General features: G+C 36.1%; 1 protein-coding gene across 1 annotated transcript; it reads right to left on the reverse strand.

The window, feature by feature from the left end:
• Positions 1 to 20534: 20534 nt before the first annotated feature.
• On the reverse strand, positions 20535 to 46766 carry Spaca1 (sperm acrosome associated 1). Its single transcript, XM_078019626.1, has 8 exons — positions 42946 to 46766; positions 39931 to 42180; positions 34502 to 34558; positions 29211 to 29312; positions 28380 to 28486; positions 27463 to 27598; positions 23046 to 23166; positions 20535 to 22481 (listed from the first exon to the last, which is right to left on the reverse strand). The coding sequence occupies exons 2-8, from the start codon at positions 40259 to 40261 to the stop codon at positions 22325 to 22327; spliced, it is 1011 nt and encodes a 336-aa protein (XP_077875752.1). The 5' UTR covers positions 40262 to 42180; positions 42946 to 46766; the 3' UTR covers positions 20535 to 22324.
• Between the last annotated feature and the right edge of the window lie 25323 nt (positions 46767 to 72089).

Consider the following 72089-nt stretch of genomic DNA (forward strand, 5'->3'; position numbering starts at 1 on the left):
TAGCAGGGACAGAATCCCTGTGGACAGCCCCCAAGAGGGAAATGCATGAAACTATGAGAAGGAATCCAAAGTTTCAGTGGAACATCTACTGAGGAAAGTTGCTGGCTGCAGACTGAACCAGTCTTAGAATCAAGCCATGTGAGCTCTAACCAGCAAAGCCATGGTAGAGTCGGAGGGCTGCCCAAGCCCTTTAGGATGCACATCTCATTGTCATGTGCCCCAGAAACTGTGATGTAGAGCTATAGGACTTGTTTGTCCAGCTGGATTTCAGTCTTCTAATCCTGCCTTTTTCTATGCCCCCATTTCTCCCTTTTGAAATAGGAATATTTACTCAGTGTCAATATATGTTGGATATATGTAACTTGAATTTCATTTTTACAGGGGCTTACAGCTAAGAGTTTGCCTTGTATCTGAGATGAGATTTTGGATTTGGACTTTTAGGAGATGCTGGAACTGGTTAAGACTGTGGGGACTCTTGGAGATGGACTAAATGTATTTCACATTGTGAGATAGGCCTGTGGTTGAAGATGGGAGCAGAATGTTATGGATTGGCTATGAGATAACCCCGCCCCCCAAAAGCTCATATGACAATGCAGGTGCAGAGGTGAAATGATTAGATTATGAGAACAGTAACCTAATCATTGGATTGATCCATTTGATGGATTAATAATTTGAATGGATTGCTAGGTGGTAACTATAAGCAGATAGGGTGTAGTTGGAGGAAGCAGGTCACTAGAAGTATTCCCTTATGGACTACATTTTGTCCTTGGCTCTCTGTGCATGCAAGCATGAGAGAGTGCACTCTCTCTTCTCTTCTCTTTTCTCCTCCTCCTCCTCCTCCTCTCCTCCTCCTCCTCCTCCTCCTCCTCCTCCTCCTCCTCCTCCTCCTTCTTCTTCTCTCTCTCTCTCTCTCTCTCTCTCTCTCTCTCTCTCTCTCTCTCTCTCTCTCTCTCTCTCTCTCTCTCCTGGCAGCCTGAGCAGACCAGCTTTCTTCCACCCTGGCTTTATGCCATAATTCTCTGTCTCACCTCAGGTCCACAGCAATACAGACAACCATGGGCTGAAACAATCAAATCATGAACCCCCAAATAAACTTTTCATTCTCTAACTGGTTCTAATCAGGTATTTTGGTCTCACTGATGAATGGCTGATGAACACAAGTTTAAAAGTGAAATGAAAGCCCTGCTTATATAATAAGATGTTGCTTAAACTTTATTTGACCATGAACCATTGAGTTCAGAGGTTATTATTATGGTTTCTAATTTTAAACTAGAGTCTGCTTGTTTTATTCTTTATATATGTTTAAAAGGCTTACTTTGATTAAATCAAAGAGATCTAAGTGGGAAAAAAAAGTAAAATAAAATCATAAGAAAAAGTGTTTACTTGATCCAAAAATACCAGGAAATTAAAAACTTATTAGGTAAAACAAACAAACAAACAAACAAAAACAAATAGCAAGATGGTAGATACAAACCCAACCATAAAATAATTATATTAAATTTAAATGGAATAAAACTCTGATTAAATTAAGGTGATTGATTTAAACTTCAATTAAAAGAAATAATAACATCAGATAAAAATAAGGTACAGCTATGGGTTGTCTGTAAGAAGTCAACTTATAAAGAGAGATAGAATCAATATAAAAGGGTAGAAAAGGAAAACCATGAAGACACTAATCAAAGCAAAATAGAAATGACTATATTGATATTATCCAAATCAGATTTCAAGAAAAAGACTTATAACTGAGTTAAAGATATTTCATAATGATTAAGGTGTCTATTCACCAAAAGAATATAGCAATCTTGGCCTAAAGCCATGGTAATTAATTGTAGTTCAAGCAACTGGGGTGACTGAGGCAAAGGATCAGAAATTTGAGACTAGCCTGACCAACTTATTAAAAAATAAAAGAAATAAAAGAAAAAAGAACTCGGGGTGTAATTCAGTGGTAGAGTACCTCTGTGTTCAATCTCCAGTAATAGGGAGAGAGAAAAAAAAAGAGGAAGAAAAAGAGAAAAAAATAGAATATAACAATCTTAACTAAGTATAAACCTAATAACAAGAAACTTATATAACAGAAAACTTTACCAACAACATTAGACATTTTAACACTCCATTCTCAGAATGTATAGAAAAGGCAGACAGAAATTTTATTATAATTACAAAAGACCTCAAAAAAACTATCAATGAACCTGACTTAGTCTTTGATTTTTGAATATGAAAACAACTTTGCATTCCTGGGATATGGATTTCTCATGATGTTGATTCCTTTGTATAATTCCTAGATTTGATTTGCTAAACCAAATTTTCTTAAGAATTTCTACTCTACCTGAAAATAGAAATGTATAGATTCTTTTCAAGTGTATGTGGAATACTCACCAAGATAGAACATATTCTGGGGAATAATACAAGTTTCAGTAATTTCAAATGCATTGAAATGTAGGTCAATAAATAAAATTAAACTAAAAATAACAGAAAATACCTTTAAAATACCCCCAAATGTTTGGAAATTAAGCCACATACTTCTAAATAACTCTTAGGTCAAGGAAAACATAAGAAAAGAATTTTAAAATACTGTTTAATTGAATAAAAATTAAAAACAAATGTGTTAAAGTTCATGGAATATAGATAAAACTGTGCTCAGAAATAAATGTATACTATTAAATTCTTACTTTAGAAAAGAAGACAGACCAAGCTCAATGAAATAAACTTCCTCCAAAACTAAAATGAAAAGAGCAAATTAACCCCATTGTAAGCAGAAGGAAGAATATAATAAAGGCTAGAAAAAAAAATCGGTGAATAGAAAACCAAAAAGCAAAACAGGAAGTCAGCAAAGATAGAAGATAGATCTTTGGAAAGATAACAGAAATTGCTAATCCTCCAGTTAGAATTGAAAAGCGGGGAGAGGGAAGGAGGGGGGATAGAGGGATAGAGAAATTACTAATGTCAGGAATCAAGGAGGGACGTCACTGAAGATGATACAGGCATTAAAAGAATAATAAGATGTTACAAACACTCTTGTGTCCATGAAATCAAGACTTCTGAAATAAACAAACACTTAAATTACATGAGCTACAAAAGCTCGCTGAAGAAACAGGTAACTTGAATAACGCTCTACATATTGAGTAACTCGAATTCATAGTTTAAAAACCTTCCTGTAGAGAAAACTTGAGGTTCAGACGGCTTCCCCAACCAGTCCTGTGGAAAGCAGGTTAATGGTGGGAACCTGGGGAGATTGTAGGAGACGGACTGTGAACGGTCTAAACCAGAAAAAATCTCGAAAATTACTTCTAAAACATAACACTGAAGTTTCACTGCTTTTTTTTTTTTTTAAGTTTAAATCGAGTTAATTTGGCAACATCATGGTTCCCAACCTTACCCCAGCCACCTGGTTGCTTTGCCAAGTGCATTTTCAAAACCACTAGGCAATATGCTGAATAGTTTAGCAATTATAACTTTAAAATGTAGGTTATAGAGAAACAGAAATACTTTAGACTACAAGCTGAGATACAGTATCCCAAGAACATATGTGAGATTCCCAGATGGCCCAGTCCCAAAGGAACATATGTAGACCTACACTTATTATGAACCGTCAGAAAGCCTTAAAGATTAATCAGTTTTCAGACACAGGGAGGGAGGGAGGCAGAAAGAGAGGCAGAGAGCGTACCGAGCTCTAACTGTTCAATATGCCCCTTTAAAGCCCTATTTTCTGTATCTTAATGATGGCATGAGGATCAAAATTATTTTGCAGCTTGTGTTACACTCACTATGTGACTTTAAGGAACTAAAGTTTTTTTTTTTTTTTTTTTTTTTTTTTAAGTGGGAGATTGAAGGGAATGTTTTCTCTAAAGTTTTGTGTTGAAAGGGCTCTGAATTTAAATTCAAGGAATATGTAAGCAGATGAGTAAGAAAGACACTTCCGTGATCTTTCTTGATTTACCTTTTCTGGTGTAAATATCTTCCCTTCTTATCTCTTGTTTCTTCAGGCTCTCCTAAAATTCTTTTTATTTTCATGATTCATCACAGTTTCAGTGATATATAACCTGTAGAAAATCCACTCTCTGAAATCTGAAATTAAAGCTATAAACATCTATTTTACCAAAAATCTGGCTGAATGATGAGTCTTTGTTTTCCTAATTGATTCATTTTTCATATCTTAGCTACTCAAATAGATTTCATGTTTCTTATATTTCCGTATCATTTAGCACAATGCAGGGGACTGAATTAATTTAATTTTAAAAATCTTTTCCCCACATTTCAACATTTCTGAAATAGAGGTATACCTTACAGTTCATATGTTTGTTTCATTTCTTGTGATATTTTTAATTTTTTAGAAAAATCTTTAGCATTCCCTCTCTCTCTCTCTCTCTCTCTCTCTCTCTCTCTCTCTCTCTCTCTCTCTCTCTCTGTACCTGGGTGCTTGAAACAGGGCCTTGCTAAATTGCTTTGGATCTCCCTAAATTGCTGAGGCTGGTCTTGAAACCCCTGTGGCTGGGGTTTCAGGATGTGCCACCATGCCCACCTAATGTAATATTCCTAACATTTTCTGTGAAATCTAACAAAATTGGTGAACATCTTAGAATTGAATAAAGAGTATTTTCTGACTATATTTGCAATTCTCGGCAAAAAAATGTACAGTTCATCCTATATAGAGTCAAAAACTTTATATTCATGTTCTTTGCTAAGAAGACATTAGTAGGAATAAAATAAAAATAAAAAATAAAAATAGTAGTAGCCAACAGGCACATTCCCATTGTACTAAGCAAGTTTTCTTCTCCATTCCTAACTTTCCATCTCTTCTGTACCTGGTGTCACTAAATGCCATAGCCAGACTATGTCTGATTTTTCTGAGGGGCTGGAAACCCCCAGATGATTGCCTGTCCAATCACCCACCCCAGTGATTATACAAGAGGGGACAAACTGAGAAGTTATTTTCTTGGCAAATTAAAATATTCTAAGGCTGTCATAAATAATAAGTAAAAAAGATACAGAGCTCATATTTCACAAATTTCTGATATCCTCCTGAGAACCATAATATGTCATAAATGTATGTTGTCAGTGACACTAGTGTGGGCTAACTATATTACTTCAGGACTAGAAGGATCTTAATCAAAACTGAATATGCAGTGAATGAATCTCATGTTTATAAAGCCAGGGTATTTGCAACAATGACTTGTCATGTTCAGTGCAACAACTTAAGGACAGCAGATTCTGAGTCCATCAAACTGTCTCTGTGTATTTAATTACAGTTTTGCATGCTATATAACTGGAAAACTTTATACAAGACAGAATAAAAATCATACAAATGCCTGGGGGAAAATGTTATTCAATATTAAAAAGAAATCAGGTTTGTCTAATCATCCATCATGTTGCCAGAATCACACTGTGCAAATATATACTTCAGAATTCAATGTTTATTTCTTACTCTTCCTGTCAGTCTTTTTTTTTTTAACACTTCAGTTTTATTTAATATCCAAACAAATTCCACTGAAATCTGTAGGCTAACCCAGAGTATGACCTACTGTGATACTTCCCAGATTATCTCGAGGAAAAACAAATAAACTAACTGAAGAAGACTTGGAGATTTGCCCTAAAAACTTCCACCAAAGTGTTTTATGACTCAAAGAATAATTTTTTCCACTATCTGTATTTTCCTCTTCAGACGAAGCCACAGTGGCATTTTTTGAGCAGTCCTGTGTGGATGCCTCATTCCTACTCTTTGCATTTGTAATGGGCAAAAATGTCAAGAAGCAATGCATAAAAAACAAAACAACAACAACAACAAAAAAACCTCACCAGCGGAGGAGACCGAATAGTTAGCAATACCCAATTTGAAGATGACTCCCATCCTGCTTTCTATGTAATTAGGACCTGTTACTTTTTTCTCTAGCTTTTCCCCCTTATGTTCCTCCCCTTGGTAGAGTTAGAGAGGGGAATAAGACAGAAGGTTGTCTTCTGAGTATCCAATTAAGTACAGTATGTTGCATTTTGAAGATATTCCTGTCTGCTTTTATCCAAAGTAAACATTAATCCAATTTAAGGAAATGAACAGTTACGTAAATTTTTAGTTTGGATTTTTTTTTTCTAATTCAGATATCACAGGAAACTTAAAAAAAAAAACAGGTGTAACTGTTGAGATAATAAATGCCTTATAGGGATTTTTCTACCTGGAATGTTTTGAAAACAACTCATTGAAATATTAATGGATTCCGAGGAAATGAAAAGAGGGAAAAGAGCAGAGGAGATTTCCAGGTACCCCGTGGGGCCAGATGAAAACAACTTACTAGTCCTCTGATGAGAAAGGCAGCAGCTTCTGTAGACATGGCAAGATACAGCTGGAGGCAGAGACGGACTCCAACACAGGGGCAGAGGAAGGGTAGATATGTCAGAAATAGAAGCCTTCAGGGAACCGTTGTCACCCCCCTAGAAACGGGGGTTAGCACAGTCACCTCTTGGCAGGGGACCTGGTGGGACCTCTGCTCCAGGATGAGAAATGGACACACTGAGTATTGGAACATCTATGGAAACAAGAACTTGACATGGAAAAGTGAAGCTTAAGGTAGCCGGCCGGTTGTCCCTGGTGGTGACAGGAGAGTGAAAGCTTCCATGGTGTCAATGGCCTTCGTGGATCGGGAGTCCCCTGTTTTAAGGCTGCTTGTTTTAACATTGTCTTAGGAGGGAAAGTTATTAAGGAAAAATTAAACAGCTTTTGAATTTTTCACCCATTTTTTTTTTGAGAAGTATTTGGCATTTTCAGAAGGTTATTGTCATTTGAGGACTTCATGCCTAATTTTTCACCATTACTAGAAATGAGGCTCCTTTTCCTGTTTCCATTTCCCTTTCTGCCTGTGACCCTACACACCTGAGAAAGAAAAAGAGTCCCCAGGATATCCTGGCAGGGGTTGAAGATGGTTGATAAAGAGGAAGTATTGTGGCCAAAATAGTGTGTGAAGGCTGTGGTCTGTTTAACCTGGGACCTCAAAAGTACAGTGGAAAATGCTTGGACCCAAGAATCTACCTGCTTTGGTTTTTCTTCATGCTCAGAGTAGAGCTCTTGCTAGAAATGGTGATGTTAGCTATGCAACAAACCTAAGTGCCCTCCAAAAGATGAATCGATAAAGAAAATGTGATATATAAACATAATGAAATATTACTCAGCCATAAAAAGAATAAACTTATGAATTTTGCTGATAAATGGATGAATCTGAGACTATCATGCTAGATGACATAAGCCAATTTCAAAAAAACCAAAGATGAAATGTTCTCTCAGATATATAGATGTCAACACACAACAAGGGGGGAAAAGGGAAGAATAGAAATTCAGTGGAGTAGACAAAGGGGAATGAAGGGAAGGGAGGAAAAATAGGAACAGGAAAGATAGTAGAATGAATCAGACATAACTTTTCTATGTTCATAGGTGAATATATAACCAGTGAGACTCCACATCATGTACAACCACGAGAAGGGGATCTTAATTAGAATAAGTTATACTCCATGTGTGTATAATATGCCAAAGTACACTCTACCATCATGCATGTCTAAAAAGAACAAATAAAAAGGAAAAAAATGGTGATGCAGTGACACATGGATGCGAGTAGACTGGAACGTGTATGTGTCACTGACTGTAAGTGGTTGCTAGTCTTTAGCATCAGAGAACTTCAAGGAAAACCCAGGCACAGACTAAATATCCCATCCCATTGTTACTGCTGTTGACCGGTGAGGAGTTCTTGCTTCCCCGATGTTGAAGAATAACACCAGAGAAGCACGCCGAGGCAAGGTCAGAGTAGAAATTAGAAGTTTATTGAAGGACAGCAGAAAAGACTTCTCCCGGAGGAAGAGGGGGACCCAAGAGGTGGAATCCGTGGAAGTGCGGTTGTCTCCCCTTTTTATAGTTTTGGTGATGGAATGTAGGTTGGAAGGCCGAGGGGTGGGACACAGGTGGGCCAAAGAAGTAATCTGGTCAGGAAGGACTTCATTAACACTTCTTTGGGATGGACTTTGGCCTAGGGCCTTTTCAGGACTTCATTAACATTCCATGAGTTGTCCTGCGTTTCCTGGAATCATTCTCAGCATGGCCTCCATTTTAGATTTCACTGGATATTAGACCCGATTTACCTAACTACACTGACTACCTAACTTTAAATCTGGCTTCACCATCAGGCTTGCTTCCTTGTCGTTATCTTGTCTTCATTCTCCAGAGTGGAACCATGGAGCTCTTCCTCTATCCATTCTACCTTTCTCCTGTGTCTCCTATCTGACTCAGACCTTGCCACTGAATTTAAGGCAAGAAGAATTTTGCAACCTAAACATTCACCTCTCCGTGGGCTAATGGCTCACCCAGGGACACCTCAGTGTGGGGCCACTCTGTGAAATCCCTGGACCGACACAGTCTCCCACATTAGATCTCTTCTCCCTCCTTTGGCACCAAGTCACAGAGCTGGATCCAACTGAGACAGATATTTAGTTTGTACCCAAAAGTTGATTAAGAGGATTTTTTTTTTAAGGAAAATAATTTAAGAGCTATTCTCATTCTTCCCTAGTACTCAAAACTCTGTGAGTGGGTGAATGAAGACAGGTCCCAGGGAGGTTGAGTACTTGGCTGTCCACTAATTCTCATGCCTATTCACAGAAACACGTTTCCCAAGCATCATTCTGATACGACACTTTGGTCTTTTCTTTGTTTATGTCCCACCTATTTCTAAAAATAATTTGAGTTGGTCACAAAAATGTTAATTACAAAAAACTAATAAAATGGAAACCAAAAGAGTCATGGGCTACGAGGTACAAAGCAAATACAAAAGCCTCTGCCCTGGCTGAGAAAGACTATAAAATCCAACTTTAAGTTTCCTGGCAGCAAAGACAAAGAAGGAAATATAATAGTTGGAAGAAAAAGGCATACCAAGACTTCATAAGAGATAAAGTTGACCTTCCTGTCATGCAGAGGAAAATTTTGTTTCTAGACATTGACTAAGAGGCAGGGATTGGGTCAGTGGATAATATCCTTAGCCAAAGCTTTGCAGAAAGGATGAAGGGGCTCAGAAAATCATTCACACAGTAACTTTTGGTAAAAATTCTGCAGAAGGCAAGAAGAAAAGAGTGTTGAAGTAGAGTAGACGTAACTCCAACATTAGTGCCAAGTGAAATTTGACCAGGTAAAAAGGAGAGAACATGGATCATCTTGAAGCAAAAATATAAGATTCTGAAAGACAATTTTATTTTTATATCCTAGGAAGCACCAAGACTGTGACAATATTGGACTAGGACATAGAGACATAAGGAAAGAGGGTAGCAAGGACCAGGACGCACATCTTAGGTCCCCTGTCCTTTGGTAGACTCTCTCCAAGTGTCTGTAAACCAGGAACAGTGGTGTCTGTGACTCTTCCAGTAGATTTTTCTTCACCACTCCTAAGTCTTTGCTCCAATCTAAAGCCAACTCTGAGCAGCAGGAGTCTTCTCGTGGGCTCCGCTCAGTGCCAGTGGAGACATTCTTTGATTTGTATTCCCCAATTTTTCAGATAAATTCCTGGTTTTCTTTGGTCTCTATGTCAAAAGATTGATGAGAAAGAGGACAACTGTTAATAAAATTGAGTTCCCTAGAGACACAGATAGCCACTCTAAAAGCACAGCAGGGATTCTCAAAGACAACCTGACTTGAGATGCTGAACTTGACCTAAATGGCTCCAGTGTGACTTGTTTCTTGAGAGGATTTGAACCAGACATTGGAAGCTGGGAAGCACTGGTCTGAAAATCAGACAATCTGTTTTATGTGGCTACAAGTTACGAGACCATCTTCACTAATGACCTAACAGAATGGACACGGCTTTGTGTCAGAATTCTTATGAGGGAAATTGACTACCTTTAACAGCATCCTCTGTGTGGTTTTGTGATTTAAGTTAGTTCTGGATACACCCAGTATCATTAAGAATCTGAAAAGCTGAACCAATCCAGATGCCCTTCAATAGATGAATGGATAAAAAAAAGTGGCATTTATACACAATGGAGTATTATGCAGCACTAAAAAAATGACAAAATCATGGAATTTGCAGGGAAATGGATGGCATTAGAGCAGATTATGCTAAGTGAAGCTAGCCAATCCCTAAAAAACAAATGCCAAATGTCTTCTTTGATATAATGAGAGCAACTAAGAACAGAGCAGGAAGGAAGAGCAGGAGGAAAAGATTAACATTAAACAGAGACATGAGGGGAGAGAAAGGGAGAGGAAAAGGAAATTGCATGGAAATGGAAGGAGACCCTCATTGTTATACAAAATTACATATAAGAGGTTGTGAGGGGAATGGGAAAAAAAAACAAGGAGAGAAATGAATTACAGTAGACGGGGTAGAGAGAGAAGATGGGAGGGGAGGGGAGGGAGGATAGTAGAGGATAGGAAAGGTAGCAGAATACAACAGTTACTAATATGGCATTATGTAAAAATGTGGATGTGTAACCGATGTGATTCTGCAATCTGCATTTGGGTAAAAATGGGAGTTCATAACCCACTTGAATCTAATGTATGAAATATGATATGTCAAGAGCTTTGTAATGTTTTGAACAACCAATAAAAAAAAGAAAAAAAGAATCTGAAAAGCACATCCATTAGAAAAAACTAGGAAATACATCATCATATTATTTCCCATCCTCATTAAGGCTTCCTCTCTGCTTATACTTAATTTTACAGAAACCAAGAAGGATGCAGGACTGTGAGCTCAGTCACAAAGAAGGCAATTTCAGCACTCCCATGAAAGTATTCCTGGGTTATCCTGAGCTTTCCTTTTCCATTCCTTTTGTGAGCTTTCCTTTTCAATATAAAAATCCTGGGCTAGAATTGAAAATTCAATAACAGCATGCAATCGTCTAAAAAGCCTTGAAATTGTGACTGGTGAACGATGGCTCTGACTACTTCTCCAGGGTGAAATTCCCACAAATCACTTATTGATGAATCAATTGCCCAAATGCCAGTTACCATTACAAGATGTTACCAAGAGATATGCTAATTCCTCTCCAGAACACTATTGCTTTATGTCCATTGCTAATCATGGAAGGGAAAGCTGTGCAAATTTCTTAGATAAAAATAATCCCAAAGCTAGACATATAATAATCCTTGCCCTGTAAATTCCATTCTAACAGTCACTTGTGTTCATGATAATAGAGCTTGAAGACATATTTCAACCTGTCAAAGAGAATTCCAAACCACATGCATAAATATGAACTAAATATTCTGAGCTATTTCCTGAATATGTCAGAAACCTTTGAAGCAGAATTAATACTTTTAGAACCGCTGTGTCTGAATACAACGGTGCAGACTTAATGTAATGACTGGTGCTTGAGTAATCTGAAGAAATGATTGTGTCCTCCAAATTTATCCAAAGGTTGAGAAAAGTTTTGCAATAGGAAACTCCATTTTAGCAGATAACATCTGTTAATAAAAGCCTAATTCAAACCGTGGTTATATCCATAGGCTAAAAATAAATGCAAATGTCTTTGTCTAGTCTTAAGTATACTTGGACAGAGAAAGCAGCTCTCTGTATCATATTATTTGAGGGTTGTTTTCTTCAAAATTATTCACTATCTGAAATTGCCGAGAACTAGAACATGATATCCAGGAAATTCTTACGAATACATATCCTTGGGAGAGTGAACACTTATAAAGTATTAACATATGAGCATAAATTAGTTTGCAGAACAGTTACACTTTCATCTTTGGGTTCTTAACAATGTTATTGCCTGCACTGGCTTCTAAGTGATTGTGTTTTGTGTGTCTGTGTGTAAAAGCTAGGAGCTCCTCAAAGACTTTGAATGTCTTTATTTATCCCCTTGTCCTCTGTTTCTATCTCCTCTTGACCCCCTAGAGTGTGACAAAATGGAAAGCAAGTGGTGCTTAAGGGGTAGCTATTGAGCAGAAGAACTAATAAATAAACGTAGCAATATAATTCGTTGGTTCAAAAATTTAGGGGTAAAACTATGAGAGAGGTTTTTTTTCTTTTTATAATTGAAAATATCAACTTTATTTTAAAATAAATTATTTCAGTATAAAATTATCCCTCAATGAAAGGTTAGGTTGTAATGGAAAAGAACTTATTGGAATGATCATAGAAGAGTTAGGAAGTTTTATTCTAGTCGTATGTGGTCCCTCCTGCCACTCTGCATCCATTCTACAATCCCCAGATATCTCCATTGTACACCATCTGTGCATTGAACACTTCCAGAAGGAAAACAAGAACCACATTCAGTCATTGCTTTGTATTTTAATATGATAGCCCTATTTCTGGAAATATTACTTTTCTTAGAATAATCACAGTTATTTCTAGACTTACAGAGGTAGAGCCAAAGAAACCTTTAATATATGATTACTTGGTTTGTTGTTGTCATAATGAAAAGAAAAAAAAATTCTCTGGAATATTTCAGTGTCCACATTACGGTCCAAGCCATCCAAGATAAACTCTACGCTTGTTGCCACTGTGGTTATACAAACTGTTTCGACATGTTTCTAAGTGAATATACCACGGAGGTGAAACCAATGCATGTCTGGTTGAGGAAGAACAATAAACCGTACTTCGAGCTAGGATGGTTTAAATCTATGTAAGCCATGGAATATGTTTAAACAGTAAGGAAATGTGCCGGCAGTGGTTAGAATAAATGATACTTCAGAGGCAGGGAAGATTGAGGATTGGCATAACTTCGTGGATCCACTTTCTTTGCTCTTTGATTTCTTGTTTCTGAATAGACCATATGTTAGCCTCATCCTTCAGTAAAATCAAGGTGACCATAGCATTTCATATCTGTGCAGGACAATTACAGGGGATAGCTGGATTCTTTCCTGAGATAGAGAAAATATTTCCCAGAAGTTTTTCAAACTTTATGTGCTTACTCCTGAACCAATCTCATACTTTGGAATATTCCATGCCCCCAAATTGAGGTCATCCACAGTCCTGGGGTTTCCTGACATGAAATGGGCATCAAGGAAACAGCTCTCATTTACAGCCACACCATCAGTGTGCCAGCACAATATAGCAAACTATTAAAAGGGTTATAGTACTTTCCTATGCAACTTCCCCTGGATTATAAATTTCTGCTGGCCCTCTTGAATGGGGGAGCCACAGCAGAGGAAAGCTCAGTGGTTATATTGGATTAGGGATTAGGGTGAAGAGGTCACTTGACCTCAGAGGTTGTAGCCTTCCAAGTGTCTGCAGTGACCAAAGGAAATCCACCAGTTCCAGGGAAAGATACTTCACGTTGCAGAGAAGGAGATGACTGTCTGACACTAAAGCCTGAACGAAATCCTTTGTTTAGACAGAAAAGAATAAAGGAAAAGGATGAAGGATGAGCTATCTCAAGAAATGTGTGAACCAATCAGCAGTAACAAGGAATTATTAATATTTATTCCATTGGGGCTGATATTGATATGTGAAGTTTTGATAGAAAGGCAAAGTCTGACATTTTTTTAATCAAAATTTTAACTGAGCTGTCACTCTTCCCTGTTTCACTGATGGTACTTCCTTTCAAGGCCTGCACAGCTTTGCCTCAAACTCCCCAACCACTTGATTAGAGGATTCCAGCCCTTGACAAGGCTTCCCTCATTGATGATTTCTGGAACCCACAAAGAATGCTTACAAGTTCCACAAGCTGTCCTGGCTGTCTCCTATGTCCTCCTGGCTCCTCACCTGCTCCCCTGTCTCCTCATACTGCTGCCCTCTTGCTCTCACCACTTAGCCTTTAAGTGTGAACACAGGATATTATTTTTAGAGAAAATTTATATAATTTTTGTTTAAAATATTTTTTTAATATTTTATATAATCATACAAGCATGGATGGAATATATTTCAATACTCCAAAGCCTAGACGAAACCAGACAGCTATATTGACCCAATTCTTACTGTCAACCTAGGAATCACAAAAGGGAATTCAAGTATACAAAAGTTTTTAAAAATTATATGAGGCTTGACCATGGTCCCCAGCTTGTGCCCCACAGGGTTCCATATGGTGTCTCTCTGTACAGGTCATTTTCTTCTTCCCAATGCCAGCTCCAGCCTGACCTTATCTCTACTACCTGGTCCAAGCTCCATCACAACCCTCAGAGCCTCCTCTCTTCCCCCCAGGCTCAGAACTGCTTCTGCTAGGATATAGCTCTTCTCAGAAGGGAATAAATTTGTGACTGAGCGATGAAGCTCATTGCCTCTTATACTTACCACTTCACAAATTTGGGGCTTTATTTTTGTTTACTCATAAAACTAAAATAGATGTTTTCCCAATATAAAAGGAGGTGGGGAGGGGACAATTTTCTCTAAAAATAAAACTCTAACAGAAGTTTGAGAATTTTATTCCCAACCTGTCGAAGATCATAGAGGGTGTGTGTGCAGGGTTAGCGCCTTGCCAAATGAGGTAGAAATAATACTTTATTGACATTACCATAAATGTTATCATCACCATTGTTGAAATTAAAAAAAATAGTTGATCCTGTATATCAGATTTAAATAAAATGATGGTGTACTTCTCCCAGTATTCTCCTTTCTGGAAAGAAAAACCTCTGTGGGAGAGAATGTTGAATTTGTGACGATATTATGAAGTTATATCAATAAAATAATAATTTAATAGCATAAGGGCAATTTTTCCCCTAACAAAAACATTAAAGCATGGTGTAAATACTGCTTGATCAGAGAGTGGTCAGAGTTTTTTAGTTCGACCAACACAGCAGAGGAATTGGAACCCAGTTGCTTTGTAAGGGAAATCAGCACCACTTGAAACCAAAGACTTTTGTTTAAAATTGTTACCTTGAAAACCTTTTGTCACCCAGCCTCATCTGACCTCTCTATTTTTCCCAAAGCCTTTAAATTATTAAGCAATCAAAGACAGTGGAATGAAACCAAATAGTTTTCCTATGTACTTATATGAATCCCATCATCATGAATAATTACATCCATAAGAATAGGATCTTAACTAGAATAAGATATATTCCAACCACGCTTGTATGATTATATAAAAATGAATTCTACTGTCATGTATAATAAAAACAACCCATTTAAAAAAGAATATTTTATCTGACTAAACCAAAGAAACAAGTAAAAATAATAAGAAAAATCAAAATCTTTTCCCATACTCTTTAATATATATATCTTTGTGAGACATCTTTTTCAAGTTTAGAAAATGGATACCAATAAATAGTACTATTATGGTCTTTAGACTAATTGTAACATTATGTTGTTTATAGATGGAGACTCATTTAGAAATGTTAGTCTAAAGACCATTATAATACTATTTATTTGTATGGATTTTTTAATTGTAATTTTATTTCTCAAATAGATAGTTTTTCTATATTAGTAACATTTGTATGTTGTAATTGATATTTTATTTTGTAATATTTTCAAAGGTGCAGCACACTTACATGTTTAATGAATTGTCTATTGACAGTAAATCTTTGTAAAAACTTAAATAAATAAGCAATTATTTCTGTACCTTATGTTTCTTTTACTTTTTTAATGAAATGAGCTTGGAGCTGGTTTTGCCAATTTCATTCATGTGATTGTGTTTATTAATGACGTAAGTGACATCTTAGCCATCAGTAGTAAGTTATTTTCTCATGCTCCTAAGTTCCATTTCCCTTGTTGAGAAGGTCCTTTCTTTGTATTTACGTAACTCCTTCCACATACACCCTGACCTTTCTCTGTGGGGTTTTGCATCCCAACCTAGTCCCTCACAGCAAGGGTCACAGACCCCTGACTATTCACATAATCCCTTCTTTCTTTTTTGTGATATCCTCCCACCCTCCTCCTGCTTCCATGGTCACCTCACACTGCTTATTGTAACTATTCAGAGAGCTGAGAGTGTCAACATAGCCAGCAGACAGTGTGTCTGTAGCAATACAGCATCCAGAGCCATGACCTTCAGACTTTTGAAGTAATGAGGGGGTTTTACTTCATTTTCATTAAAATGCTACAGAACGGGTTTCATTAGGTCTCTCACCCAATTTCTAACCTTAGCTGCACATTTGGCTCACAATTTCATTGGGTTCAATGTATTTGCCTTTTAAATTCTGTCTTCTCATTTCAAAACATCACCCTTACTTAAGTTCAAAATTTTTATTCATTTTATTGCCATCTTAAATGTAGCTTCCTCCTACATTGTGTTGGGTAAGAAGGGAACTGAGCTTAAAGTCAGAAAATCAGGGTTAAAATATACTGCCCACTATTCACATAATATTGTGAGGCTGAGTTGTTCAATTCACCTCCAAATCTGTTTCCCCATCTTCAGAAGAAGGCTAGTACTGACCTCACGCAGACATGGTAAAGATTCAATGAAATCGTTAGCCAAGCATATAAACTCCTCAGGTCTGTTGATTATATTTGGGCATATCTCATATGGCACTAGAAAGGTTTGTCAAAGCACTTTTTAGGTTAAAAATTTAATATGTGTTCAAGCAATAGCACATCCAACTCTTCAGCTGTCTCAGAGTTTGTAACACTCCTCCCACCAAGTCTTCATGTACCATTCAGTTCTTCTTGCTCATACAGTTTGTGCTACAAATTCCAACCATGTTCAAATCTAAAAGCACCATCATCATAATTTGTGAGAATCATAATATTTATACATTCACTATGTGCCAGGTATTGATTTTGGTGCAGTTGGAGTCAAGGAGTTTACATTTTAGGTGGAAACACAAGCAAGGAAACATAAATGCAATGTGAGAAACCAGTGGAGAAGATTAAGGGCAGTAGAGATTGCTGTGGGGTTTGGTGATTGGGGAACAGAGTGCCAATTCCCCCTCCATCCCCAATACCAAAATTTCCCCTTCTTCCTTTCAGTATTAAGACTTCTCAGCTCCCTGGCATGTAGGTGTGGGCATGTACATACTGCCCAACCAGACATGTTCTGGGCCAAGCATACCTTTCAAGTTGTACCCTTTGGAGAAAGCTGCTTTGTTCTCAGCTTTCTCTTTTGCCTTACAGCAGTGAAATGTGGACCTGCACATTTTGCCAATATCGGTGTTCTCACCACGAAAACAGTGTGTCAGGATAGATGATCTGAGTTCTCTCTTAAATAAGAGTAGCCTACCTATCCCAGTCTGCCTGCCTACCTGTAGACCATTACACAGTAGAAAATAAGTCTCTGTCTTATATGAGTCTCTAAATACTTTGGTCTCCTTAGTGTAGTGGCTTGGTCTATACAGTGGTAAAAGGGAAACTTCACAAAGAAATACCTTGAAGCATGTGTTATAATCTGATTCTAATCAATGTAGATTATAGATATATTAATAAGCAGAATAAGTAAATTAGGATAATAGAAATAAGTACTATGAGATGAGTAATGTTAAACTGCCCTAGTAATAAGTTAGAAGTAAGCATAAGAAATAGCAGGCTAATCATATAACTGTAAGACATAGAATATAAGCTACAGGAAATAAGATATAAAACAATGTGAGGCGATAAGTATAAGTCAGTAGGCTAGTACAGTTATAGATAAATATAGGCTAGTAGGTTAATATAAAGATTAATATGGTTAAATCAATATAGCTTGGTATAGTCATAGTGACTCCATTTTAATGACTCCTGTGTGAAACTGACATATATTTTTAAGATGTTAAAAAAAATTGTTTTTCTGTACTTCATATGCCCATGGAGGTATCCGAACCCAGGATGTAGACCCACAAATGTGCTCTAACCCAGGATGTGGTTGTCTGCTTTTGCTCTGCTAACTGCTTTCTCAGTCCTTGTATCCTGCTTGCTTGCAACTTGCAGATTCCATAGGATATGGTTTTCTTCCTTAAATACTCTGGCTACAGACAATTCAGGGCTGTTCTCCCATAGGGTCATTGGACTCTGTGAAGGACAGACTCTGGCCAGATAATAAAAATTCTTAAATTGGCTAATTTGAACTTGAGTGTTTTCTGAGTGGCTGCCCCATAACATGTGGCTAGGATTGAGATTCAACAGAAAATGAAAAGTGAGAGAAGGAAAAAGAAAATTAGAATTCCCACCTAAAGAAAAAATAAAAGCAAAGATGCAGGCATAGCACATATGCTTGAAGGGGAATTGGATTGATTTTGTTGAAACTTAAGATACACAAGGGTTGGGCTAGGGATGTGGCTCAAGCGGTAGCATGCTCGCCTGGCATGCGTGCAGCCCGGGTTCTATTCTCAGCATCACATACAAACAAAGATGTTGTGTCCGCCGAAAAAACTAAAAAATAAATATTAAAATTCTCTCTCTCTCTCTCTCTCAAAAAAAAAAAAAAAAGATACTACACTATGTGTTATGGTTTAGATGTGCAGTATCCCCCAAAAGCTCATGTGTGAGACAATGCAAGAAAGTTTAGAGGTGTAATGACTGGATTATCAGATTTTTAACCTAATTAGTAAATTAATGCCAATAGGGATTAACTGAGTGGTAACTATAGGCAAGGTAGGGTATGGCTGGATGAAATACGTTCCTAGGGGTGTGGCTTTGGGGCTTATATTTTGTCCTTGGTGAGCATAGCTCTCTCATTTCTGGCATAATGTGCTGAACTGCTTTCCTCCACCACACTCTTCCGCCATGATTTTCTGCCTTACCTCAGGCCCGTCAAATGGAGTTGGCCATCTATAGACTGAGCCCCCAAATGTACTTTTCCTCTTCTAATTGTTCTTGTCAGGTCTTTTGTTTATATAAAAAACAACAACAAAAAAACTAAAACACTATCAATCTGTCAAAGAATCAAAGAAGCATTGAATGAAAGCTAAGTAAAATTCCTCACAGAAAATGGAAACAATGTTTTCACCAGTGTTAAAATCTGTATTCAGGGGCACTGAATAGCCAGAGGCAGCTGGCAGAGAAAGGATCTATGATGGTTAAGGACAGGTGAGCCCAAACTGGGATGGAAAGAATGGATTCTGGGGAGACCTTGCTGGCCTTGGTGATTACTTGCATACATAAGGATGAGGTTTTGAGCGTGAATAATGGGGGGGTACTATTTATTTATAATTAAAGGAAATTTCCATTTTATATATTCTGAGAGGATAGCTGTGCAACCATGAGGAAATATCCATTCAGCAGAAAACCAAAATTAAAGCTCTGAGGATCTGTTCAGTTTGGAGATATATAATTAGAGGCATCCAAAGGAAAGATTGAAACCATAGGAAGAGAGACATAGGTAGAAAACAGTGCTACTGAAGGTCAAAGAAGGATCTTCGATAAAATAGATGCTACTTGACATGGAAGTTGGTGAGAAGAGTCTTACTTGGCTGTGGGTTCGTGTTCTCTGTGCGTGCATATCCTCATATCTAGCTTTACTTAAAATATTTTTTCCCTTAAATCTGTTTTTAATTTCTTTCTGCTGCCAAGACACTCATCACATCCTGCCTTGATTTACACAAAACCCTTTTCACTGGCCTCTTTCTCATCAGTTTTCAACTCTAGTCTTTGCCAAATGCTACTGCCAAGTCCATCTTCCTTTCCTGCTGTTCAGTCTATGTTTCTCCCACTCTGCTGTGGCTTCTCTTCACCTTCCAGGATCCCACGACTCTGCATCTGCCTGTAACTCTTCCACACCCTTCCCACAGCCCCCATCCCACAGCCCATCCCCCTCTTCCTCTGACCCCCACTCCCCCATCACTTCTGGCATCATTAACCACCAAATTCAGGCTCTCAAAACTTCAGGCCAACACCCCACGTCATCCTCCCCTGCAGGACTCTCAATTGATGCACATGGACACGCTCCTAGTCCTGCAGCAAAGAAACCCAGTGTATTTGCTTCCTTTATGAAGGCATGTTAGTTCCAATGACTGTGAGCTGCATGTTGCTTTCCTCCAGAGTTTACAAAAGAGTATCACTTGCATTGTACTCTTTCTTGTCCCTAATACCTCTAGGGCCTTAAATTGTTTGTTCTGGAAGAACATGATTTTATTACTGTCAGATGATTTCTATTCCTTGTAAAGCACATATTCAAGTTACCTTGGGGTACTGCATAAATAATACAAATTTTACAATGCCTCTCTGATGAGAGGGCTTAACCCCAACTGGTTTGTCTAACAGTACCTTGAGTTTTTTCTCAGTAATGCCTGGAAGAAACCCATATCTCCCAGAAAAGGGAGAAAATTAATGTACAGAAGGAGAGCTGTGATGTTTCTATTATCCTCAACAAACAATGCTCATGGAGAAAAAAAAAAGAATGTATTTGAGTGAATAAGAAATCAGTGAGCATTATAGGTAGCTCGACACAAACTCCTTTCCAGCTAAGGAACATTCTCAAGGACATATTCTACTGTCATCATAGAAGGCAATAGTTTGCATTTCCACCTCTGAATCTTTTCTCAATCTGATTCGTTTAGCAGATTAGTATAATGTACTTCATTTTTTAGTGAAAATACACATTAGAGAGCCAAAATGATTGATTTCAGGATAGTTATAAATAGGTACAAAGAATAATAAACTCATATGTAGGTCTCTAAGAGCATGATTTAAATAATTGTTGCTTAATTTTAACTTCTCAATAAGCAAAAATACTTGAATACCTACCATTTATTTAAATACACTTGATATTTTCACAAAATGTTAAAGTTGAGTATCAGAAAAAGGTTTCCTTTTTTCATTTTATTTCCTTTAAATGTTAATAAAACTTGATATTCAGCAACCAAGTTTTATTTTCAACAAGAATCAGAAAACTGTCAAAGACAAACTGTTTTCCATCATACAAACGACATGATCACAGATAATAAAATTGCACAAACCTCAAAGCCTAAATAACCATGTAAATGGATTCTATGTTTTTTGAGACAGATGGTGGATCACAACAGTGATGGGTTATGAATTCCAAAAAGATTGTCCTCCAGAATGAAACAAAAATGCCTGAAGAAGCAGATTTAAAATATAAAGTGAAACCAAAATAGAAAAATGACATCAATTTTTAAAAGACCAAGAAGACAGAAACAGAGAACATATAGATTATATAGAAGCACTCTGGAGAGAAAATAATTTTGAATTGAAACATTATCATTATGTTAACAGAAGGAAATCTGAATGTATTTCAATAAGGTCAATAATGTTATCTGGTTCATTCTACACCACATCCAAGACTACAGAAAATTGTAACCTGTGTCTGTCAACCACCTTATCACCTGATGTTGGCGCCTAAGGTATGCTCACCAATCTTGATCATTGTTGGGAACTCTTGACTTCTTTATATAGTTATTGGCTGCATAACATTAGAGTGAATTAACAACCACTATGGAAGAGAATTAAGTTCTCAATGATGGGTAATTTCCTTATGCATACTATTTCTATAATATAGGAGGGAGGTGTAACATAAATGCCCACTTAAAATATCTTCTGCATAGGTGTGCAAAGAGTTAATGGTAGCATCCTATAAATCTCATAATAATATCAATGATGTTGGCATAGAACTCATCTAAACAGAAAAAATTAAATCATTTTATGCTACTATCACAGCCTCTGAAAAGCAATTTCTGAAGTCTACTGAATCAAATTATCTAGTATCTGGGTATCTTGTGTAATAGTTGATCAAGACTTTGTCAGCACAAAAAGGCAGTTATCATGTTCTAAAATAAGTATCTTGGCTCTGAGATGTTATCAACCATACTAAGGGCAATGAAGGTACTTATCAGCAGTCATTCAATAGTCCTTAATTCACTGTTCCTGTGAGAAATACAGGTTGTTAAATTCATATTACTTCCTAGCTACTTCCAAGTTCCTCTCTATTCTTTCTTAGATATTTCCTTTATACAACCATAATTAAATTATCTAATATTTACATAAAATGCCTTGAGCAATGCTTGGCACATAGTAGTCACTGCCTCAGTTGTCATTACCATTATTTCATGTCTTACAAGTGATGCTTTGTATATGTCAAATGCAGAGACTCTAAGGTGTGATTTACTTTAGCAAGTTCAATCCAGTGCACCCAAGGAGAAAAAACTCTAATATCCAAGGCATGTTTAATATTACAATTCTCTTATTTAGGATAGAAGGGCAAATAATTTAAAAAATGATCAAAGTGATTGAAAATATATGTGTATATATATACACATTATATATATAATGTGTGTGTGTGTGTGTATATATATATATATATATATATATACATACATACACCTCTAGATAAACATCCCCAAAGCTATTACCTGAAATTGCAAATATTGAGAACAAATTAAAAGTAACTTTTGATAACTGTACCACAAATAAGTGTGCCACTGATTAAAGAGCCTATCCTCACATTGAATTAGTTCCAGACTGTGGTAAATTTGTTGCAACGTTATTAAAGTATTTCAGTATATATTTTATTTTTATAATAATAAATCTGATATTCTCTAATATCCTCTGGTTTGTCATATGTCATCCATGCATCATTCATTCCATTCACTTAAAGCATCATCTTCATGTCCATGTATTTCTGCTGGTGACTGGTCAAGAGAAGTTGAGTCTTTGTATCTCATAGAACTCAGCTCTGAGTGTATCTCAGTTGTAGAGGCTTTCGCCCCCCAGAAAGCTTTCACTGCTGCCCTAAGGGGAAAAAACAAGAACGAAACAAAAACCATAATATGAAGTGAAAACAAAAACTAAATGAGACTCCTATTTACATTTTCTATATATAGATGTGTATTTTATTCACGATTCAGTTTTAGTTTGTAATGTACCAGCTGCATTGGGCTAGTAGATGAATGCTTGTACTTACCAGGGTTTAATGCTCATACAGACATTAGATATATTTTCATATAAATGAATTAGTAGATTACAATAATCAAGTTTTAAAGTTGTGAGAACTACAATTGAACAACACAAATATTCATTAAATATTTTTTTAAGGAATTGCCTTATAAATTCCTAAGAATTGCATTTAAACGCTCTCTCATGGCTGGGAAGAAAGTCATAAGATCATTTTTAGAAGCATCCCCATAAGAGATGGGATAGCCTGAACTAGCATTGTCACAGGAGGAATGAAGGGAGCTGGACAATTTCAAGACACATGCTGGAGACATCATGGCCAGGATTTTTCACTAGATGAGGGAAGGGGAGATGAGGAGGATGTCAATCAAAGGTGACAATGCATCCTGGGCATTCGCCTACCAATTAATAATTATGAAGATCAATACGAAGATCACAAATACACAGATAATGACTCCTATGGTCAGCACAAAAACTAGGACTGCATCAGTGTCTGGTCGGCTTGATCTTCTCATCTGCAATTCTAAAGAAAACACACACACTTGATGATTATTTCTACTGGAAACAAAAAAAAAAAGGAAATGAAAATCTAAATGGAAACTTTATATTTGAAAAAAAAAACAACTCTAAGAAAATACAAAAAGAATTAGTAGGAAGAAAATTGTTCATGAACTTTGTTTGGCATGTCTGAAATATGCATGTTTAAACATACAAAAAAGTTTGAAAGAACATACCAACAAACACCTATATTACCACCACCTAAATAGTTTCAATAATATTTTTACTATTCCTTCATTCATTCATCCATCCATCCCACTATTAATCCATTAACTCATCTTACATTTTCATGTATTTTAATGTAATTTGCAGGCATCAGCACAATTTCCCCCAAATTCTGCAGGTGGCCTATCAATAGCTAGAATTCTACATTTGCTTATATTTTTTCTTTGATGTAAAATTTATGTGTAATGAATTGCACAAAGATCTTAAATGTACATTTGCTTAGATTTGGAAAAGGCAAACACACTTATGTAATCAAATGCTGATGGAGACAAAGAATTCTCCTATATCCCAGAAAGTTCCCTCAAGCCCCTTTGGGTTAAATCCTGCCCCAGCCCCAGAAGCAAACAGTATTGCATCTGATCTTGTTTTCCACCAAGATTAGTTCTGTCCTTTCTATAACTTCATATGAATGGGCACATACACTATATAAAGCTTCTTTTCACTCAGCACAGTGTTAGAGATTCACCCCCACTGTTACATATGATGATGGTTTTTCTTTTTTATACAGAGTAGTCCTCCAATTTATTTATCCTGCCTCTAGTGAATACTTAGACTGCTCCAGTTTGAAGCCTATTATATAGTCCTGTGGACATTCTTGTAGACGTCATTTTGTGAATATATATCAGTTCTGTTGGAAACCAAAGAATGGAATTGCTGGGTCATATAGGGTAGATGTGTACTTAGTTTTCTAAGTAACGATAAGGACTTTCTCAAACTGATTGTATTGGCTGTCCATGTCTTATGAGTTTCTCCCAGATTTTAGCTTGGCTACTCAATCTCTAAGTGATTTTCTTTAAGTTAGCTCAAGTTTTTAAATTTTAATGAAGTCTTAATACATTTATTATTTCCTTTTACTGTGATCATTCTGTGAATCATGTCTAAGAAACTTTTCCTACTACTGAATCACACATATTTCCCTCTATGTTTTCTTCTTAAAGATTTATGGGTTTAGTTTTATGCTTAGGATTATGATACATCTCTAATTTTTAATATGTTAAAAATAAAAAACTGAGGTTGAGGCTCATTGCTTTCTATACAAATATCCACACACCACTCTTAAATTAAGCCTTCTCTCCCATATGTGTCTGCTCTATCTGCAAATAAGGCTACTAAAGAAACAAAGCTAGTTTACAGTATGTGTGGGAGCACTGCTACATTGTAAATTGGTGAAAAGCCAATTTTTATCAAGGATTACTTGTTTTGTGAATTAAATCACTTTTTTATGGCTCTTTCTGTTCCCCAAATTCTAGAATCATTGGGAAAAAAAAGCTAAAAAGGACCATAGAAACCATCAGACTCAAATATCATTTTATATGGTTCAAGTAAAGCAAGGTCCAGAGAGATGTAATGTTTGCAAATGTTTGTTTTGACTATTTTGGTAAGTGCCAGTGTATCAGAAGTAGTCTCCTCTATGGAAAATCTCAATTATTTTTCTGAATTTTTTTTTCTGACCTTTAAACACCATGGATTATAACTCCCCATTTTCCCTAGTAATTCTATAGTATAAACTCAATACAGTGATATTAAATAGCTCCAAATATAATGGAAAAAATACATCCATGTTTGTATCCCAATTTTGGTAGATTTAAAAATCTTTTTATCGTGAAATAATGTTAGATATACAGAATGAGTTTTTTTTTTAAAAAAAAAAACTTAAAGTTAAAAAAACCTTTGAGAACTAAAACCTGAGGAGAAATGCAAAAATTAGTTTCCATTTATGTACTATCCTGTAACATTAGCCGAGAGAGAAGGTAGAGAATGAGGCATATAAAGATTTTAGTTCATTACAACAGTAATCTTCTCTCAAGGGTTACCTAGACTGCTTTTACATCTACTGAAATTTTCTAATGGAAAATAGGTCAAATTTCAATTCACTCACTTTTTAGATATAAACAAAGCTTACGTATGTGTTAATGTCTTCGGGACACCATAACAAAGTACCACAAACTATGTGACTTAAAAACAACAGAAATTTATTGTTTCATAGGTCTGGAGGCAAAAAAAAAATAAGGGGGGAATTGTGATGGTAGGACCATGATCCCTCTGAAGGGTCTAAGGGAGGATCCTGTGTTGCCTCTTCCAGCTTCTGGGAGCCCCGGATGTTCCTTGGTCTGTGGTAGCATACGTCCAATCTCTGTCTGTTTTCACGTGCCCGTCTCCTCATATGCCTATGTCTTCACACGGCATTCCTCTGCCTTTGTCTCTCTCCCCTCTTCAAATTCCCCTCTTCTTACAAGGAGACCAGTCACATTGGGTTAAGGCCTATCCTACTCTACTAGGATCTCATCTTAACTAATTACATCTACAATGATGGTCTTTCCAATTATGGCCACATTCTGAGTACTGGGAAAGGCAAGACTTCAAAGTCTCTTTTCTGGGGAAAGGGCACACAAACCAAGCCATAACAAGGCCTATTTATGAAAGACAGCTCTTATGGGAGTGAAAAATGTGATATATAAAATGGAAGCCAATACAATACTATGTGGACATTTCTAACCCAAACATTTGTTTGATGTCTAAACAGTCAAAAGGGTCTTTTACAGTGGTGTACCCAAATTGTAATTTTTGAAAGAATCTAATCGTGTTCTGAGAACATTTTGTTGTTCAACTACTGCATGCACTAAGACAACAAAGCTACCCCACCACCCCTAGGCTGCAAAGTTAACTTCATCTCAGTAAAGGACAGGCACATTTTGAGTTCTGTTCTCCAGCCCTTAACTTGCATCCTAGCAAATGCATTCTCCTTTCTAGTCATGAGAGGAGTATGTAGCATCTTGCAACATTAGCCAAGAGAAGGTGGAGAGTAGTTTAAACTACTCACTACTAACCAGTTCTCCCAGGATCCAGGAAGTGAGTACAAGGGCCAAGAATGGTCCAGCGGCTTTTATAATATCATAAACTAAGGCTAGCTGAGATATTTTTTAGTTTGCTACTTTGGTCCTCTCTTCTGTCGTTTTTTAGTACTTTATTGAAATTATCCTCTTAGTGTTATTAGCTTTAACCATGAAGATTTTTTTAAGTTGCTAAATAGCACATCAAAGGAAGTTTAAATAGTAAATAGTTTATTTTTTAGAATCACCCCCAAAACACTTTACCCTGTTCTCATTTGAATAAAGATACCACATTACATTGTGTTTGGTATCTCTAGACAATAGTGGAAGCCATTTACCTGGGGTACAAAAATAGCTTCAGGAAATCCATAAGCTCTCTTAAAATTACATATAACTTTTGCCATGTTTGTATATTGAACATTTTTCTCTGAAGAAGATCCAGAGCCTTGATTGGATTCTCAAAAGAACTTGTGATCAAGTCCCCCACGCCTCTAACAAAAATGACAACATTATAAATGGTTAAGAGCACCCACATAAAAGGAAATGATTACCTGGATACAAAAGACATCATAGATTAAACTGAAAGGACATGAATGCAGATCCATCTCACAAGGGAAACAATGTACAACATGTAAAATTATGTTCAGGACAAGATTTGCCTTTTGTGACACAGAGACATGCATTACTGCATTATCAAAAAAATATTTTCTTCAAATAGATAATTTTGAAAGAAAAGTGCTCTGACTTCGTGTTTCTTAATTTTTTAAATTAATTTTATTATTTTTCTGTGCTAAGAGTTTTGTAAGCATTCATGAGAATTCCATTAATCCACTTTCACTTTTATGATGGAAGTAAATGCAAGAATATGTATATTTCAAGTTAAAAGCCTAGTCTTAAAGGACCACTTTCCCAAAGTGAGCCACATTTAATGCTACTTTGTGAAAAAGAAGTTAATTATTATCTGGTAGAAAAGCGTCAATGATATAAACCAGTGTTTCTCAGCACTGTGGACACCAGCAGCAACAGCATCACCTGGGAACTTGTCAGAAAGGCAAATTTGCATGCCATTTCTAGTCCAGACCTACTCAAACAGAAGCTCTGATTTGGGCTGGATAGAGACTTGTGTCTTAACAAGCTCTCCAGGTGATTTTGATGCTTTTTGAAGTGTAAGATATAAACAAACCAAAATATTGCTGTGCACTTACCATTAGATGTATAGACTGTGAATTTAATAGATGCTACCATTTCAGAATTATCCATGGTGTCACACTGGAAAGCCAAGGGGTGGATATCTCTTTGTACATCCAGGATTGCTGAATCATTTGCAAGTATAACAGGTTGCTATTAAAACAAAACAAAACAAAACAAAACAAACAAACAAACAAAACAAAGTATCAATGTTCTTCCCTACACTTAAGGTCAGAAACCATTACTTCCTTCAAAAAAAGAAGAGTCACTGACTCTTGGAGCCTAGTATGCTAATTAATTGTGCACATGGATTTTGGAGTCAGAAAATCCAGACTTCAAATCTCAATGCTACCACTTCCTATCTGTATGACTGTAGACAAGTTATTCTCTACACATCAGTTACTTATCTATACAATGGTATAGCAACCGTAGGGTTGTTATATGCTTAAGAAGAGCGCGTTGGTGCATGTTTGTAGTTCCAGCTACTAAAGGGGCTGAGGCAGGAGAATAACAAGTTGGAGGCCAGCCTCAGTGACATGGCAAGACCCTGAGCAACTTAGTGAAACCCTGTCTCAAAATAAAAAATACAAAGGGCTGGGGATGTGGCTCAGGGGTTAAGCTACTCTGGCAAAATTCTTTAACTAGTGTTAGCTACTGCCATTAATATACAACTCCTTTAAAAATAAATAAAAACCTTACTTACAAAATAAAAATAGTTCATATTATATGGATGTTTAAAAGTTCTATTTCTAGTTGACTTTAGACATATAGAATGTCTTAAATCTCACTGAATAGTGAAAAAAATTGAATTCCAATAATATTTTCCTCTTTTGCAAAATGCTTTTAAAGAGAGTTTTCTGAGAGTTATCTAAACTGGGATACAAATTTTATCACTCACTAGGAAAGCACCAGATTACATATGTTCATTACTTACTTGGTCTGCCCTTAGAAGTTTCCACATATATTTGTAACGATTTACAGGAGATGTATGAATACATGCCAATCTAACACTTTCAAGACTTTCTGAAATTGGTTTACCCCCTGAACAAAAGAAAAATCAAATACATAAATATCATTGGGCATTATAAGTTGCTTTACATATGCCATTACTTTTAAAAGTCACTCCCAGTCATAAAAATCAATTAGATATTGCAAGTTACCAAATCTTAAAATTGGGAGCTGGAATGTAGTGGGGTAAGGGAAGAGTGATGAGGACAACAATAAAGTCACCAAAAAAAGCAAGGGAGGAGACACAATGTCTCTCAGTTTTTTAATGCAGAATAAATTCTAGAGAAGAGGTAAGGGCAATCAGTGATCTGTTACACTGAACTTTGAGGTCTGCTAGTGGCTTCCAATTTACTGGTTAGGAAACCTCATTAGAGATATTAAAATGTCAGAATAGCATAATTGGATGCAAAACAGACCTCAAAGTTCCCAATTTAAGATTTATCAACCCACTGATAAAATGCCATGACCAAAACATCAAAAGTGTTCCACTTGAGGACAGACTCAACCACAGACCCCAAGTATAGAGAGAGGGTCCAGTATACAGCAGATAATATATCTTTAAATTTTAGATGTCACTGAAAAATGTAAAGCAAAAGCAGAAAGTTACTCACAGTTACAAGTGTCTAGAGAATGGAAATTAAATTGTAGATTTCCTTTCAACGCATCCACTGGCTGTCTCCTTGTATTCAGTGGCAATCTGAGGTAAGGGTGTTTCCCTGAGGTGAACTCTTCCCCTCTGTCACCCGCCAATACTTACAGCCACAATCTGCTGGTCCACGGCATTCTTCTACTCGAACAATACACTTGGATTCGCCTCCAGGGCATCCATTTGTTAATATAACTTCTCTAACACCAACACCTTAGGTAGAAAGAAATGGGCAAATGTTAAGAAAAAAAAACACGAATTGAAGAAGGTCTTTACTTTCTCACCCAGGTCTGGCTTATCTTTTCTTGCTTCCTTTTTAAAATTTATTAATTGTTTAAACTTTTCTCTTAATTTCAGAAAGTTAACTCCTAAATTCGCAGTGATAACATTTAGAATTTTCTTCAGCTCCTTGTCCGCAATAATTTCATAAGAACAGTATTTTCTCAAATTAGTTACATAAAACACTAGTCATTCTTCAATCATCTATGCATTTGAAAATGGTACGTTAAATAAAATGAAAAGGACCTCTTTTTTCTTTTTCTATCTTATTGGCACATTATAATCATACATAGTAGTAGTTGGGTTCATTCTGACAAAACCATACATACGTGGAATTTGATTTCAGTTCCCATTCCCCAGATTTTCCCTCCCCTCCTTTCTCTCCATATACTCCTCCTTTCTCTTCTCTACTGATCTTCCTTTGTCTCATTTACTTATTTATTTTTGATTGGTCCTTTCTACTTATATGTAAAGGTGAAATTCCATGTGCTGTGTTTATATATGCACCTAACGTGATTTTGTTAAATTCATTCCACATTTCCTTCCTTGTTTATTGTCCCTCCTCCCGCCCTTCTGATCTTCTTCTACTCCATGGACTTTGTCTATATCTTTATAATATCCAATTCCCCCCTCCTTCTTTCCCTTGTTTTGTTCTAGCTTCTATCTATGAGAGAAATATTTAAATCTTGATTTTGTGAGAATGGCTAAGCACAATTCTTCATTTCCATCCATTTACCAGACAATGCCATAATTTCATTCTTCATAGCTGAGTAAGACTTCATTGTGTATAGATACTACATTTTCTTTACCATTCATCTGCTGATGGATACCTGGGTTGATTCCATAAGTTGGCTATTGTGAATTGTGCTGCTATAAACATCAAGGTGGCTATATCACTATAGTATGCTGATTTTAATTCTTTTCAGTAAACACCAAGAAGTGGGAGAGCTAAGTCATATGGTGGTTCCATTCCTAGTTTTTTGAGAAATCTCCATATTGCTTTCCAGAACGGTTGTATTCATTTATAGTTCTACCAACAGTACACAGTGTACTTTTTCCCCATGTCTTTGCCATCATTTATTATTTTTTGTATTCTTGATAACTGGCATTTTGACTGGTTTGAGATGAATTCTCAATGTAGTTTTGATTTGTATTGCCCTGATTGCTAGAGACATTGAACATTTTATCATATATTTATTGGTTCTTTGTGCATCTTTTGAGAAATGTCTGTGTAGTTCTTTTGCTGGTTTATTGATTGGGATATTTGTTCTTTTTTCTTAATTTTTTTTTTGTAATTGTAGATGGATAGCACAGCCTTATTTTGTTTATTTTTATGTGGTGCTGAGGATCAAACCCAGTGCCTCTCACACGAGAGGCAAGTGTTCTGCCACTGAGCTACAGTCCCAACCAAGGATATTTGTTGTTTGTTTGTTGGGTGTTAGGTGGTTTTAGTTGTGCATATGTTTTGGATAGCAATCCCCAGTCAGAGGAACAGCTGACAAAGATTTCCTCCCATTCTGTACACTCTCTCTCTTCATGTGATGTCTTTACTACAGAAGTTTTTAGAAACTTTTAATATGCTAATAAATTAGTATGCTATTATGTATAAATTCTTGTTAATCTAAGATGCAAAGATTTTACATGTTAACATCTTTGAAATCAGAATACATTAATATAACTGTGGTATGACAGCATTTTTTCTTTTTAGAATACATAAAATGTGCTTCTTACAGCAAATAAAATTAGGTTTGATGAAACACAGTAGTACACAGAATTTTCCAAACTTAATTTGACTGTGAACCTTTTCAGAGTGGGGGCATGGAACTTCTGGAGAAAAATCCAAAATAATATTTTACCATAAATGATACTTTTTAATATTTAGATTGATAGTCTCTGTGTTAAATATAGACAAGATAACTTATTAACAACCAAATCTCCATTTCCAACAAGATAATTTTTGTTACAAGAAACCAAATCTTTTACTAACCAATCCTAGAATTCTGAGTCAAGCTTTAATTGCAATAATTGAGGGAGATGATAAATTCTGGATCAGCAACACTGCTGAATACATTTGGTGTTAAGACTACAAGGTCACAAGCTAAGCAAGATTCCTTGATTTCCTTGTCTACCAGATTACCTCTTTCAGCCTCTACAAGGTATTAATCATAAAACCCATTCTCAAGGGATAGAAAAGTTGAAGATTAGAACAGTGGCTTACAATAGTGCAAATCACATGGAGTTCTTACTAAAATGCAAATTTTGATTCAGTCTGTCTTGAGTATGTCTAAGATTATGCATTTTTAACAAGCTCCTTGGTGATGCTAATGTAGCCATTTTATGGACCACAGTCTGAGTAACGAGAGAGGACTTCCTATGGGACAGGAGGATGGAAGGTGAAAGTGTCTTTTGATTAGGAGGGAGCTGAATTACAGGCATGCACGGTGGTGCATGCCTGTAATCCCAGAATCTTGGGAGGCTGAGGCAAGAGGATCATCAATTCAAGGCCAGCTTCAACAATTTAGTGAGACTCTGCCTTTTAAAAAAAAATAAATAAATAAGGCTGGGGATGTAGCTTAGTAGCAGAACACTTGTCCAGCATGTATGAAACTTTAGGTTCAATCCCTAGTAATGGCAAAATAAAGAAACAAATTAATTAAAAGAGATGGCTGAGAATGGCTTTCGTATGGCTCCACTTGAATTTATAATAGGTGCTTCTTTAGAGGCACAGTCTTATTCTGAAATGCACAAATATTTTCCAATCAGGTATTTTATATACTTATTTAAATACAGCTCACTGAGATATGTGGTAGGTATGCGATTTTCCAAGTAACACCTAAATATCTGCCAAAATATTGGAAAAAAGTGTCTAAGTGTTAAAATATTTTTTAGGAGTTAAATAGAATTTTCACTAAAACCTTTTTCTTTTCTATGTAGTTAATATAAACTGACAATACTTTTAACATTTTAGATCTGAAATATTACATTTTTGGTTTATTTTTTCTTTAGAACTTATAACCACCTAGTTTATCACTAACATATTATTTGTCTTGTCCTACTAAAATATACATTCTTTGAAGGTAAAAAGTTTTTTGTTTTGTTTTTCACTATTTTATCCATAGCCCCTATAACAATGCCTGATACATAGTAACCAAAAACAAAAACAAAAACAAAAAACCCACCTTGATTTAAAAAAATCAATTTTTGAGAGAATAAATATACAATTTTTAAAGCATGCCTTTAACAAATAAAAAACATTAATTATTGGAGCTGTCATAAAAAATAATTTTTTTACCTGCAAAAAATTTCAAGCAAGTAGCAAGAGAAAGATATAAGCTACAAATGAGTAATCATATGTTTATTACATAGATTCCCCTAATTTTGACTCTTACTTATATAAAGTAAAAACTAGGTTTAAAACTACTTTAAGAGATTGAAAGAAGAGTAGTTGCCAGGAACTGGAAGAAGTGGAAAGTTAGTTTAAATGGGTGTGGAATTTTAGTTCATGGTGTTGACAAAGTTCAAAATGGATAGTGGTGATGATTGTACAATAATATGAATATGCTTAAGGTCACTAGATTTTATATATATAAATGGTTAAAATAGTAATTTTTATTTTGGATGTATTTTATCATAATTTTTTTAAAAAGCTACCTCAAATAAAAACAATTCAGGTATAATTTTTGACCAAAAGTTTGCTCCCAAAAATTCTTTTTTTTTTTTAAAGAGAGAGTGAGAGAGAGAGAATTTTTAATATTTTATTTTTTTAGTTCTCGGCAGACACAACATCTTTGTTGGTATGTGGTGCTGAGGATCGAACCCGGGCCGCACGCATGCCAGGCGAGCGCGCTACCGCTTGAGCCACATCCCCAGCCCAGCTCCCAAAAATTCTGATCAAGATCTGCATGAATTTTTCTGTCTTCTTATCCTCTAGTTATTGTTCTCCCTTTCTTCTGGTCACTGTCACTTTGTCTACAGCAGACCACTTAAGATGAACTTAATTTCATTGTTAATTATCTAATGTTTCTCAGTGCCCTCATTTATGGCAGGGGTTATCAAAGGGTAGTCCTCTATCAGCCATAAAGAGTGAAATTATGTCATTTGCAGGAAAATGAATGAAACTGAGGGCATTGTGTTAAGTAAAATAAGGCAGATTCAGAAAGTCAAAGGTTCTTATTTTTTCTCTCATTTGAAGAAACTAGGAAGAAAAATAAATAAATAAAGGTCCGGGTGGGGATCTCACGAAAACAGAAGGGGACCAGGAGGAAGGAAAAAAGGAGGAAATGGAGAAGAACTAGATAATGAGTTAATCAAATTATATTGTTGTATTGTATATATGTATAAACATTAAACAACAAATCCCACTACTATGTATAATTATAATGTGTGAATGAAAATACCTAGAAAAAATTAAAAGATGCACCTTTAACCATCAGGCTGAGCTTCATTGTCAGCTGAAATGCAAATTCTTAGGCCTATCCACAGGTCTAGGGAGTTGGAAACTATTGAGTAGGCCCCACAAACTGTTTTAATAAGCCTTTTAGGCACTTGGAATAGATGTTTGAGAAACATTGACCTATAATTGCATATAAGCCTTAATCCTACCCCCGTGTTAAGAGATTTTGTGTCTAATTTCCGTCCATAGAATGATCAACATAAGTCTTATTCTTTTAACATCATCTTTCCCCCAAAGCCAATACTTTTTCCCCCAAAAAAACATGACGTATAAATTGGAGAAATTGGAATAGATGATTACAAATAAGCATATTTCTTGATAGATTTGCCAGCACATTATGTGGGAAGACATCTGTGAGATGCATTGGAAAATCTCTCATCTTATGAACATCTGTGAAATGGAGAAGATTTCACTTTGGTGAAGACAGTTTATGTGCCAAAAAAATAATAGGGAGTTAGCTTAAAATAAAACTTGGGGGTTGCAAACTGGAAATATCTTGCGTTTTGAAGCAAATCAGCTGAGTGTTGTGTGTAAATTATAGTTGTTAGACATAGAAAGCAATGAGAGATGAATGAAAGTATACAAATTACAAGTAAACAATTACCACATTATCTGTTTTTACCTTCCCTCCCCCCAAAATTAGATTATTCGCCTGCTCTTTTCTACTTACCACACGTGACTGTGCACATTCCAAATTCAACTTCTTTGACTATTGTTTTATTCGGACCTAAATATAAAGTATAAAGATACAGTATTTAATCATATGAAGACTTTTCTAAGTGAAAAACCTCTTACTTGGGATGGGGGATACAAATACTTAACATATAGGCAGCAGGTAATTTTTTAAAAAATCTATTAAACCAGAGGAGCAAAGCCATTTCTCATGCATTTACTATTATCTAAATCAAAAGAAGCCTGAACTTTTAAGGAAGTTCATGAAACTAGGGAATAACCTGCAAAGAAGGTTTATATTTAAAACTTGTATATAACTTAAGGGTTTTTTTTTCATCAGTTAATACATGGTGAGTTAAAAGTCTATAGAAAATCACAAAAATACAAAAGGCCTTAGAATTTTAAGAAATAAGAACAATTTTTTCTAATTAAAAGAAATAAATTTTTTTTCAAAAACTCACAAAAAATAGTGAATAATTTTCATCCAAAAAGAAGTCTTATGCCAATTGTTCATTAAAGTTATAAGTGATGGATTGGTTTTACTCACTTTCCAGATTAAAATGGAAAATTTCAATAGTTCTAAGAACATATTTCAATGCTTTATTTAGCAGGATAATCACAGAGTATACAACTTTGAGAAGCTAAAAATTCTTGGTTCTAAATCACGTTCTCTTTTTCTAATCATTTGAAGAAGTTGGCATGAATTCCACTAAATATCTTATATAACCAATTCTTCATAGCTCAGATTAGGACTGAAATCTCTCTATAAAAAAACAAATGAGGTATAAGAAAAAAATTATAAAAGGCAATGTATCTCGGGGCAACAAATCACATAGAAAAGTAGATTGAATTTCAAGTCCAAAAAGCTACTTCTAACACTAACAAGCTCTTTGAGTTTGGGCAAATTAATTAAATTCTGTCATACCTAGTTAGCCTTTGTTACATTTGGAAAGGAAACCCTATCTGATTTGATATTGTTGGAATTAAATAAGATAATGCATACAAAATAATTCTATAAATTGTTTAGCACTACAAATATGCCAAAGTTGTCATAATTATGCAAATTAAACTTGTTTTGTAGTTATTAATATCACATGGTATTGATATTTTTCCTATTTTGAATTATTGTAAAACCTCAATAGTTCCATAAGCTTTTCATTCTGTACTCACAAGCATCAAATATAGTTACTTTGAATGCACAGTAGGTACTCAATACATATAAGTAAATCAGTTATTGATCTTGTTAAATGAATGAATTAGACTATCATAACTTATTAATTTTGAACTGACTTTTTATGCTTGAAATGCTTAAATACTTTCAACTGGCACATAATAAGAAATAAGTTAAAAGCTTAAGCCTGAACATAAAAAACATAGGTAAGAGAATAAGTACTAGACTACCCACAGCTTCTTTTCACAATCCATTACTCAATTAGCTCTACTATTTACCACCTATATTGCTTTGAGAAATTATTCAATTTCTTCTAACTTGAGCTTCTTTATAGGAAAAAAATGAGATTGAATCAGAAGCCTCTAAAGTCCTTTTTAGCTTTAATGTTCTTTGATGTATTAAATGTCCATTAGGTCACTTCAATGTTTTTTTTTTTTTGTAACTATATGTATCTGGATTTCAATGTGACATTTGTAAAAATTTCCCATTATACACCAATGAATAAAAAGGGAAAATATGATCTGAATGTCAGCAAAGTTTGATGTATAATTGGCCAAACAGGATGATGCACAGATGCAAATTCGTCAGTTGGCGGGAATGTGGTAGAAGTGATGTGTCATGGGGCTCTGTCCTGTTCAACATTTTTATTTATGACCTGAAAAAAAAGAACCCTGATATCATGCTGACTGAATCCAGAATTCTGCAAAGCTATGAAGTTTTGTGTTCAAATGTGTTCAAATGTAAATCTGTATCTAAAAATGAAAGGGTGAAGAATGGGCAAATGCCAAAAAAAGAAATCTTAGGAGAATAAAAAGTCCTATACCTAGAGCTCAAAAGTTAACTATCAGAAATATTGTATGGATTGTCTTAATTTGTTAGAAAAAAAGGGTAAAAAAAATGAACAGAATCCAACAGTTAGTTCAATAAGAGGCAAGAATGTGGTGAGGCTTCTCCACTAACCACTGACCCACATCCCTATCCCTTTTTTATTTTTAATTTTGAGACAAGAGTTTTGCTAATTTGCTTAGGGCTTCACCAAGTTGCTGAGGATGACTTTGAATTTGTGATCCTCCTGCCTCAGCCTCCCAAGTGCTGAGATTATAGGCATGTCCCACTGTGCCCAGCTTTTGGGACCCTTTGAAATCTAATGATACACACACACACACACACACACACACACACACACACACACGGTATAAATATAATTTTAAAGATATATAAAAGGATAAAAGGCATAAGGATACAAACCTAATATATTCATAATTTTCCTTTATTTTGAAACATTTTATTATTTTATCATCTGTAATGATGTTATTTTATCATCACACTCATTAATTATTCACAACTATTTTTTAAAAAGATAAAATAATAAAATTGAAGAAGGATTGGCATTGCCTAAAAAGATGATGTAATTATGAAGTAAATCATAGCTATTGCATCAGTTTTCTTATGAAACAAGTCTAAAGACACTTTTCATGTAGCTATTTCTGGTTTTCATTAAATAAAATATAAACTTTAGAATTTTTCATTTTTTGACCATAATGGTAGGGAAGAAAATTGATGGAGAAAAACATTTCTAAATTATTGAATGAGTCAGAAGATGAACACAGAGAGCAGAACTTTAGATGAAAATGGTGATGGTGAAATTGATTTTTTTTTTTTGTATAAACAGAATCTCAGTGAGAGATGATAGTATCTTAGGTGACTATCCTGGATAATTTTTTTTTAAAAAAAGGAGTGAGCATTGTATTTCTAAGAATGAAAGAAAATATGGTATTCTCATCCAGTTATATTTTTGATAGGAAGAATTTGATCTTGAAATATTTTATGACAACAAGACCATACTGTTTTCTAAAAGGATGTGGACAGTATTCTTTTTTTTTTTTGCACGATGTTTATACATAAAGATTTACTTGACAAGATTTGAAAATGGACAGACTATGATGACACGTATAAATAAAGATGACTGGAAGGAAATAGATGGCTTGGAAATGAATAAAACTCATTGAAGGGAGAGGGAGCATGGGAGGAATTGATGAACTCTAGGTAGGGCAGAGGGGTGGAAGGGGAAGGGTGGGGTCAGGGAGTTAGCAATGATGGAGGAATGTGATGGACATCATTATCTAAAGTACATCTATGTAGACATGAGTTGGTGTGAACATACTTTATATACAGAGATATCAAAACTTGTTCTATGAATGTAATAAGAATTGTGATGCATTCCACTGTCATGTATTTAAAAAATAAAACCAACAAAAAAGATAATGATCATGTGTTATACTAAATTAGTTTTGTTAAATAAAATTTTGCTAGCTTAAAAATAAAAAATAAAAAACTCATTGAATTAATCATTTCAATTGCTGTTTATAAACTGAAAATGAAAGTGTTCTGCAATTATGCAGCAAAAAGATGGCATTCATCTCTTTAACAAAATACGTACCATCAAAGTTTTCAAAAGTATTGTGCTTTGACAATATAAGTGCAAAAAGAACCAGAGTAATAATAATCCAGACTTTATGAGAGAAGTACTTGAAATCTGGAATCAGTATTTATATGATGGATATATTACAGGTTCGTGGCTTAACAGTTTGAGCATTTACTTTTATTCAAACTTCTTTCAAGTTAAGTTATGAATACCTTCAAAACTAAGATACAAGGAATAAAAATTGGGGTTTTGGTGTGTTTATATTTTTATTAAAATTTCTAACAAAGTTGTTTTCACTAACCCTTTATTCTTGCTTTTGGAAATTATTTGTAAAATTATTTAAAAGTGAAAAACATAATAGTTCACTGGATAGTAATGGGGATGCCTGATTTTACTAGTCCTCCAGAATTAGAAGAGCTGTGCAAATTTTAACAAGAGTCCTGAAAACTTTCTGGTTGTTTATAGTTCTAGATTCTCAATCTACCCGGATAAAACACCCATGCATGAAATTATACATCTCTCAAGTCCACAGATGAGGAAACTTAGACACTGAGAGAATAAGTAATTTACTTACACTTGAGTTTGAATGTAAGGCATTGTAACTTCATCACCTGGGTTTAACTTAATAATATTTATCATTTTACAGCTAGAAGTATCCCTTCATTAGTTTAACACTAAAATCGTTCACTCAATTTTTTTGAAAAATATACTGAAGCAATAGCTACACTGCTTTAGAACATATGCTGCCCTTCTCATCTTTCTTTTTCACATTTCCAAAGTCAAGGACCTTTTCAAACTCTCTATAATGTAATCAAGACAGTTCAAGCCTGGATCCCACTATTAAACTCAGATAGTCAATTTCTTTCCATGCTGAGGGTCACTATCTATCATTGGGAAATGAAACAAAGGCTGATAGACACAGCACCCACTCCGTACATATAGATTGAGGAGACAAAAGAATGCTAAGGATACTAAAAGAATTTAGCATCAGCTGGATCATTTATGGGGAAAGGGAATCATCCTTTTGAAGACTGCAAACCTGCAACTGACCTTTTTACCCACCAGCATGTGAGTTACTAATCAATATAACATGTACAGCAGCTTGTCAAGTTTTATTGCTTAATGAGCCAACAGTATAAGGCAAATTTATGTACCAAGCACAGGCTCATTCTCCCTTGGTTAATACATTATCATCTAACAATGCCATTAGTTGAATCCCCTGATAAATGTTTTCTACTGCCACCATTCCTTTGTTGAAACTAAACATACAAATAAAACACTACAACAGTGTGGAAGTGCTCAGTGGTAAGGGGCTGCACAAAGGTGACATGGCCTATACATGGGCAGTTTTGTGGGCTATCTAGATGTGTCACGGTAAAGGGAATTATAAATTCCATTGAGTTCCCACCCGAAGGGGAAATATGGAAAGAAAGAGGGCTACCAGCAATTTCGAACTTTAAAAACAACAACAAAAACTACAATGGGGAGGGGAAATTATTGCAACAAGAGTAAAAACCAAGATTTCCTCTGGGTAGGAAGCTACTTTCACCCCTTTAAAAAAAAAAGTTTTTCTTTCTCCAAAGCAATATTGAAAACTATTTCTTAAGTGGCTTCTACATATGCTTATTTGGTTATCTTGCTTGGACAATCAGCACATCCTTCTTCAAAGCAATAAGATGCACAAAATGGATAAACGCAGGGCTGTTATATGCAAGAAAGCTCTATAAATGGTAACAAAGGTGATTCTCATTATTATTCGGCAAATAAAGAGTCAGCTTTTTGCTCTCAACAGGTGCCTCTGGGCGCCTGTCAAGGAGCCTCCTGCTCTCACCAGCTTCCTCGTTATCAGGCAGAGGGCCCTCGTTGTTGTCCCCTTCGCTTTCGTTGTCACCGGTGTCGTCCTCGCTGTCGCTGTCGCTATCGCTATCGCCTTCGCTTTCGCCCTCGTGGGCCTCGTGGGGCTCGTGGGCCTCGGGGCCCTCGTGGGGATCGTGGACCTCGTGGACCTCGTGGATCTCGTGGACCTCGTGGGCCTCGTGGACCAAGGGGGGTTCCTGGATGGCGGTGACATTGGTCCCACACGAGGACTGGAAGCCCGCCAGGAGCAGCCAGCCCACGGTCAGTAGCAGCCCTGCGGAGCTGCCCGCGCCCCCGGGGCTCATGGTTCTCGGCCCCGACGGCCGCCCAATGCACGCTCACAGCCCCGGCTCCAAAGGAGAGGCGCTTCGAAGAGACCTGCCACGCCGCACTCGACTACGAACCCCTGCGTCGCGCCCAGGCAACCATTGAGTCGTCACGGCTCGTCACCGCCATCCCGGTGGGGCCGCGCCGGGGCAGACGCCTGGAACCGCGCAGAGCCATGCGGTGCAGCTGGTCACCCGCGCACCGGGGTGCGGGGATGCGGGGTGCTGAGGGCCCTTGCTGCCAGCCTCTTCGCACAGCTTGCTTGCTTGCTTCTTAGACATTCCCTTTGCGTGCTTCCTATGTTTACTCTCTCCAAACTGGACTCCTTAGACCCTTCAAGCACTATTCATGTGATGTGGCTGCAAAATTACCTATCCAAAATCTCCAACTAGGGACGACGTGACAAGAAGGATTCGCCACAGCCTTATTAAGTATGGTGCCCTTAACTAGATCCATAACTGCAGGTGAGGTTCGCTTTGTAGAAAATATAAGGGAGCATTTTGTTTCTTCGATTTGTGCACTCTTGTGACTGCAATGCAATCACGTATTCACCTTTTAAGATTTTGTGCAGCACCATCAGCTCCATGTAGAACGTCATTGAGTGAGACTGGGATGATGGGGAGGTGCTCATGCAAGTTTTCAAGCAATTTTGTCCTCATTCTTTTTATTGGTGGGGAGTAGGTGATAAGTTTGGGGTACCAAGTGTGAGGCACAGGATTTAACCTTCATTCCTGGTAACTTCCATCTTCTTGGTTTGGATTTTGTGGGTTGTTGGTTTGGTTTGGTTGATTGGTTGGTTTTTATTTGATTGGCTTTTTTTTTTTAATTCATTGAGAGATTCTTTCAAATCCTCCTGATTCTTAATTCTGTTGTCTTAACCCATTAATGCTTCCTAAGTTTGATTTGGAAAATATGTTTCCTTCAGTTCACTGTCAAAAATGTTAAAAGTTCAACAGGTCAAGGATGGAGCCTTGTGAGGCTACGCTCTGATATATGTTCCACTAATTTGTATGTTGGTTTAAACCAAGACTCTCTTCTTTTTACCAAAAAGGAATTATATCTTTTACTAAGGTTGAATCAGGCTAGAAGAAAGAATACCTTAATACCTTAGCATTTCCACTTGAATCAGTAGGAAATCTTAAAGCTTAGGTGTAACTCCCCATTGCCTTATTCAGTATCAATATGTCCAATTATATTATAGAAAGAAATGAAATTTAGTTAAGTTCCCTCTATTGAAAGTGTGAATTTCAATGGTCTAATTAATTCAGATTTTTTCTTTAGGAATAGAATCATAGCATTGAGTCAAACAAGCTTAGATATCATCTAAATGCTTCAAACCTCTTATTATTAAATGAGATAGAGAACTGGAGAGAGTAAATGACAGACCCAAGATTATTCAGCAAATTATTTGCAAAGCTGGATCTCATAACCAGATCGCCTGACTGCTCATTCAGTGCATAGTGATTCTTACAATGCACAATTGACAATGAATATGTATTTAGTGGAGTGACTGGGAGTCAAGAGTTCAGGAACTAAAAAAAGCAAGTTAAGATTAACTTTCAAAAATTTTGTTATTGCAAATTTGATTTTAATGTGGTAGTTTGTGATTTTTATGATTGTTTTTAAAAAGACATAGAGGGTGTCATCCTTTAAGGCTCAGTGTTTAAATTCCTATGACATCCAGGATGGGCAGTCACACTACAAGCTGAACTTGAGGCATAAACTCTGGCCTTTGGAGCATTTGTTTATCCAGTCTCAGCAGAGTAACTGGTAAGCTGATAACTCAAATTCTTCAGGACCATTTATTTGTAACAAAAGTAGATTATGTGAAGCAAAAGTAGACTTTTTTTTTTGCATTTTTCTCTCACAAAGTCTTCTAGTATTGAAAACACAAGAACTGCAAAAAAAAAAAAAGTGATCAGCATTAAAATTTGAGTTGGTATTGGTAGGCAGTCTCTGGGAATATTTTATATGAATTCAAAAACCCTAAAGTACTGTGGCATCTGACAAGATCATGAGGGACATTAAAATGAGAAATTTTTTATTCTTGGCAAGAATAAAAAAATAATTTTTTTGAATGCTGAGAATAAGTAAAAAAATCATGCTTTCAAACATGAACTTTAAAAGGAAGTTCTGAATTACTGTCAAGGGCAAATCTTTTATTGAGCGTTTTTAGGGCCTCTATTCCTATATAGTACCCTTTTGAGTAGAGGAAGTTCCATAAACCCTAAATAATACAATTGAATTCAAGGAAACTTAATGACCTAATATATAAGCAGCTCCAAAGGGCATCCAAATGGATCTTGAAGGGGAACTGAAATATATGACTCTGAAATAATGAAATAGAATTATATCTACAATATCAACAAAACAAATATACCTTTTTATAATAATTTGTATAAGGAAAAACTTAGTATATGTCCTCAAGAAACTTATACACTATCTAGGTGGAGCCACAGTAAGTGAAAAGGAAATTTTTAGCCAAGGTATCCAAGACCCTGCTCTGACCTGGGGATACCAAGGAACAGGAATTACAGCTTCAGTCCTCCTTTCCCTTGGGTCCCTAAGTATCTCTGCTCTGTTCCAGTTTCTAAGAGGCAGAGAGGAGAGCCACTCCACCCATCCCACCCCCTCCATCCTGAGCTGCTTTGCTGGCACTCACTTGATATGCCTAGGGGCAGGAAAGTCATCCCTTTCTCCTGTCTCCACTCTACCCACACAGGAGGACTCCATGCTCTGAAAAGGAAGAACAGTTTGAAGTTTTTATAATATGCACACAAGACAATCAAGGCCTGATTATAGGATCACCATAAAAATTTTAAAAGGAAAAAATATGAGAGAAATTACAAAGGAAGGATTGATAAAGTGGAGTAACTGGCTGTCTTAGTCAGATGGAGGAGAGGAGCAAATGAAGGGAATTTCAAAAGTTGGTAAATATTTTGGTTAATGGGGTTAAGTTACAGGTGTAAACAGAAGTCAAGTGGTAATATCCAACAGACAGCACACAGAATCAGAAAATGAAACCATTGACACATTCTAAACTCATAAAAATAATATGTGTACATCAAGTTAATAGAATGTTCTAAGTCCTGTTGTAATATTAGAAACTTTATAGCAGTGTTTATGAAAATAGCTGCCCAGGAGAGAAAACTTATTTAGGCTTTAATATGCTTAACCTAGTCCAAATCATTCCCCATAGTCATCACCATTGAGAAGGCTCTCACACTACTTTTGTGATATATCCACATTTTAGAGAAAAATAATTTTTTCTTCTCGGGAGCAGGATTTCTCCTGTCTATACTTCTCTTCCTCCTCCCCACCCCACTCCTATTTCTCCCCCTTCCCCTTGGCACTCTTATCCCAGGTGGGTCTTCTCTATCCATTCTCTGTCAGTTAAAACCATTGCTATACAATGGAAGAATTTTGTGATAGAAATTAGGAAATCTCCAGGTTTTTTTAAATGTAAGAATAGTAGTTTCAAAGAGTCATAGTATATCCTCCTCATCCATTTCATGGTCAGTAGCTTCTTGCTCTTATTCTAGCCCTATCCTCTCCTACCCTTGTATTTTCTCATCTAATGCAGCTACCCACAAAGGCTGTCCTCTCTGTAGGCATTCTTAGGACTATAAGAATTTACTAAGTGTTAAAGAAAGAACATATTAAACTCTCTATTAAAACTTCTATTTTAATAGGAAGAGTTGAAAAGCCATCAAAATTAAATAATATTCTAGAGAAATATGGTCAGCATTTTGTAACAGCAATAAATAGCACGTTGTGCATGAGTTTTGATAGAAGGCACATAGCATTCTCAAATTCCTCTATTCACAGGATGGTATAAACCATATTTTTTACGTTTGAATAAGGTACCCTATCTGTGGTTATGCAAGTTATAAATGCCCAGCCTCACTCAGTGAGATTGGTATGTAAAACAAAATTTAGTATTTATGCAGGTCATTGGGTTTCCCCTAAAATTTTTGTGATCCTAATTTACTTATTTTATCTTTGAGTCTATAATAAGCATACCAAATAAATACTCTTATTTTCTTGGTTACTAAGGAACAAGTACAAAGTCCCATTCCAGTGCTTCTCTGCCCACACCCACTCCAAACCCAACTTAGCTGTTTTCTTCTTTCATTCATCTGATTTCCCCCAAACAGGTGTGCCCCTCACCCTGCTTTCTAAACATGAATTCCCAGGAAATAACTCTATTACTATCCTAATTTCTGAATTCAGTTACTTCTGAAATCTCCAGTTTCTTTATAACTCTCTTTCTAATTCTACTCCCTGCCACCATCACTATCTAACCCTGCAGATGTGACAACTCACATGGTTTCAGGATATATATTAATAACATGGCTACATAAAAGTATACTATCTTTTGATATATTTAAGCCCAGTTATCTTTTCCCATAGGAATATATGTTCTTTCTTTAACACTTGGTAAATTCTTATAGCCCTAAGGTTGAGAATCAAAGAACTGGATATCTTTAGTCTTTAGGAAATCTTCCTTGGTACCACTAAACATCATAAATACCTAAAATAACCTCAGATTTCCACTTTACTTTCAACTAGCTAAAAGCACAAGATGGGCATTCTGAAGAAGAGTGCTTCAGATGTAGGTAAAAATAAAAACCTTGCACTTCCCCAAACTCATACTCACTTTTAAAATATTCTGGGTGCTTTGATATGCAAGTAAAGATTTGTGCCCCCACATGAGATTTTTTTTTATTGGTTGTTCACAACATTACAAAGCTCTTGACATATCATACTTCAAACAATAGTTTCAAGTGAGTTATGAACTCCCATTTTTACCCCAAATACAGATTGCAGAATCACATAGGTTACACATTCACATTTTTACATAATGCCATACTAGTGACTGATGTATTCTGCTACCTTTCCTATCCTCTACTATCCCCCTCCCCCCATCTTCTCTTTCTATCCCATCTACTGTAATTCATTTCTCTCCTTATTTTTCTTCCAATTCCCCTCACAACCTCTTTTATGTAGTTTTTTATAACAATGAGGGTCTCTTTCCATTTCCATGCAATTCCCCTTTTCTCTCTCTTTCCCTCCCATCTCGTGCCTCTGTTTAATGTCAATCTTTTCTTCCTGCTCTTCCTCCCTACTCTATTCTTAGTTGCTCTCATTATATCAAAGAAGACATTTGATATTTGTTTTTTAGGGATTGGCTAGCTTCACTGAGCATAATCTGCTCTAATGCCATCCATTTCCCTGCAAATTCCATGATTTTGTCATTTTTTAGTGCTGTGTAATACTCCATAGTGTATAAATGCCACATTTTTTTAATCCATTCATCCATTGAAGGGCATCTGGGTTGGTTCCACAGTCTAGCTATTGTGAATTGTGCTGCTGTGAACATCGATGTGGCAGTATCCCTGTAGTACGCTCTTTTAAGGTCTTCAGGGAATAGACCAAGAAGGGCAATAACTGGGTCAAATGGTGGTCACATGAGATTTTTTTAAAAGTTAGCATTATTGAGATACAGTGTCATACAAGAAATTGCACATATCTAAAGTGTGCATTTGGGGAAGTTTTGACATGCAAGTGTGCACCTGTGAAACATCACCACAATCAATAACAATGAACATGTCCATCACTGCAGGAAGTTTGCTCGCCGCTTTTTTCTGAAACCACTGATCTCTGTCACCGACAGATTAATTTTTTTTTTTTTTTGAGTACCAGGGATTGAACTCAGGGGCACTCAACCATTGAGTCTTTTACATTTTGTCTACTCTAATAGGCACAATGGTGTGTAGAAAGTATACGGAAGTATCTTAGTACAGTTTTAACCTGCACTGTTCTGATGCCTAATGATGTTGAGCATCTTCTCATGTGCCTATCTGCCATTTGTATACTTCTATGCAATGTGTGTTCAAGTCTCTTGCCCAATTTTTCTTGCCCATTTTTCCCATTTTTAATTGTCTCCATCTGTATTTTGGTTCTTTATTCTTCTAATGTTGTCTTTTCTAGAGCAAAGATTTTACATTTCTGTTTTCGTCCACTTTGTCCATTTGTTCTTTTATGGGTCAGCTTGGGTTTTTTGTCCTGTCTACAAGATCCTTGTGAGGTTGTTAAGATTTTCTCATGTTTCCTTCTAGAAATTTAAGGATTTATATTTAGGTTTATGATCCATGTTGAGTTAATTTTTGTATATGGGCAGAGATATGGATTGAGGTTAATTTTTAGACAAGGATATTTAGCTATCCCAGCATTTGTTGAAGAATAATTTCTCCACTGACATGCCCTTGCACCATTAACACAAATCAATTGTTCGGATATTTGTGTCTGTTTCAGGACTCTATTCTGTCCCATTAATCTAATTTTATTCTTTTATTTTATTGTTTTGATTCATGTAGCTTTATTATATATCTTGAAATCAGGTAGTTTACGTCCCATCTTTGCTCTGATTCTCAAAATTATTTTGGCAATTCTAAGTCTTTGCATTTCCACATGAGTCTTAGAGTCTATATTGCAGTTCTGAGAAAAAAAAAGAAAGAAAGAAAGTCTCCTGACATTTTGAAGGGGTTTGCATGAGTTTATAGGTTAATTCAGGAACAGTAGACTTACCTCTACTAGCAAGTGTTTGTACTCAAAGGTAAATACCTTTAGATACTATTTAATACTTCTCAGCAAATATTGTCATTTTTAGCACACAGATCCTTTACAGCTTTTGTCAAAATTATCCCCTAAGTAGTTCACACATAGTAGTTTGATCATTGGTATTGTTTTTATACAAATATCTGATTATTTGTTGCTACTATATAAAACAGGGTAGACTTTTGTATATAGTGTATCCTGCAATTTTGTTAAAAATATTTATTAACTCTAATAGATTTTTTGATAACTTTTTAATTGTCTCCATAGATAATCAGTGTCATCTGTGAATAAAGAAGTTTTTACTTCTCTTTCAGTGAGGATGCAGTTTATTTTTCTTTACTTACTACAATGACCAAACTCCCTGGTGGGTGGGTGAAGGCACTGTCTTTTTTTCTTATCTAAGAGGGAAAGCAGTTATTCTTTCACCATTAAGTACATTAACTTTAGGTATTTTGTAGTTGCCCTTTATCTGACTGAGGAGTTCTGTTTCATTCCTAGTTTGCTAGGGGAAAAAAATAATCAGAAATAGATGTTGGATTCTGTCAAACATCAATAACGTGATACATTTTATTGATTGATTTTCTGATGCTAACTCAACTTTACATTCCTAAGGGGAAAAATCCACTTAGTTCTGATGTATTATATGCTGTTGTATTCAACTGAATATTGTGTGTAGAATTTTCATATCTGTATCCATAAAGAATATTGGTTTGTAGTTTTCTTGTAATATCTTTGTCTGGTTTAGGTATCGCTGCAATGCTGGCCTCACAGAATTAGTTGAGGGTTACTTTTTCTTGTGTTTTGGAAAAGTTTGTATAGAATTGACATTATTGCTTCTTTAAGTGTTTGGTAAAATTTACCTATGAAATATTGTCCTGGATTTTTCTTCATGGGAAGAGTTTTGATTATAAATGCCATTTCTTTAATAGATATAATGCTGTTCAGGTATCTCTTTCTTCTAGAGTGAGCTTTGATAGTTTGCATTTTCCATAGGATTTGTCCACTTCAGAGAAATTGTAAGAGGCACAGGGAAAACAGTGTCCATAATATTTCCTTATTATCCATTTAATATATGTAATATCCATAGTGAAGTCACCTTTATTAATTCTAATATTGGTAATTTTTGCATTTTCTCCTAGACTAGCTGTAAGTTTATCAATGTTACAGATATACTCTCAAAGAACCAGTTTGTGGTTTCAATAACTTTATTGCTTTTATGTTTTCTAGTTCATTGATATCTGCTTTAATTTTTATTTTCTTTCTTCAACCTACTTTTTTCACTTGTTCTTTTTGTTATGCATGACAGTAGAATGTATTTTGGCAGATTATACATACAGAGCATGTAACGTATTTAATTTAGGATTTCACCCCATAGTTGTATGTGATGTGGAGTTACCCTGGTCATGTATATAAATACAAGGCTAAGAAAGTTATGACTGATTAATTCTCCTGTATTTGCTATTCTCCTACCCACTCCCTTTCCTTCATTTCCCTTTGTCTAGTCCAATGGATTTCTATTTTTTCCCTCACCAACCTCCCTTGTTTTGGATTAGCATCCACAAATCAGAGAGAATATTTGGCCTTTGGTTTTTGTGGGTTTGGCTTATTTCACTTAGCATGATAGTCTCCAGCAAATGCCTTAATTTCATTCTTCTTTATGGCTGAATAATGTTCCATTGTGTCTTTATCCATTCATCCATTGAAGGATATTGAAGGATACCTAGGTTTTTTCCATAGCTTGGCTATTGTTAATTAAGTTGCTATAAACATGGCTGCAACACTGTAGTATGCCATTTTTAAGTTCTTTGGGTATATGTACCGAGGAGTGGGGATAACTGGGTCAAATGGTCATTCCATTCCAGATGTTATAAGGAATCTCCATATTGCTTTCCATAGTGGTTGCACCAATTTGCAGCCCCACCAACAATGTATGAGAGTATCTTTATCCCCACATCCTCGCCAACATTTACTGTAACTTGTATTCTTTTTAATTGCCATTCTGACTTTTGTTCTACCTACTTTAGACTTAACTTTCTCTTCTTTTTCTAATGCCTTAGAAGATGAAGTCATGACTTGAGATCTTCTTATTTTTTAAATGTGGTCATTCAATATTATAAATTTCAACCTAAATATTGCTCTAGTTCCAGCCCACAGTTTCTGATATATGTGATTTCATTTTCACCTGCACAAATAATTTCTAATTTTCATTTTGATTTCTTCTTTGATTCAGATTGTTTAAAAATATAGCATTTACTTTCCAAGTATTTGGGAATTTTTTTGATCATTGTTTCTAATTTGATTGTATTATTGTCAGAAAACATACTTTATATGAGTTGTATTCTTTTAAATCTATTGAAATTAATTTTATGGCCTAGAACATGGCTTAAATTGGTAAGTATTCCATGTGCATTGAAAACAATATAATTTTGCTCTTGTTGAGCAAAAGGTTCTATAAATACCAGTTAGGTCAAGTTGGTTGATAAAATTCATTAAGTCAACTGTATCTTACTGATTGTATTTTCCCTTGTTCTATCAATTTTTGATCTAAGGGTACTGAAATTTATAACTATAATTGTGGATTTGTCTTTTGCTCCTTTCAGCTCTATCAATTTTTACTTCATGTATCTTGAAACTTTGTTATTAGGGGCATAAATATTCAGTATTTTTATATTCTCAAGATTAATGAGCCTTCTGTCTTCTTTTTTTAAGAATTTTTTTTAAGAAAGAGAGGAGAGAGAGAGAGAGAGAGAGAGAGAGAGAGAGAAATTTTTAGTATTTATTTTTCAGTTTTCGGTGGACACCACATCTTTATTATATTTTTACGTGGTGCTGAGGATCGAACCCAGTGCCCCGTACATGCCAGGTGAGTGCGTTACTGCCTGAGCCACATGCCCAGCCCATGAAACTTCTGACTTCTTAAGTAACCTTTTTTATCCTTGATAATAATTTTTTCTCTGAAATCTAATATCTGGGATTAGAATAGCCAATCCAACTTCCTTTATGGTTTGGTAGGCAACACGTAGTTGTTATTTATTAAGTTAAACTTTTTATTCTGAGACAACTGTAGATATAGTTGTAAGAAGTAGTACAGAGAAGTCTTCTGTGCCCTTTTCCTGGTTTTCCCCAATGGTATCATCATGAAAAAATATAATAATATATCATACAGGCTGGATATGGTGGTGCATACCTGTAATCCTAGTGACTTCAGAGGATGATGCAGGAGGATGACAAATTTAAAGCCAGCCTAATCAACTTAGTGAGACCCCCATCTCAAAAAAAAAAAAAAAGGACAGAGAATGTAATTCAGCACTAGAATATGCCTGGGTTAAATCACTAGTGACACAAAGAAAGAAAAGGAGGGAAGAAGGGAGGCAGGAAAGAAGGAGTCATCCAGGATCTTGACACTGGAATAACCAAGATACAGAGCCTTTGTGTTCCTTGGGAACCCCTCTTGTTGCCCTTTTATAGCCACACCCACTTCTTTGCTGCTTCAGCCTCTTCCTCAAACTCTGGCAACCACCAATCTATTGTCCATAGATATTACTTTGTCAATTCAAGAATGCTGTATTAATGGAATCATATAGTATGTCAACTTTTGGGATTAGTTTTTCTTTTTCTTTTCTTTAACTCTGTACCATTCTCAGTGTAATGTGTGTATCCATAGGTTTTTTAAATTTTTATTGCTGAGTAGTATTCCATAGTATGAATGTAGTGTAGAGTTTGTTTAACATCCACATGTTGAAGCACATTTGATTCGTTTCAATTTCCAGTTGTTAGAAGTCAAGTCGCTGTGAACATATACAGATTTTTGAGTGAATATACATTTTTATTCTTCCCAGATAAATGTTAGGAGCACAACAACTGGCTTATGTGATAAGTGCATCTTTAGTTTTTAAAGAAACTGCCAAACTCTTTTCTAGAGTAGCTATACCATTTTACATTCCTATCATCAATGTATACGTGATCCAGTTTCTCCACATCCTTACCAAGTATTTTTTTTTATTTTTACTCATTCTGGTGGTTATGTTTTATATGCTAAGTACTAGTCCTTTATCAGACTTGCGGTTGGCAAATATTTTCTCCCACATTGCAACTTGTATTTTCAGCCTCTTTACAGGTCCTTCACAGGCCTCTGAAATGTGTTGGGAAGTGTTTCCCTTCTCTGTTTTTTTGGAAGGGATGATGTAGAATTGGTGTTAACTCTTCAAATATTTGTTAGAATTCTCCAGTGAAATCATTTGGATCTGAATATGTCTTTTGGAAAAACTTTTAAATTTCATAGTGAATTTCCTAAGTAATTATAGAGCTATTCAAATGCTCCATCCATGATGGGTGCTTTATGATAGTTCACATTTTTTGAGGGATTGGTCCATTTTGTATGTTGTTAATTTTATGGATATAGAGTTCTTTTGTAGCATATCTTTATTATCTTTTGATATCTGCAGCATTTTTATCGACATTCCCTTTCATTGCTGATATTGATAATTTGTGTCTTCTTCTTTTTTGTCAGCCTTGCTGGAGATTTCTCAATTTTTAAAATCTTTTCAGAGTGTGATTTTTGTTTCATTAATTTTCTATTTTCAGTTTCTTTGAATTCCACTCTTGATTATTTCTTTCCTTCATCTTGCTTTGCATTTATTTTACTCTTTTTCCTTCTATGTCCTTAAGGTGGGAGCTTAGATTCTTGATTTTGAGACTTTCTCTTTCCTAGTGTATTTAGTGCTATAAATATCCCTTTCAGAGATACTTAAGGTGAATCCCTTAGATTTTGACATGTTATATTTTCCATTTCATTTAGTTCAAAGTATTTTTATTTCCTTTGAGATTTGCTCTTTGACTCATGGATCAGGGTCTGTTTAGTTTTCATGGGTTTGGAGAAATTTCCCCTAGTTCTGTTATTGAGTTACAGTCTGAGTCCATTGTGGTCAGAGAACACATTCTTCATGATTTCAGTTTTCTTAAATTTGTTAAGATTTGTATTATGGTCCAGAATATGATATGCCTTTGTACATGTTCCACTGACACTTGGAAAGAAACTGTATCCTGCTGTTGCTGGGTTGCATATTTAAAAGATATCAATTAGATACTATTGGTTGATGGTGCTGTTGAGTTCTTTTATATCCTTGCTTGTGTTTTACTCTAGTGATTCCGTCTATTGCTGAGAAAGCAATGTTGAAGGCTCCAACTTTAACTTAAGATTGTCTATTTCTCCTTTTAGTTCTTTAAGTTTTTACTTCACGTATTTTACAACTCTGTTGTTTAATCTATACACATTTAATCTTGCTATATCTTCTTGGTGGGTGGATATGTTTATCATCACATAATGTCAATTCTGTCCCCTCAACTCAGAAAATCTACCATATGCTTCCTGGCTTTACCTTCCCTATACAACCTGGAAACTATCAAGGGAATATGTGGAGGCACTTATAGGTGCACCTCATTTGTTTTCTGCTTCTTAGAGATCACTGTACTTCATTGCAAACTGTTATTACATACCTTCTTTTCTTGCTTTTTTGGGGGGGAGGGGGAGGGAGGGCAGGAGGGCAAGTTGCTAGCCATGCAGGGTAAAACCAGTTCCTTTTCTTCCATCTTTGACATAAGCCAAAGTCTCTATATGGGTATTCAATGGTATTCAATGTAATGGACTCTTTTCCTGTGCTCCTGTTTTCATAAATGAAAATCTAGAAAATTCAGATCTTCAGAAAGATCCAGTTGAATAGCACGGATAGAGAGTTAGTCTAACTTTGTTTGTTATGAAATGATGAGGTTAGAGCTCATGGACAAGACACTGGAACATTCTTTTAAGGACCAAGTTTTGAAGCTGCTCTAAGTCCACATTTTCTACACCTCAAATACAACTTTTGATTCAGTGACTAGAATCTTTCTGAACATTTATCATTAATATATTAGTAGGTAGAGTAGGTAGAATATTTTCCTTTTAGGACCCAAGGTTTTAGGAGGAAGTAGCCAATAGACACTATAACTAGAGATTATTATTAGATACCATTAATACACATTAGATGACCTTCCCAAGGGATCAGAAATAGATGGGAAAAATCTGTACCTTTCATTCAATGTTTCTGTAAATCTGAAACTACTCCCCAAATAAAGTATATTAACTTTTAAAGGGTTTAGTTGTTATTTTGTTTGTTTGTTTGGTGCTGAAGATCAAACTCAGGGTCTTTTCTATGCTAGGAATGTCCTGTGATTTTTAAGCAAACAGTACACAGAGTTTCCATATACTCTATACACCCTGTCCCACCCTTCCAGCTCTCCCTTGTTTGAGTCAGGTGTTTTTTGTTTGTTTGTTTGTTTTTTTGCCACTGTGACCAAAAGACCTGACAAGAACAGTTTTAGAGGAAGAAACATTGATTTGGTACTCACTGTTTTAGAAGTCTCAGTCCATGGACGGCTAAATCCATTGCTCTGTGTTCAAGTAAGGCAAAATATCATGGTAGAAGGTTGTGACAGAGGAAAGCAATTTATGCAAATAAGGAACTATATGAAGTATATGCAAATAAGGAAGCAGAGAGACCTCTGCTAACCAGGAACAACATGTCTAGTCCATGGGCACGCCCACAGTGACCTGCCTCTCCAACCACACTCTACAGTTACCATCCAGTTAATGCATTAAGGTGGATTCATGCACTGATTAGGTCAAGGCTGTCATAACCCAGTCATTGCACCTCTAAACTTTTCTTACATTGTCTCACACATTAGCTTTTGGGGGACCTCTTATGTCTAAACCTTAACACCCCTATTATTAACATCTTGCATTAGTGTGATCAATTTTTTACAACTGATGAGCTACTATGGGTATATTACTATTAACTAAAGTCTATAGTTTACATTCAAATTCACTCTGTCTTGTCCTAATGGTTCCATGTATCCAACATTATAGTATTATACAAAATAATTTTACTGTCCCCAAAATCACCTATACTCTCCTTATTGATCCTTCCCTTGTCATCCTCTCCGGAGTCTCTGGAAACCAGTGGTCTTTTACCATCTCCTCATTTTTGCCTTTTCCAGAGTATCATATAGATGTAACCACATAGTGTATATGGTTTCAGATTGGCTTCTCTGACTTACAAATTTTCTACACACTTTTTTCATAGCTTGATAGTTCATTTCTTTTTATTGCTGAGTAATATTTCAGTGCATGGATGTATGACAGTTCATCCATTCATCTATATTGGATGATTTCAAATTTTGGCCATTATGAGGAACATGCTGTGAACATTTGTGTGCAGGTTTTTGTGATACATAGTTTTAAACTTTTTTGAGGAATACAACTTCTTAATCATATAATAAGAGTATATTTAGCTTTGTAAATATTGCCAAACTATTTTCCAAAATGGCCATGTCATTTTTCACTTCTGCCAACAATGGTTGAGCGTTTCTGTTGCTCCACATCCTCACCAACATTTGGTGTTCCAGTATTTTGAATTTAATGTGTATTGTAGTATATCATTGTTGTTTTAATTTGTAATTAGCTAATGATATGTTGTTGATCATCTTTTCATATGTTCATTTGCCATCTGCAAATATTCTTTGATGAGGTGTCTGTTCAGAACTTTTGCCCATTTTTAAGTTGTTTGTTTCCTATTGTTGAGTTTTAAGTTTTTTTGTTGAGTTCTTTCAATACAGTTCTTTATCAGATATGTGTTTTGCAAATATTTTCTCATAGTCTATGTCTTATCTTTCCATTTTCTTAGTAATATCTTTTGGAGGCCAGAAGTTTTTAATTTTAATGAAACCTACTTTATCAGGGTATTTTCTTTCTTTCTTTCTTTTGCTATCATATCATGTCTAAGAAATCATCACCAAAGCCAAGATCCTAGATTTTCTCCAATTTTATCTTATAGGAGTTTTGTAGGTTTGCATTCTACATTTGGGTCTATCATCTATTTTTAATCAATATTTGTGAAATACAAAAGGCCTGAGTCTAGATTTTTTTTGCATATAGATGAGCATTTGTTCAAAATACTTTTTTTCTCTATTAGATTGTCTTTGCCTCTCTGTCAAAGATCAGTTAACTATATTTGCTTGAGTCTATTTATGGGCTCTTTTTTTCTGTTCTATTGAATTATTTGTCTGTTTTTTCATAATGCCTTGATTACTGTAGCTTTATATTAAATCTTAATTTCAGGTAGTATCAGTCCCTGAGTGTTATTTTCCTTTAAATACTTTGTTTGCTATTCTGAGTCTGTTGTCTTTACATGTAACTATAAAATCACTTATCAATATCTATAAAGTAATTTGCAGGGATTCCTATTGGGATTACATTGAATCTACATATAAATTTGATAACCATTGACATCTTGAAAACACCAAGTTTTTCTGTCTCTATAAATGGAATCTTTCCATGTATTTAGATATTCATTGAGTTCTTTCATCAGTCTTATATGGTTTTCTTCATATAGATCTCGTATATATTTTATTAAATTTATATTTATTGCTTTTTCTTACTGCTAATACAAATTACATTGTTTTTATATTAAATTTTAATTTTTCATTGCTTGTATATAGGAAGCACTGTTCTATATATTAACCTTGTATCATGCAACTTTATAATGACTTTTGTGTTCAAGGGCTTATTGTAGTTGTTGATTATTTGAAGTTTTCTACATAACACAATCATGTTTTTTCTATGAACAAAGGTAGTTTTATGTCTTCCTTCAATGTATATATACCATTTATTTTCTTATCTTATTGTACTAAGATTTCTAGAACCATGTTGTGTAGGGGCAGTAAGAGCAGACATCCTTCCCTTGTTTCTATCTGATCCATTAAGTATGCACCACACAAATGAAACATGTTAATATTAATAATAGTGGAAACAAGGCAGTGGATTGGGGTTAAAGGACTATGTGGGAACTCTGTTCTTTTGGCTCAATTTTTTTGTAAATCTAAATATTAAGTATATTAATTTTTAAAAGAAGTGTGTTAGGATTAATTTTAGGCTTACAGCAAAATTGAGCAATAGGTACACATATTTCTGATATGTATTATACCCCACACATGTATAGCATCCCCCACTAGAGTGCATTTATTACAATTGATGAATCTGCATTGACACATAATTGTTTCTCAGAGTCCACAGATTTCATTAGGAATTAGCATGAGTGGTATATAGTCAATGGATTTGGCTACAGTGACATGTATATAGCCTTACACTTTCAAATAGAGTATTTTCTAAGCCCTAAACTTTTTAAAATAATTTAAATTGAATTTATTTTTCCACTGATATATTTAAAAAGCAAAAATTGTACATATTAATGGGATGCCATGTGATTCAATACATGTATACATTATACAATGTTTAAATCAGATTTGGTTAAACACATCTATCTCTTCAAACATTTATCATTTCTTTATAATGCAAGCATTCATAATCCTTTTTCCTGTTTTTTGAAACACTCAGGACATTTTTGTTATCTGTAGACATCCTACTGTACAATAGTACATCAAAACATCTTGCTCCTATCTAACTGTAACTCAGTGCCCATCAAGAAATGTTTTCCTGTTCCTTCATCCCTAGCCTACAAATTTTAATGAATCTTTTTTCAAAAAAGAAAGCCAAAGTACTGAAAATAGTGATTCTAAGCCTGCCCCCAAATTTACTGACCTATTCCTGGTGGAGAGTGACCATCTAGAAGCTTTAGTTAACTCCAACCTTATTCAGAAGACCATGGAATGCAATGTCTCAGTACCTCAGCTTCTAAGTTGCAAACTAGGCAACAGAAGATCTCTTGGGAAATTTTGCTTTGAAAAAGTGCATTTTAATTATAGTTTCAATTATTTCTCATTATGTAAAAGTCATAAGCTATATACTGATGAATTAATAAATTTGGAAATAATCATTTATATTGCAAGATGTGATGAAACCAGAATTCTCTTAATGTAAGATTCAGAATTAATCTGAAACACCTTATCCATAATTTTTCATATACTTATATGTGCACTGTGAAAACAATTCCTTCTACTTCAATGCAATAATTCTGTTAATTGGTAAATTTTGCTATAGAAATGAATTTAATAGATTAAACTATTGTGCAAAAATATTTATTACTACATTATTTATAATGGCAAAACATGAAAACAATCTAAATATCTATATAATAGCAAAATGATTAAATAATATTTGTGCAGCAATACAATGAGATTTGATGCAGCTACTACAAACCATAATTAGGAAGTTTGATTGTAGTTGGAATTATTGTTACTAGTTAATCATGATTATAATGAGCTCAATATTGCACTTTCCAAAAAAAGAATGAATATAAAAGCTTCAAACATCACATGCTTCCCATCTAACTTCCACAGCTTTGTCCATCCTCACCCCTTAACTTGGAATAAATGAATCAGTGTACAAATAGAACTATTTAAACGTTTGACCATTTCAACGGTGGGGCATTGAAGTTGAAAGGCATATGATGGGATTTAAGATTTTATTTTTAAGTTTTAAATTTCTAGTGTTGTTTATATAGTAATTTATATCTAAATAATGAGCTGTCCTTTGTCTTTCCCAATTTGTCGATGACTTAAGAGACACGAGTGATTACTCTTGGGCAGTCATCATGAATTGAGGTACTTATCCAGATAATTCAACATCCTGACTGTTCCTTCCTCTACCTTCCAAATAATCACTTTAAAAATCACATAGATGATTAAAACAGCTATTCTCTCCTTTGGCAGGTGTGTCAACTTGGCTGGTTGGAATCTGTTAAAGTAATGCTTCTCAAACTTGACTTACATATGAATTATCTGCGGATCTTGTTAAAAGATAGATTTTAATCTGGTAGATTTGAGGTGAACCAGAGATTCTTCATTTCTAATAACCTCCCAGGTAATGCTGATGCTGATGGTTCCAGGACCATATTTAACTAACAAATTTGAGTAATCCATTTATCTAGTGAGTCCAGATTATTCTTATGCTGATATGCTTGTGTGCACATATATAATTCATATATCTACATGTGTATATATGTAATTAATATATGTATATGTACATACATACACACATTTAAGTGTGTATGTATGTACATTTTACATATATATACATATAAGTGTATTTATATGGACACTTTACATATATATACATATATACACACATATAAGTGTATGTATATATGAATACTAAATATATATAAAGTGTTCTGTCAGGTTTGGGCATCAAGTTGAAACAACTTCTGGAAAATGCCCAGTTTACACTGCAACTTGTGCTATGTAGTCTAGTTTCCTTAGTTTTCTCATTTTTTGAAACACAGATAATAAACAGTAGTTAACTTACCTATCATTTCTCGATTCTGTGGAGAAAAAAAGCAAAGAAATGAAATGTTGTTGAGTAAGGTCATGCTTCGAAGAGGCTTGACTTGTTGAGCAATAAAAGCACAATCTGGTTGTAAATGTTTTAAAAGCATCCATAAACTCTAGTAACTCTTGCTGAGAGAATTGACAACAAGCAGCCTTCTTTCTCTTAGACTATGCTCAGTAAATATTTGCTCTGTAAATGCCACATGAACAAATTCATGAACACCTACAACCACATCTTAGTAATGTAACCTATGCAGCAATTTCAGCTACTGGCTAAAAATATTCTTTTTTTTACATTGTTTTTTTTTCAAATGGTAACCTGATTGACTCCAAGTATGATTAAAGTATTCATTTTTGTGGAAAGTCTTAAATCAAGGAGATGCTATTTTATCTGGCATAGTATTTGAATAGATGATATCTTCCGGAGTCAGTGAGTAACTCTCAACAGATTTCTATTTTCCAGACATTGTCCTCTGCAAAAATAATGCTGAGAGGTCAGTGCACATCTGTCTGCAAGGTATAAAAAGCATTATCTGAAATACTCTTTTCTTACATCTTTCTTTGCATAGATAATGCATTTCTTTCCCCCACTGAATGGGGACTGTTGCCATAGTAATGTTTTAAGAATACTAATAGATCAATGTTAGAACTGTAGAAAGTATCTGAGATATTCTATGCAATTTGTGAGTCTAATGCTATATCCCCACTGTTGTTTATTTGCTCAACTGTAGAATAAAGCTTCCAGCAATGCCTTACAACTGGGCAGTTCTGGACTGTGAAGAATTAGTCAATCAACCAACAAGTTCCCTGTGACTTCTTTCCAGCCAAAGACTATGCTAGACACTAAACAATAACAACAATGTCAAATGCAGAGACTGTGTGTCTGCCAATCTGGAAAGAAGTGCAGTGCTGAATGCACCCGGGTGCCAGGATCCCAGCTGTCTCTTGAAATCTGCACTCTGCTTTTTTTCCATATTATACCCCCAAAGTTTACCTAAGAAAATTAAATAGCTCTCTCCTTTCGTTATTCTATTCATCTTGGTCTTCCCATCATAATTCCCAACTTACCCATATAAATACTATCTCAGTACTACACACATCCTGCACAAAATATGAGAAATGAGTTGCAATTTCCTCCATTACAGAATAATTAGAAACAATTCAGATGGTTTTGAATCAAAATCTAGAGGGAAAACAAAGATATATATAAAAAGATGTGTATGTGTGTGTGTATACCAATTATGTGTCTGCTTCCTTCTGTAACAAAGCCACACACTCACAGGTGCTTATTATGCCTAGATATAAACATTTATGCCAAGAGAGCCCATTATCTTCAAGCGCTGTTGCACAGGGCTCTTCAAGTTATCCCAATAATCAGTTTACTTTTTCTGAGGAGCTGGGTGAGGAGAGGCCTGGGTTCCAGCTACTGCTCTGCTTCGATCTGCAGGTCCCTGAGCAAGTCATTTCACCTTTCCTGAGTCTGGTTTCACATGTGTGAAAAAGACAGGGCTGTACTTGACCGATGCGTTTTCATCTGACTATGAAACCACATGGATCCATGAAATAGAACTAAAGTAAGGGATTCTTTCATTTCTCTTTAGTCTTTAGTTCCCCTTTTATATCCCTTGCTGATATCGTGCAGTACTCTTATCTCTTTTCCCTGAACTTGCCAGTAAACACATTCTGTCGTCAAAAATATTTAACCGTGTTTTCCCAGTCATGAATATTATTAGAAATGGATTCAAGGATTCTGGGAGGCTGAGGATAGACTTATTATTTCATATTCAAATATACGTACATATAAATATGTTAGATAACTAAAAGGTGAACTTTACCAATCATTGGTCCAGTTGCCATAATATTTCAAACATCCACATTTAGAAATAAAGTAATACTCTGATATAACTGGCTTCTATCTATGTGTCCTAAGTTCTTCCTCCATTGTGACCTTGACTGAAATTACATGAATTAGTCCATTGACTGTAAAATCATAGTTGGCCTTTAAAATGCAAACTATTCCCAGTGTAAATAATTCTTTCTTTTAACTAGTTGTAATGATCATTTTAGTAATATGAAAGGTGCTAAAAGTGTGGATTCAGAATGCTAAATTATAATTTAAATTTAAACATTATTTGGCAAACAGTTGACTCTTACTTGGTATATTCCTGATTATCTGTATTATTGCAAAGTGCCATGTGCTCAAATGACTGAAAATTAACTCTTATTTTCGTTAGTCAAAATTTTTCCTTGGTCTCATTTTTTTTCTCCCAGGTATCTCTTTACAATTGAGCTTTTCCTCACCAGAATCTATTTCTGTAGTTGGAAAAATTCTGAAACAACCTAATGTGCAAAAATCCAAGGTATATACACGTTAGAGAAGTAGTGCTGTTACATAGTAGGTGAATCCAGGACCTATTTGCTTAAAGTAAGTGGAATTAATAATTATGACAACTTCTATAATTAAACAGAACTTTATTCTGTCCTATAACTGTCAAGCAACATGGCAGAATGAGCTGGCATGAGCAGGTTCCCTCTCAGCACCACTACCCTTTCACCCAACTCCTAAAACATAGAAACACTGGAGAAAATAGGACGATAGCACAATACCATTTTAATACCAGCTAAGCACAAAAGAAAGGCAAAAAGTACAGGAGGTTAAAGCCAGAGCAGGGCAACATGCAGTGATGGTGTGACACCGTGATGGTCTCGAGGGTGAACAGGATGGAAGCCTTTGGCACTGCTGATTCAAGAGCAGGAAGTTCAGCCTGGGCTCCACAGGAGGCTGGAAATCAAACTGGGCACTGGGCATGAAGGTCAGAGCTGCCTCTTCTAGAGAAAAGGAGTCGGGAACACTCTCCACCTATTCAGGCAAGGCCTGAGGAAGATTGTCCCTGTGGAGCCAGGGATTGGAAAATAGCCACCAAAAATCAAAACCCCAGTTATGTAGCATAACTGGTGAATTCTTTTCTGTGCCTGCATGATGAAAGAATCCTGGGCCATTAAACAAGCCCAGGACCATTGGGACTCTGAGACCCAGACGAAGGAAGTCTTAGGGGATCTGGAAAGGTTTTTTAGCCAAAGTGGGGCTTGAAAGAGAATTGCAATATACAGAATTAGTGGAGAAGTGTCCTAGATGGCGACCTACTTATGCAAAGACACATGAGGAAATAAGTGGCATAAGATTCAAAGTTCATGGAGTGGATAGAGTGACAAAAAAGGCTGAAGGAGGGGGTAGATTAGAGGGACAATTGCATGTCATCGTGTATGAAACTAGTAACTAGGGCTTTTCTGTTCTGCCATGCAATGAGAAATATAAATAGTGAATGGCATGAGTGAGGGAAAGAGTTATTTAATGCCAGCTAACCACCTCTGTGTTCACTTGGACAAATTGTTTCCTGTCATCAGATAAATAAATCGTTGGTGCTGCTCCCCTACAGTTTGCTATAGAGAAGGCCAAATGAGAAGCAGCTCCGTTTTCCTGTAGTTTGGAGCATTAGTCCTTGTTATTTTCAATTTGGGACTCCTAATGGCAACCATTGTATGTCAGGTACATTTTACTCAATCATAAAGAGTCTCTCACTGAATCTCAGTTGCAGCTACTTTGGGAGATTCCTAACTATCTTTTCAGATTTCCCTTGGGATCTCCCTAAGGTATAGTTTGCATAGTCTTCATAGCTTACTCTTATAGTCAAATCCTACCAAAGAATCTGTAGATTAGGAGGACATACAGCTTGATGTTTTGCATGACGTGGTATCACATAGAAACAACTTATTAATATAAATCAGGCATAGGTAAGTTTTTTTTTTCAATAAAGAACCAGATGGTAAATATTTTAGGCTTTGTTGGCCACATACAGTGTCTATCACATAGTCTTCTTTGTGTTTTGTTTGCTTTTATAATACCTAAAAAGTGAGGGGAAAGAAGTCTCTGCTCACTGGCCATACAAAAACAAGCCAGGGCCCAGATTTGGCCTACCGGCTACAGCATGCAAGCCCTGATATTGATTAACCCAAGGAATACAGCATTTTGGGCACTTAATTACAAAGAAGCTTGGAGCTAACATGAGTAAATGACTGAGACCCTGAGGGATGACTGTTGGAATGCTGAGACCAGCTGAAGAGAATGTTAAAAACACAAGACCATGCTTGCCTGAACAACCAGAGCATCCATCAAAAGGAAATCATTTTCAGAGTGAAATCAAGCTTGCATGACGAACAGCAGAATATCAATCCAAACAGATGTGTAGGAGGCAATGGAAAATCAGAACCATGGAACAGTAGATTATTTAAAGCAAATGAAGTCAAATGTTAGAGAATGGAAGTTTAAGGAAGACCCTATGTCAAAATGTAACAATTGTACCATACTGTAATGCCTTTCAATTTCAAGTCATTTAAGACTATCTGTATTTTTACCTATGTATAATTATGAACTCATACATAAAATATAAAGCTATTATTCTGGGAGCAAAAGGAAGAAAGATGAGAAAATGGAAATAAAGGAAAAGGGGGAAGATCTGATGAGTCTACTTGGATGGGTCACAAGATGCCCAGATAGCTCATAAAACAATTTTTGATTGTGACTGTGAGTATTTTTCCAGAAGAGGTTAGTATTTGAATTGGTAGAACAAAGACCATTCTCACTAATGTGGTTAGGCATCATTCAATCAGTTGAGAGCCCCCATAGAACAAAAAGGAAGAGGAAGGGTGAATTCTTTCTGTGCTTGAACTGGGTATGTCTTCTTCTGCCCTCAGACATTGGTGCTCCTGGTTTTCAGGCCTTCAGACTTGGACTAGAACACTACCACCAGCTCTTCTGGACTTCAGCTTGCAGATGTTAGATTGTGGAACTTCTTAGCCTCTGTGATTGTGTGAGTCTGTCTCTTATAATAAATCTCTGTGTATCTATATTTATTCTACTGGTTCAGGTTTTCTGGAGAACCCTGACTAATACATAAGGGAAAGGAAAGGAGGAGAGAGAAAGAAAAGTAAAAGGAATGAGTAAAGGACAATAATATTAACATCTACCAAATCTTTAAGTATAAAGTGACAATTAGCTTTGGTTAAGCCTAAATATTCTGAAAAGGGAGGAAGGGAAGAAGTAAAGAAGGAAGGAAGGGAGGGAGGGAGAGAGGTGAGGTGAGGGGAGGGGAGGGGAAGGGAGGGGAGATGAGGGGTGGGGAGGGGAGGAGAAGGGAGGGGAGGGGAAGGGAGGGGAGAGGAGGGGAGGGGAGGGGAGGGAGGAAGAAAGGAAAAATTTTTTTCTTCTTTTATTTCCCACAAGGCATCGTTGACAACTTTTTTTCTAGGGTTAATCACATGGTCACAACCCCAGCTGCAAGGACACAGGGAAACCTATTATAGCTAAACACATTGCCTTCTCTGATATATCAGTAGAAAATAGGCAATAATGTTGGGGTAGGCCATGGCAGATAATTAGCCCAGGGAGCTAATCTGATGCTTTCATTTTACTGTGTTGTTTGGAATTTCACTCAAGACAGGGATATAAAACCACAGAATTTAAGAAGCATTCAGAGCCACAGGTATGTGACTGACTAAAGTATTATGGTCAATGAACATTAGTAAACATTAGTGCATTAAATGAGCAATAGAAATGCATTCTCATAAAATGCCTTACTTTTTTAAGGTACTCAAAAAGAAGTGGTATGGACTTTGAAAGAACATGAATATCTATAGCTCATAATCTCAAAAACATCCACAAATAATCCAAGGGTCTATCAACAGGTGAATTAGTAATCAAATTATAGTATATATCCACAATAAAATCTTATGCAGCAGAAAAAAAATGAAAACTACTGCAACTCAACAACATAGATGAATCTCAAGAACATTTTACTATACAAAAGAAGCTGGATACATAAAAGTACTGATGATTCATTTTATACCTTTCCAGAATAGTCACAGCTATTCAACAAGAACAAGAGCAGATCAGTAGTTTTCTAGATTGGAGGTGGTAGTGGTAAATTAAGAGGTTCAATGTGGCAACACAGCCCAGGGAACTTTTGGAGAGATTAGAAAAGTTCTGTATCTTTTTTTTTTCCTTTTCTTTTTGGTACCAGGGATTTAACCAGGAGCACTTAACCACTGGTTCACATTCGCCAGCTTTTTATTTTATTTAGAGACAGGGTCCCACTTAGTTGCTTAGGGCCTTGCTAGGTTGCTGAGGCTGGCTTTGAACTTGTGATCCTCCTGCCTCAGGCTCCTCCAGAGCCACTGGGATTACAAGCGTGCACTACCACACCCTGCAGCATCTATATCCTGATTGTGGTGATAATTCATCAAAGCATATATACTTAAATTATTTCACTTTATGTAAACTATACCCAAATAAATTGATTTTAAAGAAGCATTAATGCTGCTGGATTGTAATCTCAAGGTAAAAGCTATATTTATATAATGAAAAACTACATAAAATCTTGGAACATGGTTCATTCATTTGTTCATCAAACACGTGTCCATCAAACAACTGCTATGTGGTAAAAATTGTGTTAGGTACAGAGGGTAATCAAAGGAAGGAATGCCACATTTGCTTGATGTTGTTAGAGAAAGTCTCATCATAAAGACATGCTTGTGATGGGCTTTGTAAGATGAGGATGAGTTTCTCAGAATTATGTTGAAGGAGTGTTCTGTCCCTACACAGAAGCATATGAAGAGCATGCAGATGAGAAATGACTTGGTGCAATAAAGCTCTGGGGTTGATCAGTCTGAACTTTATCTTACATGAGCTGAGCAACAAATGAAAGGCTTTAAACAAGAGAATGATGTAGTCACATTTGCAATTCTGACAAAATAGATGAACGGGTTAGAGGGCAATAAATCTAAAATGAGATTCAATGTGGTTAACTTATTAGCGAGCTTGTCTCAGATGTTAGTAAAAAACCTTATAAAGAACAACTTACTTTATCAGAGCCTACAGTGCTCCACGTGACCCAGCCATTGCCCACCTCTCCAGTGTAATTTCACCCCACTCCCACTTCCTTCTTACTCACTGTCCTCTAGTTGCAATGGTTTTCAACCTTTCCTCAGACCTTCCCAGATCATTCCTGCCTTGGGACTTTGAATTCATTTTTGTCTCCCTTTTTCTCTCTGATTCATTCTTATTATACTCGTCTTCATTCAAATGTCATTACTCTTCTTCCAACATCAAGAACCATGAGATTCTATCTTACTTGCAAACGAAGAATTTAGATTGGCAGGTGGTCTCATGGATGCTGATAGAAGACGCAGAATTCCAGGTCAAAGACAAAGGACCTTGTTACTCAAAGTACAATAAGCAGCATGAACTTTATGTTTGTATCAGTATTTCTTGTTTGGCAAGTAACAGAGGTGAAAAGGATGGTCCAGATAGATATTGCACACACAGTGAGTTATGTCATAGCCAGGGAACCTAGAAATTTGGGAAGCTGATTCTTTTATATTGGATTCAGCTTCTTTATATTCAAGTAAGAAAATAGACCTAACCATTTCTCTAGAGGGAAATTATTTTTAGTGAACTAACTGGTATATGTTTATCCTCTGTTCCAGACAAAATAATTCCTTGATTATTCAAGGTTGTTTGCTATGCAGACATGCTCACGAAGATAGTCTAGAACAAAAGGGCTGTTAGTGTCTTTGCTTTAAAAGACATACAGAAACTTGTGAAACTTTGGAGAATTGTTTCCCAACAGTATCCTATCATCATTGCTATAGTATTTGGGATTCTGAAGGATTTTCCTGTGAATATAATGTTCCATCAACCATTCAGAATAATCTGAACAACAAGGTCTGAGATCAAACCCATCTGATTTGATTCATACAGTATTAAATTAAGGCTACTACTATCAGCAATACTCCAAACAAAAAAATGAGGCTAATTTAATAGCATATATCTCAACCATGCTTCTAAATTCACAGACCTAACCAGGTAAAAAGTCTTACAAACCATTAGTCAGGGTCTACCTTAGAAAGCACAGTTGTTTCAGGTTTCTGCATTAATATTTTCATTTTCATATGCACTTTATATGTGACCTGAAGCCTTAATCCAGATACAGCAGGATCTATTAGGGATTGCACAGATTTTACCCTGGCCCACAGAGAGGAAATTTAGTAACCATGGCAATTCTTAGCAACCATAGGTAGAGAGTTGAGGCTGGCCTTAATGCCTTCCAGGGCCAGAGTAGTGTTTTCTCGAATAATTGGAGGTCTCTTATGATTAAAAAAGTGCAAGTCACTGTGTTTTCTGGAAAAAAAAAGAAATTAATGCTGGATTCCTTCATTAAAGAGGAGCACAGATAGACAGTGCTTCCAATGTGGCTTCTAGGCCAGCTTGCAGGTCTTAGGGCATCCAGTTTGATTGGAAGTATTTACACTAGTCTTTATTTTTGGAAGGACTAGTTGAGAGAAGTCAGTCCACCCTGACTTGTCTGTGTAAATCACAAGTCAAGTGGCACTTACCTTCCTGATAGAAGGACTGAAAATGTGAGTAGAGATCTAGAGATGGGAGGGTTGTGGAGGAAGTATAGAAGCTGGGACCACCCTCTACTGTGTCTGGTAGATCTATCAGAAAGTTTTAAATGAATTATGAATTAATTATGCTTGAAATTATTTAAAAGAGGGATGTTTGCAACCGTTTGGAGAAATATGCCAACTGTTTTCCTTCATGAGTAAGGCTTTTTTAAGGTGGTTCTGATAGACAAAGACCATTATTGCCATCCCTATCCACCTGCATCTCCCATCTAAATTATTTCTTTCATAGGTTCTGAGGTGATTGTTCTCCATTGTCAAAACCAGTGTGTTCCATTTCAATACCTATAGTATCTTTTCTCTAATCATCCACTACTGTTACCTAGGTCTTTCATCTGATAGGGACCATGTGCACAGAGTAAAAGCACATTTTGTAAAAACAGAGATCTGACATCTATTCATGTTCCCCATTTTGGCCTGTGAGTCTTCCTCCCGACATGGGGACTCAGCATGCAGCAACTTTGTCCAAGTGGTCATTATTCTTACAATCTAAGACCATATCAATCCAATAAGAGAGTCCAGAGGTATAAAACTGAATTAAGTTTTCATTTTCCAAGTCACCTTTTGGCCAGGCTGCCACCCAGAGTTCACCAACCAAGTTAGCCCAAGGTAGCCATTAGGGGAACAAGAAGCATCAGGCTCAAAATTGGTCAGGGCATAATCCGAAACTTCAAAGTAGGACTCTCCTTGTCCATTCCTTTCATCATGATAATTCCCCAGGAAGTAGCCAAGAGTAGGTAATCCCTGCCCAGGGAATGGCTACATTCAGTGATCAACTGCCTTACTAAGGAATGTGGACCAAGAAGCATTAAGAGAGGTTGTATCTACTTCCTAGAGCTTCCATAACAAATTACAACAAACTGAGTGGGTTAGAACAACGTAGAATTTATTTTCTCACAGTTCTAATGGCAACTTGGGCAGAGCAGACTAACTAGATCAGCAGTTTGATTCCAGTTGATGTCATCAAAGAGTTAGGTCCTTAATGTGGACATCTACATGAGTCATATTATTTTGTTAACACTGTCCATGGCCCCAAAGAGGGATTTTTTTTTAATCTTTCAATCTGTGGTTTTCCAAGTGGCAGACAAATAGCTAGTCCACTCGCAATATCCCAAGAATCAGTAAAAATATAAGAGTCTATCAAGGACTCTTTGGACAGAGCTTTAGGAGTCTTGAGTTCTGCTCACTGATAGGACCAAACACAAACACATCAGCTTTGCCACTGAGTTCAGTGGATACTGTTGGCTTCACCTTTGCCAAGCCATCAATGAACCAGACCCTGGCAACTACACTGGGAATCAGCAAACTCATTTTTAAAAGGCTAGAGAATAGGATCTCTGTTGCAATTCAACTCTCCCATAATAGAAAAAAAAGTAAATAATACATAAATGAAAGGGCATGATTGTGTTCCAGTAAAACTATTTATATTTTTTTTTAAAAAAAAAACATTGTCAAGTCTATATGCTATGGTTTTCTAACTTTTGATCTAGGGAAACTTCTATGAATTGAATGTCCTATTGATTTAATGACTTTTTTTCCAGTGGTAGAGTGGGGGATAAATTTGCCCTATAAGTTGCCACTTTTCCATGCACGGTTAAGAAGTTGACAGGGCCAGGTTGGCTACATTCCATTTTTGTTTGACACCAAGCCTTGTTGGGCTGTTCCATCTTGTTAGTGGTTGAGTCTGAACTGGCCTACTCCACAATGGGAGAATCAGATAAGAGTCAGAAGGTCTCCCTGAGTCAGACATTCAGAATTGACAAGAGCCAGGTTGAAAGTTACTAGCTGCTTTTTAAGAGGAGTATATCTAGTAGTCATATGACAGAGGTGAAATCCCAAGGGGCACATCTAGGTCAAGGCTGTTCTTTGTCAGAAGTTCCAATCAACAAAATTGTCAGTTACAGAGACTTAGAGCCCAAAGGGCTTTATCATAGACCTTTTGTTATTGTTTCGTTCCCCAACCCCCCCTTACAGGGTGCTGATTTGCCATTAGCCCATAAAAAGAATGAAATAAAATATCCAAGTAAGACACATAATACCCAAAAAGTATTATAAGGGGCTGTATCTACTTTTGATGGGGTGATTGTCTAGAGACAGCAGCTTTTCCTTGACCAATGGAGGGACTGAACATTGTGAATCCATGCCATGATCAAGAACCTTTACTCAGAGAGTGGGCCCCTGAATTTTGTCAAGTTTATGAGGCACCTTTGCTAGTGTTATGGCTTAGATATGAGATGTCTGCAAAAAGCTCATGTGTGAGAAAATAAAAGAATATTCATAAGTGAAATGATTGGGTTATGAGAGCCTTAGCCAAATCAGTGCATTAATCCACTGATACAGATTAACTACGTGGTAACTGTAGGCAGGTAGGATATGACTGAAGAAGTTGGGTCACTAAGGGTATGACTTCAAGGTATGTATTTTATTTTGTCTCTGGTGAGGAACTTGCTCTGTTAGGAGCAAGCTGTTATGTTATGAGCTGCTTTTCTCTGCTACATACTTCTGCCATGATATTCCGCCTCACCTTGGTCAGAGAGCAATGGAATCAGCCATTGGACTGAGACCTCTGAAACCGTGAGCCAAAATAAACTTTTCTTCCTCTAGCATTGTTCTTGTGAGATCTTTTAGTCTCAGTGATGAAAAACCTGACTAAAACAGAATGGTGTTTAGAGTGGGGTCATTGCTGTAACTAATTTGACCATGTGGTTCAGAAGCTTTTGGAAATTTTTGTAGTTTGTGGGGGAGGAATTTTGAAAGTTTTAGAGACTTCTAAAGGTTTTAGAATGTTGTAAGTATAAATTAATGGGCAATTCTGTTGGAAGCTCAGAAGACAAGACTGCTGATAAGATTGGGGATAATAAAGACTAGGTTCATGGTAAAAGGAGGACTCTATTGGAAAATGGAACAGAAGCCATTCATGTTACATTCTAAGAAGTTTTCTTCATTTTTCCCATGTCCTGAAACTTTGTGGGAGGATAAATTTAAAAGTGATGGGCTTCTCAATATGACAGAAGAAATTTCTAGGCAGTGTAGCATTCAAGTGGTGGCATGGAAATTGCTGGTGTCTTTTAACCAAATTTATTATGACAATCAGGAGCAGAATGAAAAGCAGAAATATTTCAAAAACTTGCAGTTTGGCAAAACAAAACAAACGAAAAACCTGAGACAACTGGGGACTAAGAAAATTGTGGTAGTTAAAGAGATTACAGCCACTAAAGAGATGGTGCTAAGTACTTTACCCAGAAACAACAGAAAATATGGCTTGAGGGTACCTTAAGCATTGGCAAGATCAGACCCATCTCACACTCCAGGGTGTAAAAGTAAAAATTCCTTTGAGAAAAGATCAATGGGGCACCCTTCTTATATAGAGGGGCTTTGGAAGTTGTTTCACCATAAACAGCCATCCAGGCACTGAGACTGCTACATCCAGGGTCCTAGAGACTTGGTTCCTGCTCAAGATGATGGCAGATGTTAGTGGCAACCACATGGGTGCTGATTCTGTAGGATTGCAAGATGCTGGAGTTAGAGGGTCCTGGAGGCTTCCACCAAGATTTCAAAAGGAGGAATGGCAAGCCAGGCAAAGTTTAACAGAGTCACAGTCTGTCCCTGAGAAGGCAATGCATGCATAAATAAGGAGGAAGCCAAATCTGCATTGGAAAGACCTGAAATTAAGAGATGCCAGTACCATGGGACATCTGCCAAGGAAAGCTGCATGAATTGAGCAGAGACAAGTCCAGAGAGATGCAATGTGGGCTGAAAACAGCAAAACCATAAGAGCAGAGCTTCATAGGCCCTTTGTCATGTGCTGCAGATGCTGAACATAGAGTACAGAATTTATAGCTCAGCTGAATCTCAGTCTCGCTTTGGTTCCATTCCTTCTTTCTTTGTCCTATTTCTCCCTTGTGGAATGGAAATGTTTACTCTGTGTCTTTATATATTGGATATATGTAATTTGCTTTTGATTTTTTTACAAGGATTTCACAGCTAAGAGTTTGCCTAGAGTCTCAGAGGAGACTTTGGATTTGGACTTTTAAGGGATCCTAAAACTGTTGAGATAATGGGAGCTCTTGAAAATACATGAAATTTATTTTGCACCATGATATGGGCATGAGCTTTTCGGGGTCTGAGGCAGGATATTATATATAGTTCAGATATGAAGTGGCCCCTAAAAGCTCATGTGTGAGATAATGCAACAAAGTTTAGAGGTGAAATGATTGGGCTGTGAAAGCCTTAACCAAATCTATGCACTAATCCACTGTTAAGGATTAACTGGGTGGTAACAGTAGACAGGTAGGGTATAGCTGGAGGAGTTGGGTCATGGGGGCATGCCTTTTGGGGTACAATTTTGTCCCTGGCAAGTGGAGCACTCTCTCTGATGCCTGACCATTATGTCCTGACCTGATTTCCTCCATCATCTTGGGTCCAGAGCAATGAAGTCAGCTGTCTATGGACTGAAACCTCTGAAACCATGCGTGTCAAATAAACTCGTCTTCCGCTAAACTTGTGCTTTCAGGTTTTTTGGTCACAGTGGCAAAAAGAGCTGATTAAAACAGCTGGCAAATATGTGCTAATACCAGTCAGTGCCACTGATTCTCAAGCTTCTGACTTGCTAACCAAAAGGATATCATCTGTGTAGTAGAAATTTTTGAGTGTCAGATGGTAGAGGTATTAATACTAAATCCCAACTCATTCACTAGTGGTAAATCTCAGGGTTGTTTATCTCAATAACTCTTCTATACATAAGTCTCTTCTAATTAAGAGAATCCCTTCTGGCAACTTATGGGACAGAAAAGTATAATAATATAAAATATGTAGAAGAAACAAGACCAAAGGGTCTTATCCATAGGTCACATTAGCTTACTTGCCCCACCACCACCCAGCCCGAAGCCTATCAATTGAGACTTCAGTGAGTTTGTTATCTATGTGTAATAGAACTTAAATAGAGGGAGGCCTTTCCCTCCCCCAAAGTTTCTTAACCTAATCAGATGATTATGCATTGCCTCCAGGTTCGCTTGGCTCAGACCCAGTCATTTTTCTCTTTAATACAGCTAAGGTCAAAGTTGAAGGAGACAGTGGGATAAGAGGGATGCCGATGGAAAGATGATTCTGCCCTAGTAATCAAGGCTCTCCATGTTCTTTCAGTGTTGGCAAGAGCCAGATAGCAAGTTAATAGTTGCTTTTCAAAAGAAGTTTATCCAGTAGTAATCTCAGGGAAGGCAAAATCCCAAGGGGCACATCTAGGTGAAGGCTGTGTCTCTTACCAAACATTCCAAAAGATAAGAGCTATGTCTTTGTTAAGGGATATAGCTACTCCAAAGTGACCTTGTAGGGAGGGAGCTAGGGAAT

This window comes from Ictidomys tridecemlineatus, chromosome 8 (assembly GCF_052094955.1).
Source record: "Ictidomys tridecemlineatus isolate mIctTri1 chromosome 8, mIctTri1.hap1, whole genome shotgun sequence".
NCBI lineage: Eukaryota > Metazoa > Chordata > Mammalia > Rodentia > Sciuridae > Ictidomys > Ictidomys tridecemlineatus.

Excerpts from the sequence above, each read along its gene's own strand:
- Spaca1 (XM_078019626.1), bottom strand. The coding sequence starts at position 40,261 with ATGAGCCCCGGGGGCGCGGGCAGCTCCGCAGGGCTGCTACTGACCGTG. Across the intron at positions 28,487-29,210 it reads TGGACCAGCAGATTGTGGCT|GGGGTAAACCAATTTCAGAA; the intron begins GTAAGTATTGGC and ends TCTTTTGTTCAG. Across the intron at positions 23,167-27,462 it reads CACAGTCTATACATCTAATG|AATTGCAGATGAGAAGATCA; the intron begins GTAAGTGCACAG and ends TGTTTTCTTTAG.